The 72,089-nt window shown below is 38.1% G+C and overlaps 2 protein-coding genes across 8 annotated transcripts in view; both read right to left on the bottom strand.

The window, feature by feature from the left end:
- Nucleotides 1-32,699: 32,699 nt before the first annotated feature.
- Nucleotides 32,700-38,713, bottom strand: LOC144997044 (TMV resistance protein N-like). 5 transcript variants are annotated; one of them, XR_013659697.1, is made up of 8 exons: nt 38,149-38,713; nt 37,503-37,758; nt 36,642-37,418; nt 36,244-36,552; nt 34,433-36,142; nt 33,854-33,990; nt 33,319-33,656; nt 32,700-32,861 (listed from the first exon to the last, which is right to left on the bottom strand). XR_013659697.1 is itself a non-coding variant. In XM_078956862.1 (5 exons), exons 1-4 carry the CDS (start codon nt 38,625-38,627, stop codon nt 34,442-34,444), a joined length of 3,606 nt encoding a protein of 1,201 aa, XP_078812988.1. In that variant the 5' UTR covers nt 38,628-38,713; the 3' UTR covers nt 34,011-34,355; nt 34,433-34,441. The 5 variants fall into 5 exon arrangements, 1 of the variants encoding a protein (XP_078812988.1); XR_013659694.1 differs by having other exon boundaries at nt 36,642-37,758; XR_013659695.1 differs by having other exon boundaries at nt 33,332-33,656; nt 36,642-37,758.
- Nucleotides 38,714-68,575: 29,862 nt separating this feature from the next.
- LOC144996910 (TMV resistance protein N-like) overlaps nt 68,576-72,089 on the bottom strand; it is a 4,981-nt gene continuing 1,467 nt past the window's right edge. For 2 of the 3 annotated variants that reach the window (XM_078956696.1, XM_078956695.1), the window contains 3 exons: nt 71,334-72,089; nt 70,939-71,244; nt 68,576-70,791 (listed from right to left, as the gene is read on the bottom strand). The exon at nt 71,334-72,089 is cut by the window's right edge. In XM_078956696.1, coding sequence (XP_078812822.1) covers nt 68,995-70,791; nt 70,939-71,244; nt 71,334-72,089 — 2,859 coding nt within the window. In that variant the 3' untranslated portion in view covers nt 68,576-68,994. The remainder of the gene's footprint in view (nt 70,792-70,938; nt 71,245-71,333) is intronic. The other variant, XR_013659664.1, reaches the window with a different exon arrangement.

Raw genomic sequence — 72,089 nt, 5'->3', positions numbered from 1 at the left:
AAGGTGGAGGTTCAGCCGATCGGGCACTCCCGGTTATGGTGGGCAAATTACCAATCATTCCTACCAATTGGGGGTTCAAGCAAACCGAATCCGAGAGGTAAACGTGGAAGTACAAATCCACATGGCCGATATCAACCGCCTAGAGATGTTGCAGAACGACATCCACATCCGCACCGAGGCATTCCAAGCACAAGCAAATGCAGCCTTCGTAGAATTGAGGGAACAACAAGCCGCCCTTGATAGGCGTCTTATGGAGTCGAAGCAATCAGATGCAGAATCGAGCTCCAAGCGCAACACCCGTCGCAAGTAGTACTTGTGAAAATCCTCAAATTTTGTTATAACTTAGGACCTCGGCTAAAAGTCTTTAAATTTCTCGAACTTTGTAATCGGAGACCCTTATAAGGGTCAAATTTTCATGATCGTTGTATCAACTCTTATATTAATATAAGTGACACTATTATAACTACGTTGAGTATTTCGTTCAAACCTTGAAAAGTCATCGAGAAACCAAATACTTGTTTCATACTTTTAGTCTTACAAATAACTTTCATTTTTATGCTATCATCTGTTGTTGAACCATGTCGATTTGGTTCATGAGACACATTCATTTGTCACTTATTCTTATCTATATCATCATCTTTTAAACGTATAGTTAAAGATGCCGCCACACAGGAATACAAGGCGTAACCCTATCAATGAAACACCGATACCACCACCTTCACCTTCACCTCCTCAATTTGATGCTGTCATGTTCCAAGCAGCAGTCACCACAGCGGTAGCAGCTGCCATGTCACAAATAAATAACTTGAGTACCAATGACTCGAGAACTGGCACACACCTTTCCAACCATGGCGAGAGTCATGGGCAACCCCGAGAATGCACTTATAAGGACTTTACTAATGCCAAACCCTGTATGTTTTATGGAACTGGTGGTGTGATGGCTCTAAGACAGTGGATTGAAAGGACATAAGCAGTCTTTGAAATCTGCTCCTGCCCCGAGCACAGCAAGGTCAAATTTGCAACCTTCACACTCATTGATAGAGCTTTGACTTGGTGGAACGACCATGTTAAAGTACTTACTCTAATTGTGGCAAACTCCATTAGCTGGGAGAACCTCAAGGCCATGATGATGAGAGAATACTGCCCAAGGGGAGAGATTCAAAGGCTCGAACATGAACTCTGGACTCTCGGAATGGTTGGTACCGACATCGCAACATATACCAACAGATTCTGCGAGCTGGCAATCCTTTGCCCTGATATGATTGCTCCTGAGAGCAAGAAAATAAAGAGGTACATATGGGGACTGACGACCCAATTACGGTCAAGCGTGTTAGCCTCCAAACCTGACACCTTTGAAAGTGATAAGGAAGTGGCACAATCTCTGATTGACTACGGAGGCCATCAGAACTCAACTGTTTCTGCACCAAAACCACAGAGAGGAAACAACAACAACAATAACAACAACAACAGGAAGAGAGTATTGAATAAAGGGAAGGGTGGGTCTTCCCAAGAACCCGTAAAGAAACAACTGGTTTTGGTAAATGCTGCCACGGTACCTACTACAACTCCTACAATCACCTACCCAACAAAGCCTTATGAAGGTAACCGTCCAAAGTGCACCAAATGCACTTACCACCACCATGGACCTTGTCAGGAAATGCAGTGCGCCAACTGCAACAGAAAGGGACACACAGCCCGTTTCTGCAAGGATCCCACAAGGCCGATCACTCAAGTTCCCAGTGCAGGTATAGGCCAGACTTGCTACGGTTGTGGTGAGGTGGGCCACTACAGGAGGAACTGCCCTAAGGCAGCAGGCACCGACGGTGTGGGACGAGTTTTGACTACAGGCCACGATGAAGCTATAGCAGACCCAACTGTAGTTGCTGGTACGTTCCTCCTCGATAATTCATATGTATGCATATTATTCGATAGTGGAGCGGAGAGAAGCTTCGTGAGTCAAAACTTTATTCACTGACTTAAACCTAAACCTAGCAAACTAGAAAAATCATTCACTGTAGAGATGGCCAACGGAAAAACCGAAAACACTAACTACATATACAAGGACTGTACGTTAACTTTAGACGGTCATTCTTTCCCAATCAATCTCATGCCGGTTCCTATTAAAAGTTTTGACGTCATAGTCGACATGGATTGGTTAAGTCTTCTCGCGCCGACATTATGTGTTTTGAAAAAGCAGTTCGCCTTAATCTTCCTAACAACGAAACATTAGTGATTTACGGCGACAAATCAAGTACGAACCTTCGTATCATTTCGTGCATCCAGGCTCGAAAGTGTTTAGGGAAGGATTGTCGAGCATTCCTGGCGCACATCATCGATACAAGCCAGGAACTAAATGACATCAAGAACATTCCAGAAGTACGCGATTTTCCTGATATCTTTCCAGAAGAACTACCAGGATTACCACCACAACGCCAAGTCGAATTCAGAATCGACTTAGTTCCAGGGGCTACCCCAGTAGCGAAATCGCCTTATCGTCTAGCACCAGCAGAGATGCAAGAACTTTCCAGTCAACTTAATGAACTCCTGCAAAAAGGACTCATAAGACCAAGTTTCTCACCTTGGGGAGCACCGGTCTTGTTCTTAAAGAAGAAGGACGGATCGTTCCGTATGTGCATCGACTACATAGAGCTGAACAAACTTACTGTCAAGAACCGTTATCCCCTACCCCGCATTGACGATTTGTTTGATCAACTTCAAGGAGAAAACTACTTCTCGAAGATAGATCTACGATCCGGATATCACCAATTACGGGTACTTGAGGGGGATATTCCCAAGACAGCTTTCCGAACTCGTTATGGGCACTACGAATTTGTCATAATGCCATTTGGATTAACCAACACACCAACAGTATTTATGGACCTAATGAATAGGGTATGACGTCCCTACTTAGATCAGTTCGTCATCGTCTTTATCGATGATATACTTATCTACTCCCGAAGTAAGGAAGAGCATAGTCAACACCTACGAAAAGTCCTAGAAACACTGTGATCGGAGAAACTCTATGCGAAGTTCTCTAAATGTGAATTTTGGATTCGAAGAGTCGAATTTTTGGGCCACGTGGTTAGCGAGAAAGGGATACACGTGGACCCCTCCAAAATCAAGGCCATCGAGAACTGGTCGGCACCAAAGACACCTACATAAATTCGTCAATTTCTAGGTCTCGCTGGCTACTATCGCAGATTTATAAAAAACTTCTCTAGCATTGCGAAACCTCATACTACATTAACCCAGAAAGGTGTGGCCTTCGACTGGGAAGCAAAACAAGAGAAGGCGTTCCAAACACTGAAACAGGCATTATGCACCGCACCGATACTATCCCTTCCTGAAGGGATAGAAGACTTCGTAGTGTATTGCGATGCGTCAAATCAAGGACTTGGTTGTGTTCTTATGCAGAGAGAGAAAGTTATTGCTTATGCCTCCCGACAGCTTAAGACCCACGAAGTGAACTATACGACACACGATCTCGAGTTAGGAGCAGTAGTATTTGCTCTGAAGATCTGGATGTTGGATTAGTGTCTAAGTCCATAACTATTTTGGTATGTACTTGACCCGATGGTGCATGGTCCTTTTGGGTTGCCTTCACCAAAGCAACTTGATTGGAGAAATATAAAGAGAGAGAGGTTATTATGATTTATTAATATGTTATAAGAATAATATATTAAAGGAGAAATCATATTTGCTTAATTAATATTGGTCAATAATTAATTAGGAATTAATTTTGTGATCAAGTGTAATTAATTAAACTAGAGGGGCTGAATTGTAATTATGTGATAGTTACAAAATATGGTAATGGTTATCCTAAATACGGGTTGAACTAATTCAAGGAGATAAGGATCCTTGAAATCGTCCAAAGGATAAAGGATAAGGGTTTTCAAGGCTTATCTTATGGTTGCTTTGTGGATAAGCAACTAGATAAGGATAATGACTGAAACCCTATCTCTACACCTATATAAAGACCCTAAGGCCTTAGAATTCGTGTACTTGTTCCCAAGGAGTCTTAAGGACGAATTCCAACCTCTCTCCTCTCTCTTTATACCTTCTCCATTTGCTCTTGGTGTTTGTAAGCTATTAGAGGAGTGACACTTGTGACTCTAAGCATTCCAAAGTCAATTCAAGGTGGAATTGGGATTGTTATTGCTACATAACAATCAAGGTAATATCTTAAACCTAATTATATGTTAATAATGATTTCCATATGCTAGAATTAGGGTTTATAGTCTTGGATTCAAAGCATGTACAATAGAGAAACCTAGATCCAAGCATTAGGGTTTGTATGAGCACATAGGATGTCTTATGACCAAAACCCATCAGTGGTATCAGAGCCATTGGTTTGGTTTCAATTGTATGAACTTGATATATTAGGGTTTATTGCCAATAAACCCTAGGAGGCTAGGGTTTTTTGAGATTAGGGTTTGCAAACCCTAATTTGCAGGAGTTTGAATAAGATCTTCAAATCCTTTCCTTAAACCCTTAAATTTCGAAATCTAGGGTTTGTTATAATCCCTTGATTTTCGAAATTTGCATCCTCCCCAAGATAAGATTCTAATTTTTAGGGATTTGGATTATCCCATATCTTGTAATTATCCTCTAATTGTTATATATGGTAATTCAAGATCTTGCATTATCCATCCATATTTTCGAAATCTATATAAATATTTAAGGGATTAGGATAACTTAAATGTATAAATGGTAATCATCCCAATTATTTAGATAATCCCTTTTGATTTAATAATTAAATTAATAGTCTAATTTAAGATAATTATTAAATCAAGAGTTTTAATATTTAAAATTATAAATTTAAATGTCATAAATTCGAAATTTTAAGATAGATTAAAACTAAATTGTTTTGAAATGTTTCAAAACTTGCCCTCAAGTTTTGGAATTTAAAAGTTGATTAGGAATATTAAATTCTAAAACCCTAGTTTTGAAAAGTTCAAATACACCCTTATGGTTTTATTAATTAATTAAGGAGTATAATTAAAAAAGATTTAATAAATCCATAAAATTTTAGGTTAACCATTTAATTGAATTAAAAGTGTAATTGTTAAAGTTAACCACATAGTATTTTAAAAGTATAAAATGCACCCTATACTATATATATAACATTAAAAGTCTAACATTATATATATATATATATATATATATATATATATATATATATATATATATATATGTATGAGTAAAAGTCAGTCTTACCGTTAGTAGGCCTCATTCACGAAGCTGGTCTATAAGGGGTGTTTAAAGAAATTGCCTATAAAATGGCGATTGAATGGGTATCCACTCTTACCCAGCGCACTCTTGACTAGTGGAGGGTCGTTAGCCGAACGGGTAGGATAGGATGAAACCTTCCATTATAAGTATAATGAAATACAAAGTAACTAAATGTTTTTCTAATTCCCAATCTTAGTTACTTAGGCAAAAGTGAATTGATGCAATTCCATGAAATTACACTTTGTGCCCTTGCGAAGACGTTAGTAGAGCGTGTGTGGTTTACCGGCACACTAAATGGTTCTAAGCAAAGGTTGCAAAGGGTGACTCAATGTTTGTCATAGTTCGGTGGAGCGTATGTGGTTTACCGGCACATCGAATGGGTGATTGTAACATGTGAGGGCACCATGTAAGTTTGCATGGTTATTCACACCCGCTTTGTGATCCTCGGCATCCCAGTCACAAACAAGAGGGGCATATCGAGATTTAAACATGCCATTGAAAGTTCAATGAATCTCAAAGGATCTAGGAGTTTTCATAGATTTAAAACTTAAATTTCTTTTTCGTTTTTCATGGTGGAAATTAGTGAATCGTCATTCACTTACCTTCAAATATTCTTCAATTAGGGTTACGGCATCCCTCTCCCGAGTTGTAGAATATTGTGTTGGGTCCTAGCCTTAGTATTTCATTTGGGTGATTTACTAAGGACTCAATCTATCAACTAACTTGAATTTGTTTTTCTCCCGTTTTGTAAATGTCAAAGTTCGACAACTATGGTCTTCCCAAATCCCGTGGAACAAGCATTCCACATGAAGATGATATTCCACGATTCGATCGAGGAACAAGAAATCATGGTTCACTTCCTCCTCCTCCTCCAATTATTCTCCCTAACCCACAAGATTGTAAAATTTAAAGGTTCAATATCACTCAAGCCCTTTTGGCAAGTAAACATAAAGAAGGAAAGTCGGTGTGTGCACACGTGTTAGGGATGAAGTCACACATTGATAGGTTAAGAATGATGGGATCCGTTGTCGGTGAAGAGATGGCTGTTGATTGGGTTCTTCAGTCACTTCCCAACTCATATAGTGAGTTCATAAGAGAGTACCATATGATGAACCACGACGTGACCCTTATGGATCTCACCTACATGCTTATTGCTGCTGAATCAACAATGGTTTGGCGCAATAGAAAAAGCAAAGTTGATTGGTGAGTCTGCCTTCAAGACCTATATGGATATAGACAATGGCAATGAAAGACATGCAATGATCGAAAAGTTTGATCATAAGAGAAAGGCGATGTCTGAAGTAGTTCCATGTGTTGTTCCAAAAGAGTCAATTTGCTTTTATTGCCAAGAGAAGGGGCATTGGAGACGAAGTTGCCCTAATTACCTAAGAGATCTAAGAGATGGGAGAGTCAGAATGTATGGCTCTACTTTAGGTAAGAATCCACTATCTAACTCTGTTAAGTTCCTATTCATTGATTCTTAATACATGATGTGATAAGATTGCATTTGAATGTTTTGAAGGATCGGTGAAAAGAAAGGAAGCTTGATAAGAGAGCAAGATGAATCTAATCACAAGAGATGGATCTCGATCGCATGGACTTGAAGATTAGATTTTGAGCTCAGATAGTTATGATAGAGTTGTTAGAAATTTTCCTTTTACATAGTTTTCAATAGATTTTGCATTGTAAGGACAAATGTTTTTCCGCTGCTTCTATAAATAAGATAAATTTTGTTTGACTTATTTATTTACTTCCTTGCAATGAAATCGTTATGAAAATTGATGTTTGCATATTTCTACAACGAATGGATATGATTCTTAGTTATGTTATTTATGGAAATGTCGAGAATTTACCAAATAGGGAGAGTTTCTCATCGCCCAAAGTTTCAATTGGACTGAAATTTGGAATCACACAACTTGGTTGCATGGTGAATGAGAAATTTCATATTTGGAAATTAGACAAATTCGTTGACAAAGTGTCAAGTGAAGGACTAGGAGATCGAGTACACAAAGTTGTGTGTTGATCAAGTTCACCATAAGAGTAACAAAGATATTTGTCATGATTTACTAATGGCTTAGTAAATATGATTACACTTACAAGATTAAGTGTAATTCTGAATTGATTAAAGGGTTTAGATCAATAGTAGAACGAACAAGAAGAATCAAGTAGGCAGAAAGATAAAAGTTTCTCCATTCTAAGAAGAAGGGAGAGTAGCTTTTATGCTTTATAATGGGTCTTAATGATTAAGAACCATGTCTCAATTGATCCTCTAAGTAAGTCTTAGTACAATTGTATGTTTAAGAAGAGGAATCAAGGATTGAAGAAATGGTTAAATCAAGAAGTCTATCATACTTCGTTCCAATAACAAGTCTTAAAGTTAAGATTGTGGCAATGAGTGTAAAGTATTAAAGGTTTATAACATTCATAAAATGTGGAAATTTGTGATGTCTTGAATAAGACAAAGACCAACTTGGACCAATTTATGAAGTGTTTTGATAAAAGCTACACTAACTCTTGAATATTTGGTTGTCAATAAATGTTTATTGACAAGAGAATCTTATATGTCAAGGAGTCAGTGGGAGTCTTAATGGTCTTGAAAAGTTTCAAGAACAAATCAAATAAACCTTATCGATCATCACTAGCACACGAGTTGATTTTTACAACCTATTGTGTTGACGATATTTTGATTTTGTGCTATTCCAATTGAGTTAATTATGCATGTGAGTCCTATGAGTACTCATTTTGAACGCATAAAAGGCAAAGAACCTTGATCAATGAAAGGTAAATTGATAGGAAAGGGGTGAGATGCTTAACTACTTGGAAGACGTGGTGGACAGTTGTGCTACCATAAGGCAAGAAATCAAGATTAAAAAAAAGGCTCGGTCCATATGAGTTTGAATTTGTCGTAAACTTTGGTTTTAACAAATTCACATGGATAGGAACAAATACACCATTTAAATCTAAGTGTCATAAGATTTCCTCCTTCATGAAAATGATTGTGAGGAAATGCTTTCACTAAGAAAGATTTTAAGAAGATAATGATTGTAAAATTGCATTCTCGAATTCAATCATGGTTACGGTATCCCTTTCCATAATTTGAATTGTAAGGTTTGGCAATTAGTCTTAATTGTTGATACACACATATGAACTATCTAAAGGCAAAGGTGTATAAGTTCAAGAAGCCTTGATAAAAGATTATCAAAGCACTAAGTATTAGAAACATGGACTTAAGAAATTCAATAGGTATTGTCTCTCTGAAAGTTAAGATGTTTATGAATACATTTCGAAGCTAGTGGGAGCATAAGTGTTATGTTTTATAGTAATCATCATGATAGTGGGAGCATAAAAGTTATGATTGTATGATTATTATAGAAAGTATTGCAAGTTGGCAATATTAATTATAGAAAAACAAGAGTTATACCTTGCAAAGTCGTAAGGGTTGTAAAGTTGTTTTGCTATAATTAAGGGAGAGAATATTATGCTTCATTTCAAATCTAAAGGATTAGGTTGAGAAATGTTGATAAATTTAGTCAAAGGTACATAGTGTGTTCTTAAAATTTCGATTATGATTACGGCATTCCTCTTCACAATTAATTTTGAGAACATAGCAAATAAAACATTATGTGTCGTGTCCCATACGCTTCGGGTATAGGATCGATTGCAAATGCTTTAATGTTTGACCATTCTAAAATTTTCCAATGTCTAGCGCATTTAGAGGGAAAAAGGGACTAGAATTGGTTTTGACTAAAATAATTAAACAACTATCAAAGGACAATCCAAAGTTCGACGAGGATTGGTCGCTTGTGAGTAGTTAGAAGTATAGTATTGGAAAATATGGAAATGTTTCCATATTGTATGGACCATATCGACATCATTACAAATAGAAAAGATTCTATTAAGAATGAGTTGTCATGAGGAAAATATGGAAGCGTGTTCATATTAGGAAGTAAATATTGAAAATCTATGTCTAGATTAGAAACTTTTATGCAAAAGGATGTTCAAAGGAATGTACTTTGAGTGAGAGACATCATATCTAAGGAATTTTCTTGTAACAATCTACGTTAGAGGACTTTGTAATATCATTGGCAATAGTCTTTGAGACTTTGGTGCAGTGACATTACAAAAGGATCGTTGCATAAAGTGTTAGAATCTAGTATATTCTATAAGTAACAAGAATTTGATATTCTTACACTTAAGAAAATGGATTTGGAGTAGTAAAATGAGAATGATTGGAAATGTGTTCAATTTGTCTATTTCACAAAAGTAAGAACCATAGGTAAACATTGTGTGCATGCTAGGAGCATGGGACAAGTGTAATAATTCAAGTAAGAAGTTGATTACCCAAAACGACAAATAATGAGTAATCGATATGGTGATAAATAAATGGAGTTTTATTTATGCTCAAAGGGTTGAGGCCATATGGGATTAGTATTCTTCTTGTGTTTCACTTTGCATGTTTTGACTTCCAGAATAATTGAGTTTATTAAGAATAATCAAATTATTCAAACGGGCCACAGTCGTTCATATGTTGGAAGTAGATATGAATGAAGACTGTCGTGAATTGGTGTGTGGATTGTCTAAAAGAGTATTAGACATAAGCAAATGTTTGCTGCAACATTCATGAGTGCTTATGAATATGAATTTGAGCATTGGATTAAACCCACGCTCACCTGGATCACTCCATGAATTGTATCACGAGTGATTGGTGAGACGATAACATCTTATATTCTTGAAACCAAGATGTGTGAGTTGTATCTTGCTAATCGGTTGCACATTGATAATATGAAAACGCACTAGTAACTTGGTGTTATAAAACATATTGTTTTGTGTGATTTGGTTAGTGAGTGCAAGCAAGCATTGTATCAAAGTTTATCCGTTCCTTTTATCCAAAGAAGGATAAAAGCGATATCTTGGGGCTCCTCGATGGTTTAGTGATGATAAACGTAAATGCTCGGCCGGGCTAGGGCTAATTTGATTCGTTCAATTAGTCAGTCGTCATAAATCGGAAATCGAGATATAGTACAAAGAGAATGGTTTGAAATCATATCTCATATGATATCTAGAATGGAGGAATATATGATCCCTTATTTAAGGACACACGTATCTGATAGGATCAGAGTTGACAGCGGCTTTGGAAAGCTACGATTACAGATCAGGATCTGAAGTCATACGCATAATAGTTATTAGACTTATCCAAGTGGGAGACTGTTGGATTAGTGTCTACGTCCATAACTATTTTGGTATGTACTTGACCCGATGGTGCATAGTCCTTTTGGGTTGCCTTCACCAAAGCAACTTGATTGGAGAAATATAAAGAGAGAGAGGTTATTATGATTTATTAATATGTTATAAGAATAATATATTAAAGGAGAAATCATATTTGCTTAATTAATATTGGTCAATAATTAATTAGGAATTAATTTTGTGATCAAGTGTAATTAAATAAACTAGAGGGGATGAATTGTAATTCTGTGATAGTTACAAAATATGGTAATGGTTATCCTAAATATGGGTTGAACGAATTCAAGGAGATAAGGATCTTGAAATCATCCAAAGGATAAAGGATAAGGGTTTTCAAGGCTTATCTTATGGTTGCTTTGTGGATAAGCAACTAGATAAGGATAATGACTGAAACCCTATCTCTACACCTATATAAAGTCCCTAAGGCCTTAGAATTCGTGTACTTGTTCCCAAGGAGTCCTAAGGACGAATTCTAACCTCTTTCCTCTCTCTTTATACCTTCTCCATTTGCTCTTGGTGTTTGTAAGCCATTAGAGGAGTGATACTTGTGACTCTAAGCATTCCAAAGTCAATTCAAGGTGGAATTGGGATTGTTATTGCTACATAACAATCAAGGTAATATCTGAAACCTAATTATATGTTAATATTGATTTCCATATGCTAGAATTAGGGTTTATAGTCTTGGATTCAAAGCATGTACAATAGAGAAACCTAGATCCAAGCATTAGGGTTTGTATGAGCACATAGGATGTCTTATGACCAAAACCCATCACTGGAGACACTATTTATACGGAACAAAGAGCACTATTTTCACCGATCACAAGAGCCTTCGGCACATTTTTGATCAGAAGGAATTCAACATGCGGCAACGACGATGGGTTGAGTTACTCAATGACTACGAATGTGAAATTCGTTATCATCCTGGCAAGGCCAACGTGGTAGCTGACGCCCTCAGTCGAAAGGAATACACTGGTCGGAGGGTCAGATCTCTGACTATGACTATCCATTCCCACTTATCCACACAAATTAAGGAGGCACAAATGGAAGCTTTGCAACCTGAAAATGTGACGGGTGAATCCCTACGGGGAATGGAAAAGAATCTAGAAGTCAAGGGTGGCGGAGCATATTATATTATGAACTGAATCTGGACGCCAAAACATGGCGGGTTCAAAGACATAGTAATAACCGAAGCACACAACACGAGGTATTCCGTACACCCGGGTTTAGATAAGATGTATCTAGATCTTAAAAACATGTAGTGGTGGCCTAACATGAAAGCAGAAATTGCTACCTTCGTAAGTAAATGCCTTACTTGTGCTAAGGTTAAGATCGAGTATCAGAAACCTTCAGGATTACTACAACAACCGGTGATACCAGAATGGAAATGGGAACGGATTACTATGGACTTCATAAGCAAGTTGCCCAAGACAACGGGTGGACTCGATACCATATGGGTCATCGTCGACAGGTTGACCAAATCCGCGCATTTCCTACCCATCAAGGAGACTGACAAAATGGAAAATCTTACAAGAACTTACTTAAGGGAAGTAGTGCGACTGCATGGTGTTCCGATATCCATTATCTCCGACCGAGATAGTAGATTCACTTCAAGATTCTGGCAGTCACTACAAGGTTCCCTGGGGACTAAGTTAGACATGAGTACAACCTACCACCCACAAACAGATGGCAGAGTGAGAGAACGATACAGACTTTAGAAGATATGCTGAGAGCCTGTGTGATTGACTTTGGAAAGGCATGGGATATCCATTTACCCCTTGTCGAATTTTCATACAACAATAGTTATCATACAAGCATAAATGTTGCTCCGTTCGAAGCCCTCTATGGTCGAAAGTGCAGATCCCCTCTGTGCTGGACTGAAGTTGGTGATACCTAGTTAGCTAAAGGAAGAGTTCCTGAAAGCACTCTCACCGGTCCCGAAATCATACGAGAAACAACAGAGAAGATCGTTCAGATTCGTGAACGATTGAAAGCCTCTAGAGACCGACAGAAAAGCTACGCTGACCAAAGGAGGAAACCTTTGGAATTCCAGGTAGGAGACCACGTTTTATTAAAGGTCTCACCATGGAAGGGTTTAATACGCTTTGGAAAACAGGGGAAACTAAATCCAAGATACATAGGGCCTTTCGAGATTCTTGCCAGAATAGGCCCTGTGGCTTACAAGCTTAACCTACCGCATGAACTTAGTAACATACATCCAACCTTCCACGTCTCAAACTTGAAAAAGTGTATGTCCGATGAGACTCTTGTGATTCCACTCGACGAAATCGAGATCAACGAGAGCCTCAACTTTGTGGAAGAACCAGTAGAAATCATGGACTGAGAGGTCAAACAAACAAAACAAAGTCGCATACCCATCGTGAAGGTTCGCTGGAACGCCAAGCGGGGACCTGAATTCACATGGGAACGCGAAGATCAGATGAAACAAAAATACCCTCATCTCTTTCATGTTCACTAGTGTCTTTACTACTTCGAATTTCGGGACGAAATTCCCTCTAACGGGGGGATGATGTGACAACCCGATATTTCAACTCTTCGTAATGGCCTGCTAGGTCAAGTATTGTAACCATTTTTGAGTTAATCAAAATAAACGTTGGTAATAAAATGTCCAAAAAGTTTCTATTTAACTACCTACTATATTTTATATAATTAAGTCGGGATCGTACGTAAAAGAGAATGCCCAAACCCGACTTCATATATTGAAGTTAAGATTTTTCCAAATTCGGCTTAGCAACAGTCAACTGAAAACTCGAATCAGAGATCGAGCGACTTTTGGCCGGAATGACCTAAACGAGAATCGAAGGTCTCGACAATGGTTGTTCAGCGGTAAAAAGTCTGGCAAAAACCGACGTCAGATAAAGAAGTTATGAATTTTTAAAGAAATTCCTTAATCACATCATTTTAATAAATATATAATAAAAATGAATTCGGAATTTGCCGACGGAATCTAAACGAAAGTTGTAGATCGTAGTCTCACCTTCGCGGGGATATAAAGAACGTCGAAAACGGAGTTCGTATGAAGGAGATATGAATTTTTGAAGTTTAATAAATAATTTATATATAATTTTTATTAAAAACTTCGGTATTATCCGAAGTCTGAGTCACACACGTACGCCCCGCGTACACGAGTACGCCCAGCGTACTCGAGGCCACGACCTCGAATCGTCCACATCGCCCCTATGCGAGCCTACCCCCGTCTTATCCGAAGTGCGAGGCAGTCGAGGACTCGGTCATGCGTGACGTACGTGTACGTCCCGCGTACGAGCGTACGCCCCGCGTACGGAGGCGGTTCCAGCCTCCTATAAATAGGATGCAAGGGTTCCCGGAAAATTTGCTCATTCTCTCTCACTTTTCTTGCGTTTTACCTCGTTTTCCGTGCCCGCACCACCCCGAAGCCCTGGTCATTTTGTGCAAGTCCCGAAGGTCGATTTTACTCCCGAGATTCTCGAGAATCCCGAGGAAAATCCGTTTCCCGAGACGAAACTCTGCCCGGTTTTCCATCTCGCTACCTTCAAACTTTCAAGTGAGTTCATACCCCTTAATTAACCCTTTTAATATTCTAAACGCTTTTATATGCTTTCTAAGGGGGGAAATACAAGTAAAACACACGACTAATATCGGGTGTTATATATTAAGATTATTATACACTTTTATTAAGTGGAATCATGTGTGATTTACAAACTTTATAGGGAACTCCCGTATACAAAATATATTACAATAGATGCTATCTTTAAAAACTATAAATGGTTGTAATGCATGTATAAACTAAACATTTTCTTAGATTTAAAGTATGTTGTGTCTATCTTAGACGCTACGAAAATCTATGATTTCAAAACAAATGATTCTTTTCTAGATATTCTAAAAACACACTAGGCACACTTTTAGAAAACTATAATACGTATAGTTTTATGAGGACATTGCTAACTTTTACATACTAGAAACACGATTTTCGAGAAATCACTTTCATGTACGATAACAAACGAACATTTCAACACGTAAATCTGTTTTTATACTACGGTTCTGTGAGACATTTACTTCATGTACGTTCGAGTACACATTTCAAGTCCTGTATTATATACTAGAATCCCTTGGAGGGGGAGCATGGTGTTTGTGTATAGATCTATACGGGCTTGACAACCCGCACCCTGACTGTTAGCTACAGTCCACCATTTGGGGTGACAAACGTCATAACATTCCAACGCCTGAAGAACGTTGTGTATAGGCAATCCGAGTCAATAGTATGGTTATAAAGCTCACAGGAGGTATTAAAAGTACATTGATTTAAGATATTTTCAAAAATATTGGTTACTTTTACACTTACAAACATTTTGGAAACAAACTTTGGTCTGGAAGGAAGACTACTTTTATACTAGTAGAAAATACAGGATTTTCTAAACACAAACAAACAAGGACAAGATATTTCATTTCATACAAACATTGTCATTAAATACTTATGAAACTCACCAGCTTAAATGATGATCTACTCTTTCAAAATTACTTGTATGTACCAGGGATTCAGTAACTACAGGTATCATTATGCTTTTGATGAAGAGATGCTGCGGCGCCAGTTTAAATCTCATATTTTGACATAATATTTGTAATTGATTTTGAACATGTAACTATTGACAAATGTAAACTTTCAATTATATATATATGATGGTTGTATTGCTTTCTTTACTATGTATTCACTTGTTACGCTACCACATGAAGTCATCCGCCCCCGAACGTTTCCACCGTTCAGGTTTGGGGGTGTGACAGACCGCCCTCACCGAGCCTTCAGTCTGTCTGGTCCACTCTTAGAACCTTCAGCATGTCTGGTCTACCCTACCGGGCCTTCAGTGTGCCTGGACCGTTCTCCGGGCCTTCGGCCTGATTGGTATGCCCCATTGGGCCTTCAATCTATCCAGACCGCCCTGGGTATGTTTGTCACACCCCAAAACCAAGAACGGCGGAAACGTTCTAGGGCGAAGGACGTCATATACAGTATCACAACAATGAAAAGTAATAAACAAGCAACAACATCATCCATTGCATTAATAATATAATTGTAATACAAGTGTGTTCTGTCAAATTATAATAGACACTACAGTATAAATCAAAATGAAAGACGACTCTTGAACGAGCACCATCTTCTCTAAACCTTGCATCGGTACCTGTCTACGGTTGACCTGAGGATACAAGTAATTTTGAAAGCGAGTATCAGCTTTGAAGCTGGTGAGATCATAAGTATTTTAGTGTCTTAATTTGTATGTAAGAATTGTAAGTATTGAAAATGTAAGTAAAACAACTGTAAACGTTTGAGAAACCCTAGAAATCCTTATGATTCCTACTATTATAACAGGGAGTCTTCTACCAAGACTTAACTGAACTATATGTAGCCTTCTACCAAGGCATCTAGTGTCTGTGTGTGTGTCTCTTGTGAGAGTGTGTATTTTCCCAAGTCTGACTATCATTAACCAAAAATATAGTTTCTACATTACCATGCGTCGTGTGAATGTTCACGAAGTGAATGTAATGGGAAAATGAAATAGTACTATGGTGTAGTGTCGAACTACGACCGTACTAATTACCTTAAGTCTAGGGTAATCTCGTAAGTACTGCAGTATTTGTAATAAGTGACTGCCTCTGTACTCCTATTGCCTTATTTGAGGGATAAGGCCTAATGTGATGGCTAGAACCCAGGCTAAACGCTCCCTTGGCAAAGGGATTTTGAGACCTATACACGTCCATGCATGTATGCATGCCGTGAACATCCACATTACTATGATCATGTATACCCGATATTCCATCACAATGCGTTGCAATTCATCGGTATAGTTAGATCCTGAACTTTTTCTATGCTATAGCACCTAATGATGTCTGTCTTATCAAAGTATATGTAACCGCTCTCATGTAAACGAATATATGTAAACGTACTCATGTAAGTGTAATCATGTAAAACATATCTATGTAATAGTATAGTAATGTACTGTAATGTTCTGCGTGTGCTAGCTGTAACGTGTGTTCTCTCTCTATCTAGCATGTATAGACTCATGAATGAACTGACTCATTGTATGGTATCGTCTTCTAATAATAGTTCTAGTATCTTCCTAAACTACCCCTATGGTAGTTTACTGGTAATATAACTGGTACGTATGAACATGGGTGTATACCCTTTCTACCCAAGGGTATTGAATGAAATGGAAGAACCTTTATGACTATATATGTACACATGATATATAACTAATATTTAAACGACCTTCGGACGGGTACCCGATATCCCACCAGACCACATCTCAAGCGCGAAAAGGAAATAGGGTGGATAGTCTTCCTAAGTCTTTTAAACATTTATTATATAACTATACATATATAGGCATGCAATTGATTATATAAAAGCATAAAATAAGTTTGGTAAAACCTTTGAACATATTATCTAAGAAACGATCAACTTGATGTCAATCTATAAAACGGTTTGAAAGCGTGGGTTTGATAAAACAGTTTAAGTATAAAAGAACATTTGTTTGAAACACAATTATAAATGAGTTTGAAATGAAACGTACAGAGTAAAGTGTACAACTTAACAAGGAGTTTTAATCATATAAAATGTTTATGAAAATCATTTGAAGGTAACTGTTTGGTAAAATGGCTAATGAGTAGCCAATCATTTGAATGCTGCTTACTAATCACATGTGATTGATATAGTAACTAGCATAATTATACTTGTATCCCCCCGCCCCCCATAAAACATTAGAAAAACATTTAAAACATTAACTAAGGGGTATGAACTCACTTGTTGTGGGTGATACGGATGAACTGAAGAGGTAGGACCGCTAGGTGTCAAGTGAAGTCTTGAACACACTCTATGATCCTAGTTAACATATAATTTCACATATATGTAACAAATTAGTCTATAAACAACTAATAAACAAGTCAAGACACCCTAGGACATGCTAAACACCTTTATGAAGTGTTATTAGCCTCTAGGATTGCATCTAAGTGTTTGTAGGGGAAGCTATTGTGTGTAGGGCTCAAGGAAAACTCCACCATGAAACTCACGGCCCTAATAACACTACCAAATGAGTTTACGATCATAAACTCATGGGTTTATGGCCGTAAGATCATACTTAGGTTACCATGTTTTGTTTGATGCTCTACAAGACTCTAGGAAGCATTTCTACTTAATGGCTTGGTCTATGGAAGAGTTTAGGGCATAATATAACTCCTTTTAGGAGTTTACAGCCCTGGGACCATATCCCTTGGATATTACAGCCGTAATCTCCCTTGGGAGGATGTTTATGGTGTTTTCAAGTCTCATACACATGTAGGATAGGTTCTACACTTTTACCTAAAGCAAATGAAGGCCTTAGGCACACTTTGGTGCCCTAGTTTGATGTTCACGGCCCAAGCACAATCTTAGGGCCGTAAACTCTCAAAAGAGGGGTTTTTGGATGTGTTAGAGTCCCTAATTTATGTAGGAGTAAACCTAGGTAATTGTCCAAAGTTTTAGGAGTGTTAAAAACACTCTTTGGTCCATGATTTTGGAGTTCACGGTCCAAGAACTTCTTGGGCCATGAACACCCTAATCTTGCTATTCTTGTTTGTTTTCTAGTCTTAGACACACTTATATACAAGCCTAAGTTCGTTACCTAACATGGGGAAAAGACTAGGTAGCATTTAAGCCACATATAGGAGTTTACTCTCCAAGAACGTTCTTGAGTGGTAAACTCCCGAATCTCACAGATTTGCTATGTAATATAAGTTATTAAGCACATTATAAGCGTTATAAGACAACTAGAGAAGTGTACTCACGATTTGGGATAAAAACCCGAAGATCCGTGAGAGAGAAAATGACTTTTCTCTAGTTGGAAATGTAACTAATGACATAATTTGGTTAAGAATTCTATTTATAGTCCTGGGATTTTTGGCTGAAAATATTATTATTCTGGAAATGAACTTTAATATTATGAGGTTTTGAAATACTCGAGTTTCGCAAACCCATGTGCATCCACTCTCCTGATATCTCCTTAAATGTAAAACCCTGAAATACTCAAACTTACTCGGAAAAGTCTGAAATTTCACTGTAACTGTTCTAACTTCTATTGGCTTGATATGGTTTTTCAGAATGGAAATTTCGGGTTGTCACATCATCCCCCTGTTAAAGGGAATTTCATCCCAAAATTAGAATTTAGATAAGGAAGTAGGTATGAATGATCGAGTTGTGAGGAGGAAACTTCCTAATCGATTGGTTCTGGCGCTCCTAAGTGAAATCGGGTTCTCAGTTGGTATCCCAACAAACCTTCACTAACTGGCAATGGCGTTGCTTTGTCCGCTTGACCTCTCGGTCAAGGGTCGCTACGGTTCTAATACGAAGGCGAGGATCTTGACGAGTGGACTTACAAGAGTCCTAACGGAAAGGTATGGTTTCACGATCAAGACGCGAAGAGTAGGATGTACGTTACTGAGTTCGCGAAGTAGATCTAGTCTGTGAGTTACCGGACCGGTTCTGATAGGAATCTCGAAGGTTCTATCTATCTTGGATTTAGCTTTCCACGCTTTACGAAGCGTATTAATCCGTTCCCAGAGTGATACTTCCTAAAGAACTTGGTCTCTCACTTGGAATTTCCAAGGTTTCTTTTTCTTGCTCAACCTCCCAGTCAAGGGCCACCCCTTGCTGGGTTAAAGTCGTAAGGGTTTCTATAATTTGAGAGGATTTCTGAATGGCCTATGATAGTAGGTCGGTAAGACCTAGAATTTGGCGAATGACTGTCGGCGTCTCTGGTTTCGACAAATTCTCAACGGTTTTGACAAATTGTAAGAGTACTCAAATTTCCCACATCACTAACAGTGTGTCATAGAAATTTGACTCTTCAATTTCAAAACTCGTGCTTAGAGAACTTTGCGAAAAGTACCTCTGAAGGTAATGTTTCCATGGGTTTCTTCTTACCACGAGGGTAGATAAGTAAGTAATTACATGGAGAAATGACGAACTGATCCAAGTAAGAAAGACGTACCCTACTCATTTAGCTCATGAATACTATGGGCATATTGGTCCTATCCGAGGGGTATCACTATGGATTCGAAGTGTCCGCATCGAGTTCGGAAGGTAGTCTTCCGAATATCCTTCCCTAACGCTCGAATTGTTGATATTTGGATATCAGATCCATTTCTGAAAGTAATTCTTTCCTTGCATTTGCTCAACCAAATCATTTATGCGAGGCAGAGATAACGATTTCTACTGAAAAATCTTGACGGAGTCCTCGATAGCCGAGGTACATACAATGCAATCCGTCAATCTATGGAAGAATATGACGGGGGTTCTCCAAGGTGAGAAGCCTAGTCTTCTAATTCTATTTCTGTGTAGTTTGCTAAGTTGTCCGGGTTGTTCCGTATCTCCGTAGGTGTTTAGACTGTAGGGAAATCTGTTTACAGAAGTCTTACTGGGTTCTAAGTTTGCTCACATGACGTTGCGATTACTCATACTCTTGGGCAGTCTCCATCCTGAAGTTCATATTTAGGATTCATACATGGTTTCACAATCCCAATCTCGTGTATACGAGTCGTATATAATTAATATTGAAAAGGTAGTCGAATAACTGATTCTTCTTTAAGCTCATATCCCATCGGGAAAAAGAAGTTAAAGTTGAATCATCAATTCTAAACCTGTAGAACCTTTATTATATATTACCCTTATGTATACATTCCCCAGTGATAGATCAACCGCATGAATCTTTGGATTGAACTCGACGTACTGTACAAGTGGTACTTCGGGGATTTCTTTGGAAAAAGAAAAGAACTATGAGGTACTCCATGCATGAGTACTTCGGTGTTCTGATATGACAGCTTCGCTAAAACGACGTTTACTGACAAAGAGATGTACGTATGAAGCTATTTTTGTGAGGATCAAATTGAATCGAGTCGTATGATAATGTCGGAATCATACAGAAACTTAAAGACATTATATTTGAACATAAGGCGCTTACAGACAAAACACAACCGTGCAACCATGACAGAGTTACAATACTTTAGACTTACTACAAGACTATTGCTGTGAATAAGGTATACTACAAAAGACAAGTATACGCAACACTAGTTTTGGATAGTTTATAAGTATGTTACAACAAAACGCCTAAATTACATTAACGTGGGTTCCGGAGTAGGTTCTCTCGCAACTGTGATCCTGAGAATCTTCCCATCTGCGCCTGAGTTCTTTGTTATAGGGAAATCCTTCTGGAAGTGCCCTATCTCACCGCATTGGTGGTATGACTGGCTAGTACTAGCATTGTTGGCGGGAGTGCGGTGTTTAGCCAGTGTTATGTGGACACAAGTGCCTTCCTCATTACTCCACCTTGGAAACTGCTTTTTAAAGCATTCTGCAGGAGTTTCCACTTGTGGCTGTGGCATGGCAAGTCTTTGGGCTCTCTTGCGCTCCTTTCGGGCTTTACGATATCGTCTCTTCCTTTCTGTCTTACGGCTTCGCAAGTCCATGACTGTTGCCATTTGTTGGTTTCCTGGTTTGGCATTTCCATCGGAACTCTCGACTCCTTTGTCAGTCTTGCTTGTGTTGCCTGAGTTGATGTGCGTAAGGAAGGTTGTCATAGCAGCTGCTACTGCAGCTTGTAATGTAGCAGCATTGATATGGAGGATAGGGGTTTCATTGTTCGATTGATTGTTTCCGGATGACAACATGATTCTGTAACACGAAAGATAAGGGTTTTTGTGAGCGATTCTGGTTGATCCTAGATGTACTTCGATTGTCTAAGTAAAGAGCAAGACTATGTTCTCAAAAGTTTGACCTACATCCCTATGATGCAGTCCTAGTACTGAATGGAAGTAAGTTCGTAGAATGGTCTCAAGACGTTTGTCGTTCAAGTTGAGGTATCGTTGGTTGGTGAATAAAATGATCCAACCATTAAAAGAGACTTGGAAATGTCTCCAAAGTTAAATTACTATAGTCCAGTGACTTGACTAAAGTATGTTTCAGATAGAATCAAATGAAAGTATGATATGAGTACTTGAATAAAAAATGACACAGAAGTTAGCCGACTGTCAATATCTTTGATATTCATGACGTAAAAGTTTGGTAAAATGACCTTGTAAAGGTCTTACATCATATCCAGAGAAGATAGTTCTTGACATCATAAAGACCTAACCAAAAGTACTTACGGTACACGATAATTTCATAGAAAATGCCACTTCGGGCATAGACAGAAAACAATTCCTTTTAACAAGGAAAAATAAAGTAAAACATTTATTACTGGCGATGGTAATCCCTCTGGTGAACTCTTAGCTCAGCCAGTTGACGTTCCATATTAAGCAGGTATCTTTCGTATACCCTCTGATGTACTCGGAGCTCAATGACTTCGGCCCGGGTTTCAGCTAGTGCTTGTAGCAGGGTTTCATGGTTTCGCTCAGATCTCTCGCGAGCATGTTCAAGGTTGTTGGTGCGAAGGATATGCATCCCTCCATTGGTGTCAAATTCTGCGATCCGACGTAGAGCTGTCCTGCCCTGAATTTCATTTCGGGCAACTCTACGGATCAGGATTGGTAGAACTCTATCTACTGTGCTCCCTTCATTTACGTCGTAGAAGCTTCGTCTCCATTAAACGGAATAGGTTGATCTTGATCTTCGCTCCACATTTCCAAACATTCGACCCATGGAGGCGTCAGGCCATGAAAATCCAGACGAGGGTTAGGAATTGGAATTAGAGCTGCATGGGGTAGGTTCTCAACCTCGGGTTCGGAGTTAGCACCGTCTGAAAGGTCTTCATCATGGTGATCATTCAAAGGAATCGGATGATCATTCTCTGGTTCTTCTCCAAACCATCCAGCGATGACTTCGTTCGGAAGGTACTGGTTGTCGTGGGGATGGAGTCCAACCATGTTATCTACACGAGAATTGGGGTAAGAAAATAATTATTAGACGAAACTATCTAGATAATTATTTACAAAATCTTCATTAGTTACATCGCTATTTGTGAAGTTCATACCAGTTATATGTAATCGAAACAGGATAGACCTTCGAATAAGTGATATTAACTCCAAATTCACACAGAATAAGGGTAAAGTAAAAATTTTCACAGATTCTAAGTCTATAACATCCTAATTACATATATCCATAGCGTATCCACTTAGTAATGAAGAATCCCGTTTTAGTTCTCAAGTATAAAGTACTTATAGTAACACCAAATACTCCTATAGTATTTTAAGTTTAATGTTATGTTCTACTATTCTCATTGTGGTAGGGTTGGTAAGATTTTAGACTTGTTGCAACCACACAACTACACTTAGGCAGATGCTAGTCAACCCTCGGATAATATAGGTGATCACGCTATATCTTCCCAGTTTTGATTATATGTCTCTAAGTCCACCTGTGTTGCCCAACAATCGTAATTCTTTTGTACAGTCCTAGTGACACTGATTTTAGTATGAATGCAGGCACGTATACTTAATTAAATATTTTATTATTTAAAGTATAAACTCTTGGTCAGAGTATTTTTAATCCCTTATGTATTTATAGTTAGTATATCTTTTATGGGTTGATATACTTAATTCACTATAAACAATGCTCTGATACCAATCTATCACACCCAAAAATCAAGAACGGCGGAAACATTTTGGGGCGGAGGACGTCATGTACAGTATCACAACAATGAAAAGTAGTAAACAAGCAACAACATCATCCATTGCATTAATAATATAATTGTAATACAAGTGTGTTCTGTCAAATTATAATAGACACTACAGTATAAATCAAAATGAAAGATGAGTCTTGAACGAGCACCATCTTCTCTAAACCTTGCATTGGTACCTATCTATGGTTGACCTGAGGATACAAGTAATTTTGAAAGCGAGTATCAGCTTTGAAGCTGGTGAGATCATAAGTATTTTAGTGTCTTAATTTGTATGTAAGAATTGTAAGTATTGAAAATGTAAGTAAAACAACTGTAAACGTTTGAGAAACCCTAGAAATCCCTATGATTCCTACTATTATAACATGGAGTCTTCTACCAAGACTTAACTGATCTATATGTAGCCTTCTACCAAGGCATCTAGTGTCTGTGTGTGTGTCTCTTGTGAGAGTGTGTATTTTCCCAAGTCTAGCTATCATTAACCAAAAATATAGTTTCTACATTACCGTGCATCGTGTGAATGTTTACGAAGTGAATGTAATGGGAAAATGAAATATTACTATGGCGGAAATGACGAACAGGGTTTTGAATCCTGCAAATAACGATCATGCCCTCATAATAATAATAATAATAATAATAATAATAATAATAATAATAATAATAATAATAATAATAAGTTGTAAAAAATTGAGGAAAAACTTTAAAAAAAATTATATCAAATTTGGAAGAAAAAATTATAGTCGGGCAAAAAATATAATGAAGAAAAAATGGGAAAAAATAAAAAAATATATTTGTATTGAATTTATAAATGAAAGTTGAAATCTAAGTTAAATATGACTTATTAAGGTAATTAACTCTTCGGTTTGTTCACATCTGGGTATTTTTTTTTTGTACACATCTAGGTAACGAACTTTTTGAAAGTATTCACATATGATTATTATGACATGTCGTAGCAGGTTACATCCGATCATAATGATCATATCTGAACACTTTCAACAAATTCGTTACCTAGATGCGCAAAAAAAAAAATAGTTATCTAAATATGAATAAAACGAAAAGTAGGAGTAAATTACAAGAATGGTCCCTATGTTTTGGGGGAATTTGTGGGTTTGGTCCCTAACTTATTATTTTTAACTTAGATGGTCCCTACTGCTTATTTTTGTTGCGCGCTTCGTCGCTATGTTACCTAAAAAAACTATTGTGCCCTTATTAATTTATTTTTTAACTAATTTTCTTATTTATGTATTTATTTTTTATATATTTAAAAAAATTAATAGACCCCACATATTTGTATCTCCTCACCCTAAACCTGAAACCATATTTGAGTAATATAATATGGGTCCCACCGATCACCATCTTATGTCTCATTCTCCCCAACTTCTATTTTCTTTACATCTTTAGTGACATCGACGTCTTCATCATCCCTTTTTTTTCGGTCCTTCAACTCCAACGAAGCAACACCACAACCCACTGTCTCTTCATCGATTTTTCCACCACCACAACCCAGCACATCACAACTTCTATTTCCTTTCCATCTTTTGTGGTGTTGGTTCGTCGGAGTTGAAGGATTAAAAAGAGAAGGGATGGTGAAAACGTCGATGTCACTAAAGATGGAAAGGAAATAGAAGGTTGGGATGATTGGAGACGAGATGGTGAACGGTGGGACCCATATAAATTTCTCAAATATGGTTTCAGGTTTATGGTGAGAAGATACAAATATGTAGGGTTGATTAACATTTTTAAATATATGTCGTTCAAAAAAACTTTTTTAAATATATAAAAAATAAAAACATAAATAATAAAATTAATTAAAAAATAAATTAATAATGGCACAATAGTCTTTTTAGGTAAGACATGAACCAAACGCACAACAAAAATAAACAGTAGGGATCATACGAGTTAAAAAAAAGTTAGGGACCAAACACACAAATTCCCCCAAACCACGGGGACCATTCGTGTAATTTACCCTTACTTTTCATTTTGTTTATATTTGGGTAACTTTTTTTGTACACATCTAGGTAACGAACTTGTTGAAAGTGCTCATATATGACCATTATGACCGGATGTAACCTGCTACATCCGGTTATAACAGTCATATGTGAATATTTCCGAAAAATTTATTACCTAGATGTGTACAAAAAAATAGTTACCAAGATGTGAGTAAAACGAAAGTTAATTACCTTAATAATTCATATTCCCAAAAACAAACGTTGTAGTGGGGAAGAGTCTAGGAGGGGTGGCTATGAAAAAAAAGTTAAAAGGGGTGAAAGAATTAAAAATGAATTTATTTATGTTTTATACAGCGGTCCATTCGATTTGTCTAAAATATATAGGTTGATGAAAGCAAAGTGAAAAGAAAAATTGAATAAAATACTAATAAAACACTCTTTATGACATGTTTAAAATTGTATGGGTTTATAATAACAAAAATAACAATTTACGAATATTTGGATTTTATATTATTTAATGAGGATAATGATTGAAAAGTTTAATGTATTTGTTGATTTGTATACATTTCGTTTGTATACATTTCGTCACTGAGATTTTTTTCATCCATATTTACCGCCTTCAACTTGTTAAACTATACACATTCGGTCCTTATGACTGGTTACCAGGTTAGCCAGGAAAAATGACTTAATAGGGTAATATATTTCTCATTTTGTACACATTTAGTCCTTAATATTTTTGTACACATTTAGTCCTTAATATTTTTTTATTTCAAAAGAAGTCATTTTTGTTTTTGTACTCATTTAGTACGTATGAATGATTTATTTATATTTTTGTCACGACATCTTACGTGGGACAATCATTGATGGGGTGTTTGGGGCTGTTGATGCTTATGTCCATCACGATCTTGATTGTTTAGTTGCGTAGGTCTTTTGGTTTGGCTTAGGTCATGTGTTTTAAACATCGTAACTTCTTCATACGATATCAGATTTTAACGATCTTTATACTTACGTGTTTGTTTTTTTGAGTCTACTACAACTTTCGTTAAGATTATTCCCTTTAAAATGTAATATATTTTTACTTATGATTTTATAAGAAAAACATTCATACATGCATTCATAAAAAACGTATGGATATAAACATCGTAAGTAAAAATATATTACTTTTTAACAGGAGTAATCTAAACGAAGGTTGTAGTAGACTAAAATACGAACGCATGGATATAAAAATCATTAAAATCCGAGATCATATGAAGAAGTTATGACGTTCAGAACACATGACCTAAGCAACCAACTAGTCGAGATCGTGATGAACATAAACATCAAAAGCCTCAAACATCTCATTAATGATTGTCTCACGTATGATGTCGTAAGAAAAACCTAAAGAAATCATTCATAAGTACTGAATGAGTACAAAAATAAAAATAACTTATTTTATAACGAAAAAATATTAAGGACTAAATGTGTATAAAAACATAAAGGACTAAATGTGTATAAAGTAATAAATATATTACCCTATCAAGTCATTTTTACTGGTTAACCAGTAGTAGCCAGTCATAAGAACTAAATGTGTACACTTTAACAAGTTGAAAGAGAAAATATGGACTCAAAAAAAATTCAGTGACTAAATGTTTACAAATCAAAAAAATATTACCATATTTGATGATCAAGACTCGGGTAAAAAAAAAAAAAAAAAAAAGACGAAACAACAGTTTATCTGAATTTAATATTGAAACAGTGAAGCCTTACATTCACATTTCCTTATCATAAAATATGAGTTTGACTCATTAGTTAATAAGACAATGGGTTATATAAAGTTAGCCCATATGTTAAAAAATGTATTCATTGGTTTGGATTAGAAGTGTCTGTTTTCCCATTGAAAGCGGAACTAGTTTTGGAAAAAATCAGTTCTCTTTTTTATTTTATTTTTTTTAAAACTAGTTGAAATTGGTTAATTCTTGAAGTAGATCATACTAAATTTTGTCAAATGTTTTTTTATTTGATTAGAAACAAATATTGATGATGGGAATGCTATGCATTCACTCACGTACAACTTTATAGAAAGGGGTAAGACGGGAAATTAGCATAGTAAAGAGAATTTTATTTATATTATTAATTTTTTATGTCAGATACTATAAGAGGGTAGTGGGCAAGGAGTGAGACGTAACTATCTTTTGTGTGAAAATTGGAATTCATTTCTATTAGGAGATTGGCTATCTCGAATCAACTAAATTATCTTTATTCTTGTAATTATTTGAGTATTATAGAGTGTTTCAATCAATATTAGAATCATTTGATGGTTTTTATGTTATTGGATCTGTTTTTAAAATCTAGTTCATAACAATTTGGTATGAGAGCATTCACGATTATAGTTGGGATTATGGATGGAGAAAAAGGAGCAAGGATGCTGGAGGAGCTCTACTCAAGAGGGTTGAATCACTAAAAACATAAATAAGGCAGTTGTATGATCGAATGGAGAGTCAAGGGCATTAGATCCAACATCAAGACTCTATAGCCTCTCTCAGTTGAAGATGGACCAGAAGTTCAAAGAGGTTTTGAGGGCCATAGCCAATAGTCATGTAACATCCCGAAATATCAAGAGTAGAGTTGAAGGGCTAAAAGAGTAAATTGGGAAAGAGTGACTCGGCGAGTCCATGTGCGGACTCGGCGAGTAGAGTCGCGACTTGGTTGCGTGTTAAGTGGCCGACTCGGCGAGTCAGTGTAATGGACTCGACAAGTAGGCGCTGAGTGGAGAAAACCCTAATTCTCGGGGTTGAGCCTTATATGAAGATCACTATGTTTTCCTCCCAGCCTCTTTATCACCTCTTGAGCCCCAGAAAACCCTAAATCACGGAGAAGCACCATTGTTGAGTGGATTGGAGCTTGGAGAAGTAATGGTTGAAGAAATTTTGGGAAGATTGAAGGCTTAGAGCAAGGGGCTTTGCTTGGATTCGAATTTCATTGCATTTGGGGCATCACTTAGAGGTAATATCTCGTTATTGACCTGTTGTTATGTTGTTTCTTCATTTTGGGGTTTGTGAGAAATTGTCTATGGATGAAATGGGAAGTCTAGAGGTTAGATCTGAGGTTACTACCTCAGATCTGGAAGGGAGAAGAATCAAAGAGCATGAAAGTCCCTGTGTTGGAGTGTTTAGTGAAGCTTACATGTCCCAAACCCTAGCCCCAATGTGCAAACGGCTTAGATCTCTTTGGATTCACGTAAAGTTTGCCACTTTACGTGATGGATGAGTGGTAGGAGACTAGATCTATGTTTTGGATCAATTGCATGGCCTGAGACGCTTCTGTATGGATTCAGACCGGTGGTACTCGACGAGTCACATGGGGCGACTCGACGAGTTGCTTGAAGATGGCCTGGAACTCGACGAGTTGGAAGAACAACTCGGCGAGTAGGTTGAAGATAGCCTTGGACTCGACGAGTCCATTTGGACTTGGCGAGTCTTGTCGAAGAGTCCTAAATATTCTCTGGTTGAGTCGAGAATCGATGAGTCGAGGGATGACTCGGTGAGTCGTGTGCGAGTGGACTCAGAGTTGTTGGACTCGGCGAGTTAGGTCGCAGATTGAGTGAAGTTCTGATTATGGGAACTCGACGAGTCACAGGGTTGACTCGGCGAGTAGGGTCAGTCAGGGGTTGACTTAGACTGAGGACTTTGATTTCGACCAAGGGTTGGCCGTTGACTTTTAGGGTTTGGTCAGCGATGTGGCCTTTGGGCCAAGAGAAAGGTAAAATAGTCTTTTACCCATAAGAGGGTGTTATGAGAGGATTTATTCTAGTCTCGAGAGTTATATTCATGAGAGTATTTGCCTTACGTGTTAGGCGGTGGCGAGTTCGAGATTCAAGTGTGGGGATATCTGCTTTCTGCTTGCCAGGTGAGTCTTCTCACTATACTTTACCTTGAGTAGGTAACCAGAGTTATGTGATCAGAGTATTTGTATGCTATATGTACGTGATGTGTTGTACTGCATTATTTCTATGTGATTTATGTTGTGCATGTTTATAGAGTTGGAACCGGAAGGTTCCCAGAGTTAGAACCTGAGGGTTCACAGAGTTTGGGTGCACGGACCCATAGAGTTATAGCCTCGAGTGGCTAATATGTGTTATGTGTGGTATTTTAGGGAACTCACTAAGCTTCGTGCTTACAGTGTTTTGTGTGATGTTTTTCAGGTTTCTTTCAGTAACACGGGACGGCACCGGCTTGATTGTACACACCAGAGAAAGAGTCATATTTTGGAGGATCCTGGTTTTCTATGCAAGTGAAAATGGAGTCATGTTTTGTAAATCGACTATGAATGAGATTTTAAACAAGTGTTTCTAAGAATAAAATGATTATTTTAAATGAAAATTTTGTCTTGAAATTTACGGTGTTACAAGTCACCCAGAAGAGCAAAATGGAAAGAAATTAGTGGGAGAAGAGCACAGCCGCGACCCTCATTTTTTGTTTGTGGAGACGACAAAAGGGATAAACCCTATCGGTATGGGATCCAGTTGAGGTTCAAGAAATGGAAGAGGAGGTGGTTCCGGCGGCAGAGGCGATGGCTATACTACCGGAGGTGAATGCTAAGCAGGGGCCAACCAGAGATTTCAAAAATGTGAGATGCTCTTGGTTGATGGAACTAACACAGAGGAGTGGATTTTTAACATGGAAAGATCATTCTATTCGTATGAATATGAAGAAACGATGGAAGCTGCGGTGAGGTCTCTAGAGAACAACACTTTACTTTTTATGAATGGGAGCATCGGAGGCGGACCATTCAAGATTGGGAGGAGTTGAAGGGCCTTATTTGTCGTCGATTTCGGTCTTCAAAGGTCGCGGAAACATGGCAGTTTAGTGCAGTTTCCCAAGTGGATACACTGTCAGAGTATCAGTGTAGCGTACGTCCGGGGGTAACGACTCCATTAGATGATGGAAGGGAATAAGTGCTTTTAGGTTTTCGTAAAAATGGACTTGGAATGGACAATTGCGCCGAAATCAGAACCTTGGACTCATATAAACCAGATCAGAAAATAGATTCTGAAAAAGGTAACAATTCCAACCCAATCCCTATCATTACTAAATCAGTTAAGGGTGTAGAAAACTCAAGTCCACTGGATATTAAAGCAACGATACCCAAATTAATCACAATCGGCGATTGTTCCACCGTTTCTCATGCAAGCACCACCTTCTCCGATCCTTAATTCAAACTCAAGCATGGAGTTTTCGCTCCAATCACACACAAATAGTCATCAACTGGACCGATGTTCAATTTCACCATTTCACCCAAGATCAATCATATGGGGATAGATATTGTACATGATGGTGACATTAAGACTCTTCAACAAGAAGTGGGCATCATGAGATAAATGATCCTTCAGAAACTTATAAAGACGAGACATATCCTGGTGTCAACGGCAAGCAGAGGGAGTTGCTTGAGATAGAGTTGTCAACGCTTCCTTCTCTTATTAAGGTTGTGGCGGAGAATAGCGTTACCGATCACTTATGTGTAACAGAGCTCATTCTACATGATCAACAATTTTTTCAGAAACTAATGGATTTGTTCAGTGTATGAAGATTTGGAGAACTATGATGACCTTCACATAATATACAAAATTGTCAGACGTATCATCCCCGTTAATCCACAGATCCTTGAGTAAATATTTTATGATGAACTAATAATGGACATTGTTGGATGTCTTGAATATGACCATGATGTACCACACATCTGCCATCACAACTTACTTAAAGAACATGTATTTAAGGAGGCAATACCAATTAAGAATTCCCTGGCTTCATCAAAGATACATCAAAAGCATACAGATTCAGTTACCTCGAGGATGTTGTTTTGCCTAGAGTATTGGATGAGGTGACAACTGCAAGCTTGACTACCATAATCCACTTAAACAATAGAATGGTTGCAACTATGTTGAAAGATGATACCAAATTTATGAATGAGTTTTTTACGAGGAATCTTGTATCTGAAGGCATATTTGAAGTGATTGGTGATGGGATTGTTCACGGAGGAATCTGATGCACAAGAGTAGCCATGAATGATTGATTCAATAATAGATGAAAATGTTGCTTTGATTTCTAACCCTTTGGCTCCTTTAATGGAAGCAGTTAAGAATGAATTTGTAGAGACCATACTTGCTGATAATATAGAGTTGCCGCCAGCTCTAATTGAGAAGCTTAAGGAGATTAAACTGAAGACATTGAAAGTGCACGTGTATGAGAGTGATTGCTTACAGGTGGGGGACCTCAAGTATGTAGGTAATCTGACCAAACAAAGTGTGGTTGGATTTGGAGAAGTGTTTGGACATGAGCATAGTTATGTTACCCTATATGGTGTGGCTGATTTTCTTAACCAACATATCAACAAAGGTGAGAGCAGGAAAGGTAGAATGGGTGTGAGGGTTCTCGAGAATGTGTTTTGGAGTTTGAACATCTTCACATATTGGGGTGCTGCATACTGAGGTGACGGAGGTGCCACTTGTTGAGAGCAAACCATCCAAGCTTGGAAAAGCTAGAGAGGCAGTAACCAAGGTTGTTGTACATGTTACTGCTGAAGTTATTATGAGTTCAAGTGAAAACCCAATTAAGAAAGGGAAAAGCCACACTAAGAGAAACATGTATTGCCAATTGTCCCTTCTGCTATTTTTGGAGATTTTGTGGGGTGGAGAGGGAAGACCACCATTCACCTGGACCACATGGGAGGATTTGGATATTGTACATAAGACTTTCCCTTTATCCACCTTGAAGACAAGGTGGTTCTTTCAGGGTGGGATATTGTTATACATTCACTCACGTACAACTTTATAGAAAGGGGTAAGATGGAAAATCAGCATAATAAAGAGAATTTTATTAGTTCAAGGCCTTTAAGGGCATTTTAGGCATTTTATATTATTAGTTCGTTATGTTAGATAGTATAAGAGGGTAGTGGGCAAGGAGTGAGGTATCTATCTTTTGTGTGAAAATTGGAATTCATTCCTATTAGGAGATTGGCTATCTCGAATCAGTTAAACTATCTTCGTCATTATAATCATTTGGGTATTATAGAGTGTTTCAATCAATATTAGAATCATTTGATGGTTTTTATGTTATTGGATCTGTTTTTAAAATCCAATTCCTAACAAGGAGGTTAATGGGATTTTATAATATTAATAAGTAACACCAAATTTTTAATATATAATAATAACGTACATTACTATTTCTGGCTTTTAGGTCCTAGCTAGGATAAATGCAAAAAGTAGCAATATACATTCATTTTTTGTTCGATTTTTGGATTCAAATATCTTTGGACTAGATGTTAAAAATAGCAAGAAACTTTGATATGTAACTTATCATTGTTGAAATGTGGGATGCTCGTGTTATTAGTACAAATCAAATTCATAGAATTCATCAACATGATGGAAGCAACATTTGTTTTACATCCACATATCAAGTCACTATTGGTGCACCATGTAATGCATTATCAATTGTATAGACAATGAAGGATAATGTTTTTAAATATCTCTGTTTTTTTTAAATTTGATCAACTTGTCTTTTGTTATCTTTTTAGTAAATTATGTCTTAGAATTTAATGAGCATAGTTAATGAAATTAAATAATAAAAACCCAAAAACCAGAAAAACCAAAACCAAAACCAAAAAAGGATAAAAAAAATATGGGAAAAAAACATTATTGGTTTCTTCCAAAAAACCAAAAGCCAAAAATTTTGGTTTCTCCCAGGTTTATAAGTGCCTATGTTCTAACTGACGCGTGGATAGAGCCTTCTCATTAAACAGATTGTCAGAGAGTCTTCTCATTAACCGAGTGTCACAGGGCCTGCCAAATAATCAGGTAAATAAGGTAATAACTTAGCCAAATAATAAGGTAAATAAGTCTAATAAAATTTGGGCTATATAGAAGAAATAGCATTGTAATTTCATTAATTTATTTATTAATAGCATCTACGTATATTGGTTTGTATATTATAGCATTGTACATCAAAAAATGTTCCTTATTATTGCGTTGTATATTGAAAATACCCAATGATAGCAATTTCATCTAAAATACAAAGCACTTTTCGCTGCTACAATAAGAAAAAGAAAAAAAAAAAAAACAATATATAGCGGGTAAAAATTCTCAAACTGCAACGCCTCAATAGGAAAAACTTCAATGTTATAATAGAAAGAAATGAAGGTAGGATGCTATAACACACATGTATATGTGTGTACACAACTATTTCTTGCATTTAGCTCATAAAATTGTATAGTTAATTTTAAATTTGAAGTACTAGTACCTTGGTAATATACCTAATGTTGTGTATAGTTTGGGAAAGATCTTTGTTTGGTTTTTATCTAATAGAATAACCTTTGATCATTCTACTATTAGGCTGCATTCATTACACGAGACATGACAAGATATGCTTTCTCCGGCTATTTCTAGTGTTAAGGACAAAGAGCGCATTCACGTGCTTTGCACTGACAAGAGGACGAGAGTGAGTCAATGCCCGGTCTTGTTCCATCAACTTTGTTGGGACAAAAAATTACATCATTTGTCTCATTTACATTGGTCTCACTCCTGTTCCAAATCCAATGCATGTCAAACGTAGTACATGGCTATTTCACCTGTCTTGTCCTGCATAACAAATGGGGACTTGAGATTACTTATTTTACCACTAAACCAGAATTTTTTACTAGTTATTGCCCACTGATTTTTCATAGTACAACATTGTAACAGGGGGAAATGAAAGTATGATGCTATAAGAAAGATATAATTTTGAAGTAGGGAAACACATCATAAATCTAAGAGTTCAAGTAGAAAAAAAAAAAAACCTCTTTATGTTGTGCTGCATGTTGGGAACTTCTAAAAGATGGAGAAACTCCAGCTCTCTAATGAATAGAACAACCTCATCTTTGGTTTGCTCAGTGTGCACCTCCACAACTTTCTCCCCGATCGAGTGTGGTGCCTTCTATGATATATTAAAAACAACACTATTTGGTTTAGGAAGAAAGAAGAAAGCATGATGTTGAAAGGACCTATAGATACTAAGGACAAGAATCAATTACATTAAACAATGTAAAGGTTAGGATAGATAGAAACACAAATATAATTTTAAATGCCAGAAAAGAAGAAAAAAAGAAATAAAGTCTTTACATTTTGAGTCATTTGCATGAGATCCATATGTGTTTTTAGGAGTTTAACATCTCATTCTTGAACTCTAAGACTGTATGATAAAGGCTCCAAATCTAATTGAAACGATAATAACTAGAACACATGGTGTTTTTGTATGCATAGGACTTGTATTTTCTTTTAACTTTAGTTATAAATATTTGACTGAAAATCAATTATTGTCATATCAGTGTAAAATTTCAAACAAAAGTAAGATGTGCATTAGAAAAAGGAAAAAATACCCGTTAAAATTATATATGTGAATTTTCTTCTTTCCGGGTCTTCGGAGCTTCCCAAATCATCCCTGGGTATATTGAGTGTTGTATCTCAGATCTAAAATCACATGACTGAAGCACTCTCCGCCCAAAAATATGAAGTCGTTTCAATAAGAAGATGCTCTGCGGGAGATAACTTATGCATGTACATGTTATATCTAAAATTTGTAAGCATTCTAAACATCCAAGTTCCTCGGGCAATTTCTCAAGTTTAATACAATAGTAGAGACTGAGATATTTTAGACATTTCATCATACAGATGCTCTCCGGGATATCTCGTAAATGCTTGCAAAAACTGAGGTTCAGATGCTTTAAATATTTTAATCGGCCAAGATCCTCAGGTAACTTCTCAAGTAATAAACAATCGTGAAGTTGGAGAGATTCAAGATTTTTCAACATGCAAATGCTATCAGGAAGATCTTTAATCTTTGCAGATGACAAAGTTAGCTTCTTTAAATTTTCTAAACGGCCAATTTCTTCAGGTAATGTTTCAAGCAGCAAACAAAAACTAAGATTGAGAAGTTCAAGATGTTTCAGCATACAAATGCTATCAGGGAGTTCTTTAATCTTTGCAGATGATAAAATTAGCTTCTTTAAACATTCTAATCGGCCAAGATCCTTTGGTAACTTCTCAAGATTCCAACAGGATTTAACTTTGAGAGATTTAAGACGTTTCAACACACAAATGGTATCGGGAAGATTTTTAATCTCTGTATATGACAAATCTAACTCCTCTAGATATTCTAGCTGGTCAACGTCCTTAGGGGCCTCTAGAATACTGCCTTCGAGTTTAATCTTCTTTAAATGTTGTAACCCACAAATGCTTCTTGAAAAGGTCTCATGGTTCATGCAAGCACATAGACCTACAGAAATAAGCTTCTCAAGGTTTCTAGTCAATAAGGGTTTATCTTCTTTATAAAAGCATGTAAACTGAAACTTTGGCAAATTATTGTTCGGGTGAATAGGGCATCCATCTAGGGACTCCACAATCAGATGTAACTCAGCTATAGAACCAACCTCAAGTGATTCATCCTCACTACAAGAAGAATCATACTTGTTACGAGAAGCAACACTCTCTATCCAGAATTTAAAAGATTTAAACCTCAAACAACGATTTAGGTTTAAGTAGACAAGCTTTGTTAAACATCCATTGGCTATGTGAAGTTCTTCCATATCATTACAATTTTCAAGATCTAACGTCTCGAGATTTGGAGTCAGCCTGAGGTCAAGGTTCTTCAACTTTGAATAACTTATGTCGAGGTATGTGAGCTTTGGGCATTTATCGGCCATGTGAACTTTTTCCAGATCATAACAAAGTTTAAGATCAAAATACTTGAGATTTGGAGTCAGCCCAATGTCAAGGGTCCTCAACTTCGAGTTTGCGAGTTTGATGGAACTCATATTTGGAGATCTACAAGGCATTTGAAGTTCTACCAAATCCGAACATCCTTCAAGATCTATCAGCTCGAGATTGGGAGCCGACCCAAGGTCAAGGGTCCTCAACGCTGACCAACTGAGGTCGACGGTTTTGAGCTTTAAACATCTAGCAGGCATCTGCACTTCTACCAAATCACCACATCCTTTAAGATTCAACGTCTCGATATTTGGAGTAAGTCCAAGATCAAGGGTCCTCAACATTGAATTGTTGAGGTCAAGGAATCTGAGCTTGCTAAGAACCTAGGGTAAGTTAAAAAAGATGAATGTTAGTGTAATTACAAAGCAGCAGATGTATATCATTCAAAAGGGTATCGCAAAATAATCACTCAACCATATTCTACCTTTCTTTCTCCCCCTTCCCAAAGTTGTACAATTCTGCTGTGAGCCATATCAAGTGTAACAAGATTATTTGCTTGAAATGTTTTGGTTAAAGACGTAAAAGGATAATGGTTCCAACGCAGATATTGCAAAGCATTTGACCATTTATTAAATTTCTGATTCGGGTTAGAACAATCACTTTTACTTGGATCAATAAATCCAATAGACACATCAAGAAATCTAAGTTCCTTCATCTTTCTAAGTCCTTTCATCAAAATTTCCGGACTGAGTTCCGATGTGTATAATTGTATATATCTTGTAGCTTCAGTACCCTGTAATCCAAAAAGAAAACACCTTGAAACTTGTGTCACAGTTAATAAAAATGTGGAAGCTCTAACTTAGGATTAAACTTGATCCTTACCAATTTATTAGACAAGATATCTACAATTTCTTTGTTAATCCACAATCGACTATGTTTGTTAGGCTTATCCGGGTGTGAACGACGAACAATATTCTTGCCAAGTTCTTCAATATGGTCATGCATGCCCAGACGCTCGGCATAAAAAATATTGTTATGAATAGTTATGAGAGATTTTTGCTCAAGAACTCTTAAACCATTTCTAGCATGAAATCCACAGCTTTCAAGCGCATTGAGTGCACGGGCTTTCGGCCATCCTTTAAGGAAGCATGCAACATTTAGAAATATTTCCTTGTAATCCTCCTCTAGACTGATATAGCTTATTTCCAACTTTTGCAGAGTTTCCATTAACGGAATTGTTTTAAGTCTTTCTAGGGCATCTATCCATTCAAGCTCATTTTTACCACAAAGAAACGAAGCCAGAACTTTGATCGTTAACGGAAGCCCAGCAGCATAATGCACAACTTGTTGTGATAGCTCTTCATACCCTGGATTTGGATTCATTCTCCCAAATGCATACTTACTAAAGAGGCAAATTGCTTCCTCATCCAATAACAACACGACGTTATGAATCGACTTCACTCCATGTGCCACGAGCACTTGCTCATCTCTTGTTGTAATGATAATTCTGCTTCCTGGCTTAAACCAATTTGTCTCACCGGCTAAGGCCTCAAGCTGCTCTAAATGATCCACATCATCTAGAACAAGAAGAACCTTTTTACCAGGCATCCTCCTCTTCATCTTGTTTTTTCCGTCATAAACACTACTAACAGAGATGCCCTGATCATCATTGAAGACATCAGAAAGAATTTGATTTTGCAACGACTTCAATCCAGACAAAGAAGCTTTTGAAACTTCCCTTACATTCTCAACGAAGCTTGCACCTTCGAATTGAAAGGATATTTGATCAAAAACAGCTCTGGCCAAAGTTGTCTTCCCACCACCTCCCATTCCCTTGATCCCAATCATGCGGACATCATCAAAAGCAGATCCTAAAGACGATAAAACATCTTTGATTCGGGTCTCCATGCCTACTAATTTTTCATCAATGCTGAAATTGATGGCTCGTAACTCTAGTGAAAGCTCTTCAACAATTTTTTGGATAAATTTAGCTTCACGACTGTATTTTAAAAAAAAAAAATTAATTAGCTTATTCAAAACCCCATAAGAATTAATTTCACATCTATAGAAAACAAATGTACATGATGTAACATGAGATGCCATGTCCGATCCTTTTCGGCTTTTCCATCCGGTGCTCCAGGGTAAACTCAGATTAGAAAGAAATAAGTTTAAAAAATATTCCGTATATATCATATGATGAAATAATTTGAAATGTTTTTTTTTCCTTAGGATTGAATTACGACAAAACTGAATGCTCAAGCTCCTCTTTTGATAAATACGAAAATACTGAAAGTGGAAACCGATTTAGAATGGAAATGATTGGGAACTTTTAGTCGAGTTGAGCCGGATTTCACAGAAATGAAAAAAAAAAAATAGGATGATGAATTACCCATACGCAGCGCTCTTTAACTCCCATCCAGCCAAATTTGCAGCTTCTCTCAGAGCGTCCCTCCATTTCCCAACAGCCTTGTCGTTTTCATGGTTGGCCAAGGCTTTTTCAACTGACCCGCTTTGATTGCGGACTTCCGTCGGTTCGACATCATAGAAAATAGGGTAGGCAGTGTGCTCGTCGTTCTTGTGACATTCCATTATCTTCACAAGCTCGTTTAAACACCAGGATGAAGATGCGTAGTTTTTGGAGAAAATGATGAGATAGAGTTTTGAGTCTTCGATGGATCCGATGAGCTCATCACAGATCACGTTTCCCTTCTTAATTCTCTCGTCGTCTTTGTAAGTGTGAATCCCTTTCTGTTGTAGAGCATGATAAAGATGATCAACGAAATTTGTGCGAGTGTCTTCGCCTCTGAAACTCAAAAACACATCATATTTAAAGCTCTTGTGAATAGATGAAGTGGAAGAAGACGCCATTGCTGTATGCTTGAAGGATCCTAAATTTCAAATCTATATTCGGGATATTTTATACGAAATAATTGCGAAGATTCTCAGATGACTAAATTATCCTCAACAACAATGGTTTATATTGTCACAGCTAATGTGAAAATGATCCCCAAAAGTCACCGCCAAACCACACAAACGTTATCTTTAAGTTGGAATATTTCGTTTTTTCTTCCATTTAATATTTTTATATTACACAATAATTATTATTTTTATTTCATTTAAGGATTAAAACAATAATTGTACCATCTAATATAATAATATTTAAGTTGTATATGGAATGGTTTGGTTTGAACCATAACTATTACAATCTCTTAATGTATTTTAACAAGTAGTAGTTAATATTGGTTTTCGTTAGCGGTTTTAATCGATTAATGGTTATGGTTTATGGTTAATATTGGTTAACTATAATGTTTTGTCCAAGATGACAAAATAAATAAAAACATGTTTCTATAAAAATTTAAGATTATTTATAAAAAGTACGTACAAGTATATATATATATATATATATATATATATATATATATATATATATATATATATATATAGAGAGAGAGAGAGAGAGAGAGAGAGAGTGAGAGAGAGAGAGATTACTTATCATCTCTAATTCTAAATAACTACATTTTAAATTTTAAATTCTTAATATAATTACATACCATATATTTAAAATTATATTATGTTAAAAGTATTTATTAATATTATTGACTCGGTTCGGTTTATAATGGTTCAGTTTTAGATGAAAACGATAATCGAACCATATGTATTTGGTTAATCAAAATTAGAAACCACATCATATTTTTTAGTAATGGTTCGGTTAAAATGGTTCAATTATATTAGTTAATTTGATTATGGTTTGCTTTTCAGTTAATATCCTGACCCCTAATAATATTAATGTTTTTCCGTGTTTCTCGTGATATGGCATGGGTACTTGCTTGAATAATTTATTAGTACAAGATATCCCTTTGTTGATTATGTAGTTGATATGGATTGCTAGAGGAACCGACATGGTTAATAATGGGCTTACCGGCTTTCCTGAGCTTGCCTTAGTGTTGGCGTATGGTTATTGTGTATGGGCTAACCCCTCATACATCATTAAGCCCTCAACACAATTAAAAAAGGTTGGTACTCAACACACTTACAATGATATTGAGACTAGGTTGGCAGATAGTGTAGTACTGTTATAAGACTACGGGGTGGCCCGTAGCATTCACCTAGACGATGAGCAATTACAAGGATGTTGAGAAGCTATTCTTAGGCTCGTAGTTTCCTCTAAGTGGAACTAGATCATGGTAGGATGGTTCGTGAGACTATGGGAAGGCCACAACATTCATAGGATTGAGGAAGGTTGTGGGCTATTTGGATACCTGTGGTGCATGTAACATTCATTTAGAGAAAAGCAGGTCATGTTACATCGGTGTAATGGTTAGTTATGTTATCCCTGGTTTGAACTAGAGGGTTGTTGAAGCCTTATATACAAGTAGGTTAGAGTAGCCTTTCCGGGCAAATTCTTGGATAAAGTCTCGTGGTACAGTTATTTGAATGATGTCGGTTTCAGAAATCGATCGGGAACCTGGCGCTTCAGATAATTGGTAGATCAGCTCGGAGCTCAAAAGATCTTGGATGGATTGAAAATGTGAATGTTTGGTCGGCAGGATAATTTACGGTCATAAGGATTTCATTCTAATTACATTGTGAAGTCGAGCCATATTGGCTGTGATTCAGAATGGTTTTGTTTGTCGAAAAGTCAGATAAGGTATTGGATTCCTGGATTTGAGCTGAGTAGTGATGGTTGTCCTTTATTAGTTAAGGTTAGTAGGAGTAAGGATTTGATCGTCATCATTATGTGAGTTCTACTAAGGATGGGTTTGATTATTGGAAGGTCATCGTATGTTAGGGTTAACTTTTATCAAGGATCTGGAATATTTGGTCGGATCGTCTGATTTCTTGGAAAGTAGCAAGGAGGGATTTCGATGATGAAATCTAATTTAAGTGGGGGAGAGGTGTAACACCCTGTTTCAATTCATATTATAATTTGGGTCCATGACCTGAAGATCAAGTATCATCAGGCTTCGGGATTTGGGGAAAGACAATTTTAAACCCATTTGTGATCGAACTATATTTATAGCACAATAAATTATACTAAATATATTGAATTGATGTGTAATTGCCCGAGAATGGAACTAATTTGATGGAATGTTGAACATTACATGTAGGTAATCATATATGACTAAAAGTGGGCAGAAGCCACAAGAAAAAAGCACAAAAGGAAGCTAACAAACATGAGAGACGAATTGCCAAATTAATGAAGAAAAAAGGTTGTTGGGAAAAATTGACCACTCTTCACTATTTTGGTCATATCTCAAGGTTTGGAGATCTGATTGACGTGATTCAAGAAGTTTTGGAAACTAGAGAGAAATTCCCACAACATTCATGTTTTGTGTTTTTGATGATTATGCAGTTTTCATCACCAAAACATGCCCGGAAGATGAAGGACGCGGATCAAGCATCTATGACATCCCGTAGGACGCCAATGTCAAACAGGTCCACGACTGGGAAGATTAAGGAGCAGAGAGTCGTCGAAGTCCTACCAGGCATTTAAGACGTCCCCTATGATGTCAATGAGTTTTAGAGGTATCTCGTGTTGGAATGGCATGTTACGTAAGGAGCTCGGATTTGTGAAGGATGTCATATGCAACGTCTAAGACGTCCCCTAGGATGCCGACCGTTTTAGGCCATTTTTTAGTGTATTTCAAGGATGATAGAGAGCATGCAAAGACGTACGAAGAACGCCTAGGCGTTATACACAACGTCTAAGACGTCTCCTAGGACGTCCAACGTCCCACATCGCCAAATCGTTGTTTTTTCTTCCACAAAATATAAATAGGGACCTATGCATCCATTTTTAGGGTTTCCATTGGCAAAAATCAGAGCTCTTACCTGCGATTTTGAGGATTCTAAACCCTTAGAATCAATTCAAAATGCAATTCCATTCCATTTCAATCCGGATTCAAGGCAAGATTCAATTCAATTTGTAACATCCATAAAATTCACACCAAATTTAAACTTTTTTTTTCCCATCATAAATAAAAACCACATAGCATTGTTTACAAAATGTTTTCAAATCATTTTCCATCAGAGTGTCCCAAAAATCATAACATAAGGATGAGGAGCGATACGGTTACGCCTTCGCCTTTCCATGATCTCCTGAAGTACCTGAAAAAGTAAACTGAAACTGTAAGCCCGAGGGCTTAGTGAGCTACCCCCAAAATACCAATATCACACTGACAATACCATAACAGTAATAATCAATCAATCAACATGCATATTGGGCCATCGGCCTGACTGGACCGCCCTACCGGGCCTACAGTCTCTTTGGATAAATCCTGAGCCTTCGGCATAACTGGTCCGCCACGTGGGTCTACAGTCTCCCCAGGCTGCTCATAGGGTATGTTGGCCTTCAGCACAATGCAGGACCGCCTCAAACCAACCAACAAGCAAATAACCATGTGTGCATAGCTATCATATACTGGCATATACAAACATTAAACATATCTATCTCACTGATCACCATCATAGAATTCTCCTGTAACTAGAGTACTGACCTAGTAGGTCACTAACACACCAATCCCTACGGATCATAAAAGCATAACATACTGTCTATCTCGATTCCGAACTAACAAATCATAACCACATGCAACATACCATAATAGTAACAACTAAAAGGCCAACCTTGGTGCCGTAGACCCTATCGATATAGTGAGGATAACTCACCTCGCAGATGTCGACTCGGAAGGTAAACTCCAACTCTCGGATCACTCGACACAGGCCCCACCACTTATAACCAGAGTTCAATATACGCATAAGTCTTTAACCCTATAAGGTACTCCATAACCCAATAGTCAACCCCTGATCAAGGTTAAAGTCCTCAGTCAAGGTCAACAGTCCATGTTGACCTCAACTTGTCGAGTACACCCAACTACTCAACGAGTCCTTTGAAGCACAATCCAACTCGCTGAGTTATCGAGGTGACTCGTCGAGTTCCTTCGAATCCCGATTAGACCTTAAGGCCACCCGCCGTGTGCATGTGACATCCCCATTTTCACGGCCAGAAAAGACCGAATTTTGCTTATGCTTTATGAAAATCAGAGTACCTATTTTAATAAAAATGTTGTGGAATTTATTCCTAGAAAAACACGATGAATACGTTATCAAAGCATTTTCGAAGAAACGTATTTTATTCATTTTAAAACATTTGGGATGTCATCGTCAATACATAAACAGAAGCATAAACAGAACTTACATTCATTTACACTAGTGATCTATATCTCTTTAATCTCTCAGTGTAATGTCACTTCATATCGACACCTGTGATATAAATAAAGTGAGTGGGTCAGGTTGGGAAACCTGATGAGTACATAGGGTTTTCAACCCACAATAATATAATTATTATGTTTAAACAATCAAACAATCAACCCAATTACCCATCCCCATTATCATCTTTAGTAGTAAGGGTCGACCCTAAGAATCAGCTATTCCTTGTTCATTCATTCCTAAGGATCATCCTAAGGAATCGACACGAAGTCCATCTTTGCCATGGTTTACACAACAAGAGTAAGTTTGCATAGTCGCTAGGGCTTAGGCACTAAGTCTACATAGGCTCCAGGATTTAGGCATCAAGTCTGCATGATCACCAAGGTTTAGGTATCAAGTCTGCATGATCACCAAGGTTTAGGCATCAAGTCTGCATGATCACCAAGGTTTAGGCACCAAGTCTGCATGGACGTCAGGGTTTAGAGTACACCGGGTGAACACATCATTCATAACACCTACAGGTTGCGATCCTGCTAGTGTTCCACTGGACTGTCTAGAATAGTTTGTGGTTGTCATCCATACTCTGCTGAATGACGGGGCCATCATTTGGGAAAGGCTTCTCACATCGTCCACCTCTTACCCTCACCTCGTGGTCTATAGCACCTCTCAACTCATCATCCAACTCATATTCCATCTATTACATCTACCCATGTTTTACCCCCAACATTATTGTAGATATAGAATACATATACAATTTAAATCATTTAAAACATGCATAAAATCGTTCATCTAGCATAGACAGCAAGTACTTAGATAATATGCACACATAGCACGTAATTTATAAAATACTTCATATCTATATGTAAGATGAAAGTAACTATACACTCACCTGGGAAGGTGGTGACTCGGCGCTTGGACAGCACTTCGTTATTCTTAACACAATTTTCCTCGACAAAACCTAGTACCAATATGACTAGGGTTTAGTCTGACATTAACCACAACTAATTAATAGTCTAGCTATTATTATTATTATATACGCGTTAAATAACACTCAATATAACTTATAATAATAGCCCAAATAATTAATTTAAGGTCCTAATAACATTACTATATTGAAACATAATCTATACTAAAGATAGCTTAGGTGTAGATCACTTACAACGAGTTTTCTTGAAAATCGGGCTTTGCTGGAGCAGCGTTCCCGAGCTAAAAGACTCTTTTCTAGGGACTTTGGGAGCCTCGGGGCTTCCTTCGGGTGCTAGGGGGTTTACCTAGACTTTAGGGGGCCTAAGGGAGGTTAGAGAGAGAAACTAGAGAGAGAAAGTGAGGTTTGAAGGTGTGAGGAAGTGAGGGAACCCGGCACCTCTATTTATAGGGGTTCTGGCTGATGGACTCGCCGAGTAGGAGGACCTACTCGCCGAGTTGGGTCATGTGGCAGCCTTCTGGTGGTGCCACGTGTCCAATTATGGTGGTGCCACGTCACCCCTATCGCGTATCAGCCTTCAAACTTAGAAAAATCATAACTCTCGCATACGAACTCCGTTTTTGATGTTCTTTAGATCCACGCATAGGTAAAAACAAGATCTACAACTTTCATTTAGAATTCGTCGGCTAATTCTCAACCGATCTCAAATTTAACAGTAGGAGGAGTTTAGACTGCTAAATGACCGCGAAGAATTCGTAACTCCTTTATACGGAATCCATTTTTGTCTATCTTTTTACCTTTTAGTTCCTATTAATGATATCTTCAACTCTCATTTAGGTCGTGTAATCCAATAACCGCTCGAACTAAAAATCGAGTTTCGGGTCATACACTGCTAAGCCAAATCTTAGAAAATTCATAACTTCCTCATATGAAGTCAGATTTGGGCGTTCTTTTTATTGACGCTCTTGGTTTAACGTATTCTACAACTTTCGTTTTTATTGCTAAGGTTAAATCTCGCTCTATCGTAAATTCACTATTTACGCTTCCCGATGTCGTATCGGTTCCGTCGCGAAACTTCGACGGGTCATAACTTCTTCGTTATAACTCAGATTTCAACGCTCTTTATATGTACGGAAACCTTGTGACATATTCTACGACTTGGTTAAGATTATTTATTCTAAATAATCTTTTGTCGAAAAGTCATTTTCGACCCCTTATCATCTCTAAATTGACTAGCCCGGATCTACGGGCGTTACAATTATCTCCCCCTTAGGATGATTAAGTCCCGGAATCATCAGCGAAACTGGGCTCGTATAATGACTCCATATGTTATATGTTTTTCACACCCCCAAACCAAGGATGGCGGAAACGTCTGGGGGTGGAGGACTTCATGTACAGTATCACAACAGCGTATATAATAGTGCTCAAAGTAAATACAACCAACATATATATAATTGAAAAAGTTACACCAAAGTATATGTTTACATGATTCAAAATCAATTACATTATGATGACAAATATAAATTGTTGACGGTTTAACGTCCCATCCTCAAAGCGATGAAGTTTTCCTGTTTCACTGATTTCCTGAGAATACAAGTAGTTTTGAAAAGTGTCAACAATTAAGTTGGTGAGTTCATAAGAGTTTTGTTTGAAGTCGAAACCGTTTTTCATTGTAAAATCGATATAGTTTGATTTGCAGAAAATCCAATATTTTCTTAGTTAAGTGTGAATAGAAATATTCCTTTATGATGCATTAATGAACCCTAGAATGACCCGTAGAGTTCCTCTATAATCGTCCAGCATATATAAGTTATATAAGGTTTAAATTAGATAAAACGTTGAATATAGTGGGTCTGCCCTAGGTCCACAACCAAACAAGGAACAGAAGATGAGGCAGGCATCACTAATTCTAGGCCAATCGAGACAAAATTCTTATAAGACTCAAACATGTACGCTCAGCGATTATAGTTGAAGTCTAACAGTTCTAGATGCAATATAGTTTTAATATCATAATAACTATCTTAAGTGAACCTGGTACTTTGTATCGGTACCCCCTTTTTGTATAAAGACCCGACACTTTGTATTTGTACCCCTTTTTATATAAAAACCGGCACTTTGTATTTGTACCCCTTTTTGCATATAAACCCGACACTTTGTATTTGTACCCCTTTTTGTATGAAAACCGGCACTTTGTATTTGTACCCCTTTTTGTATATAAACCCGACACTTTGTATTTGTACCCCCTTTTATACGAGTATGTTATGTAAATGATCATAAACTATGCCTATTATAGTTTATTAAAATGTTTGAAATGCATATGTACCCTAACTATACCTATTATAGTTTAGTATATTTCTTTGTGGTGTTTAAGAATCCCACTCTATGTAAGTCAAACGTATAGTACGATATAACTATGATTAACTTGCTTTGTTTTGTACTATTGATTATGATGGAGGATTCTTATAAATTCAGCAAGTAATTTCCTATTATATAAATATATCATGACAAGAAATACATGTAATATATGAAGTTATCAAAGATTTAACACTTTGCTCAACATGTTACAAAGTGTTTTGATAGTTAGAAGCTGTTAATTAATTCTTAGTCTTTCAGCACTGTTTTAGAAAAATCATAGAAAAATCATACAAAGTCGAAAACTAGATCCGTAAATTCTGAGAGTTCCTAAAATGAGTCTAGTTTACTCACAATTTTTATCATGATTTTTGGAAGCTTTTAACTTGTCTTAAAATGCTCATATTCACAGACTGGTCCGGGTTTGTGTTTGAAAAGACAGGCTGTTTTGTAAAAATCACCATAAATTGTAGAAACATCGTATGGAGATGTGCAAGTAGTCATTTTAAAGCTAAAAACTTGAACTATTTGCACCGTGTACAGTTTTGAAAACAAAAATGTTTAAGATGCCCAAAACAGTCCGTGAATGGAGTTGAACTTTTCTGATGAAGGCTGTTAGAAAATTTTAGTTATGTTGTTGGTGTTTTAACTTGTATTCCCCCCCTGAAAACTTGAGAAAACATGAAAATGTAGGGGTATGAACTCACCTTGAGTGATTTCAGTAGATAAGTATTGAAGAAGAGAAGTGTTCAACCCAAGAACACTTGAAGAATCACTTGAAGATTCGAAGCCCTAACGCAAATATGATGGAGTTTGTGTAAGATATCCGTGATTTGAGTAGAATGAAGTGAAATAATCATAAGGAGGATGAATTATACTTACTAAGAGTGGAAGAACACTTGAAAATCAGCCTTAAATCTCGAAATTGGAGTGGAAAAAGTTTGAGAGAAAAGTGGTGTTTGATACTTAGTGAAATGAGAGCAAATGAGAGAAATGAGGAGAGAGGATGTTTGTTCCAGCTCTAAAAACGTGGGAATGAGTGTAAATTGAGTGTAAGGGACATTGAAGTGACCTAGGTAAGGTGGGGAGGTATGGCTGGTCATAGAGTGGGTGTGGGGTGGTTGCTTGTGACATTGGATAAGGCAAAGTCAACACTCCACCTTTAATAATTCACCAATTTGATTTTTATTATTTAGATAATGATTTTTATCAAAATATATTTAAATTATGAATATTTAGAGTTTATTATGTTAAAATATAATTTCTGGAGAAAATCCCGCTTTAAAATCACGAAAAACGGGCTTAAAATGTTAAAAATATCAAAAAGGGGCTAAAAGTGACAAATTTCTGAAATCTGACCGAGGTTCGGCCTTCTGATGCTGAAACTGAGAGGAGAGAGGGGAGAAGAGAGAGGGCAGGAACTGAGAGGGGAGAAGAGAGAGGGCAGGAACCGAGAGGGGAGGATAGAGACCAAGAGAAGAGAAGAGAAGAGAAGAGAGGAGAGAAGCGAGAACAGAGACCGAGAGGCGGGTAGAGAGAGAGAGTGCGAGAAGCGAACAGAGAGTAAGAAGCGGCCGAGAGAAGGCGACAGAGACCGAGACTCAGTCTCAGCTATAGGGTTCGGTTCGGTCCTGGGGCCTTTTCGGTTCCTAGTCTCGGTCTTAAGGAGCTTCGGCTCCTTAAGAAGGGTTTCGGTTCCTAAGGTCCCGTTTTCTCGTTTTTACCCCGTTTTAAGCCGTTTTTGACCCGGTTAAGGGTCGGAATGACCCGAATGATTCCAAAAAGTTATGGGAAACTTTTGAGAGAGATTTGGGAGAGATTTCTCACACTTGGAGAGATTTGGGAGAGATTTGACATTCTTGGAGAGATTTCTCATACACAGAGATATTTGCGAGAGTTTTCACATACTTGGAGAGATTTGGGAGAGATTTGACATTCTTGGAGAGATTTCACATACAGAGAGATATTTGAGAGAAATTTCACATACTTGGAGAGATTTGAGAGAGATTTGACATTCTTGGAGAGATTTCTCATACAGAGAGATATTTGAGAGAGATTTCACATACTTGGAGAGATTTGGGAGAGATTTGACATTCTTGGAGAGATTTCACATACAGAGAGATATTTGAGAGAGATTTCACATACTTGGAGAGATTTGGGAGAGATTTGACATTCTTGGAGAGATTTCTCATATAGAGAGATATTTGAGAGAGATTTCACATACCTAGAGGGATTTGGGAGAGATTTGACATTCTTGGAGAGATTTCTAATACAGAGAGATATTTGAGAGAGATTTCACATACTTGGAGAGATTTGACATAGAGAGAGATAGAGTGAAAACGATTGAGAGATGTTTCATTTGTGACAATTGTGAGTGTTTGTCCCCGCAATGCATGGTTCTTGAGCCCCGTTAAGCCATGATTAAGGATCCTACACACTCTCGATGAGTATGCAACATGGTTTTATCGGTTTGGCTTGCCACTTACCGCAGTTTTTAGGTTAAGGAGATCTAGTTGTATGTACTTTTCGATTTATGATTTCTTATCAGAATAGCGAGTTGTTTAGTAAATACTGAACGTAAGTCCTAGTACACAAGGGTTAGTTGAGCTGACCGGTTTGACTTGTTGACTTTATTTGACTTTGAATTGACCAGAATTTAACGGTTGTCACAATCTTCATCCTAGGTAATAATTATAACTTCTATATTCCTTCGGAGCTATCTCTTAGACTTATTGACTGCAAGCAGTACTCGATCTTACACCTGCTCTTTATCTCAGGTTAGACTCCAAATTATGACCTTCAAGTCACAATCTCGATCCTTACTGGATACAAGCTTAAGATAAGTTCTTTTATTACTACAATGGAACGATGTGTCATATTCTAATGACCTATCATCGTATGTTGCAATGCTTGGACTCAGGTCTTTTAGAGTCATTCCAGAACAGGCTATACCTTCCTTCATGTTCTAATCACATCTTAAATGGTAGTATTTCTAGCTACAAGAAATTGTCGTGATCCCTTTACCTTTTACTTCGATCCTAAGGCTTATGTCAGATGTTACATTGAACTTGGTTCTCTGAACCACGTAACATACTCATCGTATTCGGACGCAATTTGATATGACCACTAGGGTCAAAATAACAACAATATTCTTAGTCATTACCAAAACGATGTTAACCAAATGCTTGAATAAAACGGACTCAATTATGGGCTTCTTGGTAACCTTGTGACTTTCCCTGATCCAAGCGTGAGTCCTGTGCTTCCGGTAGTATATGCATCTACTACCTTTCACACCTACTCATACTCGTCCCAAGTATTGTCTCGCAGTCCCCAAGTCATCATACAGGAAAATTACATAGCAGTTTAACACATCAGATAACAAAACAAAAGCTTTATTATTTCTTGAAACTATTACATAGGTTTTCAAGTTCACCCTAGACTATGCCTCTAATTGGCTACATCATATGGTTCTATCTCTTTGGCTACCTCATAGCTTGATCTTTGGGTATGAATTCCTCATCCTTGGTTCCTCGCATTGTTTTCTGCTTCGTCGAGGATCATGTGGAATGCCCTTGGCCTTGGTGGCATGTTTGACCTTGCTTCCTTATTTTTCTTTGGGCAATCCCTAGAAATATGGCTTTCTTTGTTACATCCATAGCACACCTTCTTGTTGGACGCACACTTGCTAGTGTAATGCCCTGTCTTTCCACATTTGTAGGAAGTCACCTCCTCGCTACACTTCCCGAAGTGCTTCTTTTTACACTTTTCGCACCACTTGGCTTCACCTCCTCCTTCTTCATAAATCTTTGAGAATTTCCTTTCTTTGTTGGATTTTGAAGATCCTTCATGCTTCCTTTTCTCGCCAACTTCAGCTCTCTCCAGACCCTTCTCTCATATCTGGGCTCCACATTCTTAGCAGCCCAGATGGCGGCTTTCAGAGTGGTAGTTTGCTTGACCATTAAACCGAAGCCCGCTAGTACTCCAAGGGAAAATTTATTAACCTTGGAGAGTTCAGTTAGGACAAGGTGAGGAACAAGCTTCATTTTCTGAGTAAAGCTTGCAGTGTATTCAGTAACGCTCATTCTTCCCGTCTTCAGATTTTGGAACTCGTTGTTGATCTCCAGAAGATCCTGCTCAGAGCACTATTGCATCTTCAACTGCACCAGAAAATCCTCCCACAGCATCTTGCTTGCTTCACCTTTGGGCATCGAATTAGCTAGTAGCTTCCACCACCTTAGTACTCCAGATTTCAATAGAGGAACCGCAAGATCAGTCTTCTGCCTGTTGCTACACTCGCAACTCTCAAACATTGTCTCCATCTCAGAGATCCAGTTCATGACTTCCACCAGCGTCGGGCTTCCAGATAGACTCGGTGGTTTGGACACCATGAAATCCTTGTATTTGCATCCATGTCCGTCATTTCCTCCATCTTGGTGGTTTTGCCTAACTATCGGTGGGTTGGATTGACCAACAGTCCCACTGTAGATTCCCTCCTCAGTCTGCCCTTCGTTCAACTCGGGCTGTTCGATCTGTATGGTCGCAGATCATGGAAAACCAAGACGCTCCCTGCAGCTGATCAAACAAATCATCTATCCTTGGAAGTGGGTAACGGTTCTTCACCGTTACCTTATTCAGCTCCCGGTAATCTATACACATACGGTGCGACCTATCCTTTTTCTTTACAAACAAAATCGGTGCACCCCAGGGCGAACTGCTCGACCTGATAAAACCCTTGTCTATCAGCTCTTGTAGTTGCGTAGATAACTCCTGCATCTCCGAGGGAGCTAACTGATATGGTGCCTTGGCTATCGGAGCCGCACCAGGGATTAGGTCAATCCCGAAATCAACCTGCCTCTCAGGAGGTATCCCCTGAAAATCCTCAGGAAATACATTCGGGTAGTCCCGTACCACCGGAACATCATCAACTGTCGCCTTACCCTTCTCCCGGGCATCTAGAACATAGGCAACATAACCGACACAACCCTACTGAAAATAACGCCTCGCTCTCGCTGCTGAACACAGAACCGGTCCGCGCTGTGGCCTCTCGCCCTGAATCACCAACTCTCCCCCACTGGGAGTGCGAACTCTCACTAACTGCAGCTCACAATCTATCACCGCCCCATTGGGGCTTAGCCAATCCATGTCTACCATAACCTTGTTCCCTCGTAGGGGAATAGAGACCAAGTCTACTAAAAACCGCTCATCGAATAACTGTAAAAGAACATCCTCTGTGTACACTTGCGACCCTAACGGTCCTATCAGATGCTATCTCAACCTCAAGTGGATAATCTAGCTCTCCAGGAGCTCTACTGAACCTCTTGCTAAGCGCAAGAGAGACGAATGATCGGGTAGCCCCCGAATCAAACAATACTGTAGCTGAAATGCCATTCACTGAGAACGACCCTATACAAAACATATAACCATAAGAAACACTTAATAATAAATGCGGAGATAAGGGGAAAATACATACCCGTCACCACGTCAGGAGTTGTTCGTACCTCCTCTGTTGTCAGCTGAAAAGCCCTACTCTTTGCCACCGGCGTCTCAGCTCGGCCCTGACGGCCATCTGTAATCCTCAAAGTAGCAGGAGCAGGTGCTGACACCTTTCCTGCAGCAGCTAAACTCGGACACTGGGACTTTTTATGTCCCCTCTGATTGCAATGGAAGCAAATCAGATATGATGCCGCAACGGCGGCAGTAGTGGCTGTACAATCTCTGCTCATATGCCCAGTCCGATCGCACTTGTAGCAGCCAGCACTCCCTGCCTTGCACGCCCCATCATGCAATCTCCCACACTTGCCACACCGAGCGTGGCTCTGCTGACTTCTAGCTCTGTGATCTGAACCCTTGGGCTTTTTTCCCGCACTTCATGTACCTGGAGCCACCTCCGACTTCCTCTTTCTCTCCATCTGAAGGTTAATCTCTCTCTCTCTCTCTCTCTCTCTCTCTCTCTCTCTCGCCCTAGCGATCATGTCATCCAGTGTTTTACAGTTGGACCGGCTCACAAATTGGCGAATATCACTCCGCGGCATCTCATGATAACGAGCCTTCTTCATTTCCTCATCAGTCGCGTACTGAGGAACAAGAAGAGCCCTCTCCTTGAACTTAGCGGTAATCTCCACCACTGTCTCTGTAGTCTGGGTAAGATCCTGAAACTCGCGTGCTAACTGCTGAACCTCAATAACCGGTGCAAACTCGGCTCTAAATCTGGTAGTAAAGTCTGCCCAGGTCATGGCATCCAAGGCTCCGTCATCCCAGATGGCATGAACAATCTCCTCCCACCAATTCCGTTCCCTGTCCTTCAGAAGACAGGACGCCAATCTGACCTTGTCCCCCTCGGGACATCTGCTAGTGCGGAAGGCGTTGGCCAAGTCTGCCAACCATTTGTGGGGTCTCGTGCCCTAAGATAATCTGGAGCCCCGTATGCCCGAAACTCCCTAAAAGTAAGCGTGCACGACCCCATCATGGCCGCCACCTCAGCACGGAAGGTGCTCAACGTCTCGTCCATCATCTCTAAGATACCCTCCTTGATCGAACCGAAGATCACAGGATTCTGCTCAAGTATGGTGCGAGTAATCTCTGAAGAGAGAAACTCCCTAGTCTGTTCATCCAACTGCCCGGCCTCCGGGCCTGATCCTGATCCCCCTCCGACACCTGAACTGCCGACTGTTGGTTTAGGGCGTAATATCACCATTCTGAAACACAACATAATAAACATCAAGAACACTGATATATCTCGAGGAACCACTACTACCACAAGTTTCCTGGTCTCATCTCATCTTTCCTTGATTCGAGTACGGATCCTCTGCTTCCAGTAGTACGGGACCATACTACCTTCCACATCTATCCGTCCTTTCCTCAAGTACTGCCTTGACTCCACCAACTCACTATTAATGCTAATGATCTCTGTTACTCCCATCCTAGGGTTGCCCTAGGGAATTCTCTGACTATACCCGATCCAGTCCTTAGCTGCTTAAAGCCTCCTTGTGATGCCAATTAGCCATCACCTGAATACCATCACATGCGGCGAGGCTCGGATAATCCTTCAAGTAAAAGACTCATCCCTACAACGGTTAGACTCAGACAAGAGCTGCGCAATAGGGCTAAGTCTAGCACTTTGGGATTATTCAATCCTGTTCACATGTGACATGACGCATTCACCTAATGGCTAACTCCCATCACTTAGAGTCCCACAAAGCACAAAGCAAGCAGCATTCAGACATAGGAGACTACTCAAGCAATTCTATCCTCATAATGGGAAAATTTACTAGCATACAATGCTAAGATCATGTTATCAGGCATAACCTAAACAGGCTATCCTACTACTGACTACTCCATGTTAGCATGCAATTCTTATAAGGCTGAAATACATAAAGAAGACATATAAGGCATCCTCCTAGATCTTTAGTCCTATACTAACATGTTGTTCTACTGATACTGAAACTGAAACTCAACATTAACTGATACATACTGTTGTATGGGTAATTTGGGAGTACTTACTTGAGCTCGGCTGATCGCATGCACCACACCCTTTTCTCTTTTCAAAGTTCTTATCTTTCTAAAATTCTTTTTACTTTTCTAAAACTCTTTTCTTTCGAAAAACATTTTACCATTTCCTTAGTTTGAGTTCAGACACACTCGGAAGTGTGCCCGAATCCCTCAAACCAAGGCTTTGATACCAACTTGAAACATCCCAAAATACGACCCATAAATTTTTGTTTAATAATTACTAAAAACATCATGTTAATAATTTTTGTTTAATACGACCCATAAATTTTTGTTTAATAATTACTAAAAACATCATGTTAATATCATAAAATAAAACTCATACCTCAATATCTCAAAACCATAGCAAAGTATCACAAGGAAACTGCATCAAGACTATATCAAATCACATCTATGAAAAGCTAAAACAACTCCCAAGACAAACTGAAGCTGTGGTGTGTGAGATGCCATCAACCCGAACTCTTCCCTTTACTTGCGGAAGTACCTGAAACCAAAACTAAAACTGTAAGCACAAAGCTTAGTGAGATCCGCCAAGCTACCACATACCATACAATAACATATAAACACATATTGGGCCTTGCCCACTGCATCGGACCGAAGTCCGGAAACTACATCGGACCGAAGTCCGGAAACTAACCAGAGCCTTGCCCTCTGCATCGGACCAAAGTTCGGAAACTGCGTCAGACCGAAGTCCAGAACTGACTGGGACCTTGTCCCCTGCATCAGACCGAAGTCCGGAACTAACTGCATCGGACCGAAGTCCGGAACTGACTGAGAATAACATGGCATGGCATAAACATATCAACTAGCATGAACACATAAACTGCATACTGCATCGGGCCGTAGCCCGGAACACATAACACATAAATCCTGTCTAAGCCACGAAGGCATCAAACATACTAAAAACTGTATCAGACCGAAGTCCAGAAACTACTACTAGCTAAACGGGCCGGCATTGTGGCCTTAGACTCATTCCTACTGGAAGGAAACTCACCTCGTATACTGGCTGCTAAATGAACTGCTCTGGAAACTGTCTGCTACTGCTCCGGTATCTCCCTGGCTATAATTTCCATAAACACATTCAATCAATTACTAATAACTGTACTGAGGGTAAAATAACTATTTTACCCCTGGTCAAAGTCAACCTCCAATTGACCGGACTCGCCGAGTCTGAGGAACTACTCGCCGAGTTCTGTCGTGCAAACTCCAACTACATTCGAATCCGCTCTACGGTTCCTAACTCATAGATCTGAAACCTTGGAACCATCTGAACACGTAAAGTTGCTAACCTTACGTGTAACTACGAAGGAATGAAGCCATCCTACTCAAACACAACTCTACTCGGGAAAACTCATCCGACTCATCGAGTTGCTCATACAACTCGTCGAGTTCTAAGGCAAACTTCATCGGACTCGCCGCGTTGGTCTTCCAACTCATCGAGTCGACGGCTAACTTCATATAACTCGCTGAGCCGCCCTGGGGACTTGCCGAGTTCATTCAGTCCTTTTTCCATACAGGTACGATTTGAGCCATGCAACTGTTATAAATCATGGATCTAAACTTCTAGGGCATGTTTTTCACGTAAAGTTGCTAACTTTACGTGCATGCATGGCTTTAAAGGCTTCATATGACCAAAATAAGCTCTTAATGAGGTTCAAGGATCAATAGGGACTTTAATCACAACCACAACCAAAACTTTATACTTCTAGCATGCCATGAGTGTCCAGATTTGAGGTATAACCTGGCCACAAGGCCTAATCATAAGGGATTTGGGGTTTTTGGGCTTAGAAACCACAAATTAGGGACAACATAGATCTATATGATCAATAAGAAAGGTATATAATTTAATACCATAAAAGATGACCAATAGAGTGTGTATTCTGGATCTACTTCCTCTTCCTTGAACTCTCCAACTTTCTCCTTCTCCTTCTTACTCCAAGATGCCTTCACAAGCAATAAACACACACACACACACTCACTAAGAAAACAGCTAGGGTTTGTTAGTTGATGCTCTGGAGGTGAAAGAGACGAGTTTGGGCGCATAAGAGGGTTTAAATAGGTGCAAAACCCTAAAATTATGGTTTTCTCCAAACAGGAAAACTCGCCGAGTCCAGCGTGTGGACTCGCCGAGTAATCGGCTAAATACGCGTGCTCATCCCGTCTCTACTCGATGAGTCGGGCAACGGACTAGTCGAGTTCCTCACAAAGGAATAAACTTATTTAAATACATACCGGGAATGGGGCGCTACATGTTCTTTGTCTCTTCCTTCAAATTCTCTGAACTATAGCTTCCTTGCCAGTTTCGGTTCTTATTGATAGGGAATTTCTTTCTAGCAAACTTCTTTGGGTTTGTAACCATCATCGCATACTCTTCACTGGTTAAATCACATTTTGACATGTCAGATTCCTCCTCTTTTCCTGCCACACTTTTGCTCTTAGAATCAAGAGCCAATGAACTTACACCTAAAACTACCTTCGCTTCTTTTATCACCGTGCTTTCATGAGATTTTTAAATTCCCATCAGTTTCGCCAGCGAATATGATTTAAATTGTTCATGAGCTTTAACAGTTCAGACAACCGTCATCCATTCAGGTCTGAGGCCATTCATACACATGACTTTCTGTTCGATCCCCTTCCTTTCAATTTCATGCTTCACCATCTTGCTAAGTAGATGATTGTAACGGTCGAACGTCTGAAGTAGTGTCTCTTCAGTTTTTACGTAAAAGCTCTAAACTCAAAGAGTAGTAAGGTTTGGTTCGAGTGCTCTAGATGTTCGTCTGTTGAGTACAGTTCTTTTAGCATGTCCCATATTTCTTTAGCGGTAGTGCACGAACATACCAGACGAAAAGTGTCGGCCTGTAAGGCAAATCTAATCATCATCAAAGCTTTGATGTTGCACAACAACTTGTCTTTCTCGTCTTGAGGGATATTTTCCATGTCCACCAAGAGTTGATTATACTCTTTTTGAGTCTTTATTGTTCTATTCGATCCAAAGTGAGCAAATGGACCCAGTGTGATTGCTTCCTAGATGAGATAACCATTGTCTTCATATCCAACTACGTAATCTTCAAAGTGATGCGCCCACACTTCATAGTCTTGAGTGTAAAGAATGGGAATCCTTGTAGTGGATCCTATGCTGTTGGAGATGTTAATGGGATTAGTTTGAGAGTCATCGTGAGACATGATGAGCCTTCCTTGGTACTGCTAGAATTAGACCTGTAAACTTGAGATTAGGGTTTTATCAAAAACAGAAGTTACCATCGACAGGAAGAGGACGACTTCTATATATTCGATAAAAGCAGAAACCCTAAATAGTTCTTAGGATCTATTGATTCTAAACAGAAAAGCAAGAACAATAATGTAAAGAACTCAAGAATGGCTCAAAAGATGTCGAAATATTAAACTTTAACACCTCAGAAGAGCTCGATTAAGAATTTCGACTGTAGAGGTGTTTAGGGTTACAATACAGCTATTAATGAGAACGATCGTTAATAATGCAATACATGCATGCACTATAAATAGCTAAACCCTAATAAAAAATCACAGGTGGACAGGCTCATTCCGGATATACAAAATAAATCAAACATTAATCCCAATGATGCAACAATGATACTCAACAGTTTGGAATAAAGGCTTAAGTTATTAAGTGCCTAATGGAGTGGGATGAGATTTCGGGGAGTACGTTGGGCGTACCCATCTGGTCCGCGACACGTACTGGCCCCAAATGCAGTATGTTAGGTGTACCAGTTGAGTACCTGGGGTGTGCATAGATTATTGACGTGAAGTTTGGCTAGGGTTGACCATTGGCTTTTGTGGTCCTTTTAGGACATTAGGCCTTCTCGGGATAGGCCCATGATAAGTTCGGGCACAATTTGGATATTTAGGCCTTATTGGACCTTGTGCTACCATTTAAGGGATTTGTGATTATGTTGCTAGTAGATTGGTCTTTGTTTTGTGGAAAGAAAGGAAAAGGGTAAAATGGAATTTTACCCTGAAGGTTGGTTATTGGGTTGAAATTTTTGATTAGGTCGAGAATCAATTATTGATGAAATATTATTTGACAATGTCAGTGCAAGGATTCTCGTAGCAGCAGCTTGAGTATTTGGTTATCGTGGATTGAGGTGACTTTATTCACTATGTCTAGCGGGTCTAAGGCACTAATGTTGGCCCATGATTGTTATGCTTAGGATGCAAGACGTCTATGTGAATCTTGCATTGGTTTATGGACTATACATCACCAGGCAAGGCTCGATTTTAGGCGAGGCCTGATGAGTACATTATATGCTAGTTATCAGTATGTGTTTTATGCTTACCAGGAAAGGCCCGATGCCGGGTGGCTCTTGATGGCTGTATGGTATGCTATTGTCTTTGTGATTATCGCATGTGTTCATACGATTATATTTTTGTGATTATGTGTGTATTGGGCAGGGTTCGATGTCAGGTGGGGCCTAATGAATGACATATCTGTAATCTAAGTGGGGCTTGATGTCGGGCAGGGCTCGATACCTTCCTGCCCAATTGATTCTCCACTTCTTGCTTAAACTTTTTAAACTTTTCAAAGGTTTCTGACTTATGCTTGATTAAGTAGACATAGCCATATCTGTTGTACTCACCACTAAAAGTCACATGGAAGCGGTTAGCATCCCTTGTGGAAGATCTGAAGGGTCCACACACATCGGTGTGTTTGAGATCCAACAGACCTTCACCCTTTCACAAGTACCAGTGAAGGGTGACTTAGTCATCTTTCCAAGCAAACAAGATTCGCAAGTGTCATCCGACTTCAAGTCAAATGACTCCAAGACTCCATCCTTTTGGAGTTGGGCTACATGCTTCTTGTTGACATGTCCAAGATGACAATTCCATAAGCATTCCTTGTACAAAACATTAGATGAATCAATATTCAACACATTATTTCCTAGGTTATCTACAACCATCACAGTTTCATATATACCATTACAAGGCAATGCTTTAAAATAAAATACACCAACAAAGAAAGCATGAATAGAACCAATTTCATTATCAAATGAAAAACTAAAACCTTGTTTATACAAACCATGAAAAGAAATAATATTTCTTGCCATATCTGATGAGGAACAAAAATTATTCAACTCTAAATTTAACCCACTATTAAGCAATAAAGAATAAACTCCAATCTTGGTGACAGGTGACACTTTCCTATTTTCCATGATTAAGTTTATCTTCTTGTGATCCACATCCCTACTTCCTTTTAGTCCCTGCAAATCAGAACAAATGTGAAACCTACATCCTGTATCAAGGACCCAAGAATTAGCATGTGATGACTCGTGCAGCGACCTACAACTTGACAGAATTTACAGGTTTTATGGTCCAATTTGCAGCGACCCATCGACTGACTCGTGCAGTTTGCGCGATTCGTCGAGTCGGGGATGGACTCGACGAGTCCAGTCGAGTTACATATAGCGGACATTTTTTAATTATATTCTGTGTTTTCTGGGTTTTGTGTACTTGTTTTGCAGAAATCATGTTCAGAAGGGGACAAAGTTCAAGTGGCAACCAAGGGGAGTTTCCATGGCTAAACTTCCCACAAATTGAGTCCACTTCAACAATGAGAAAATGGAAGAAGATGCTATCTGATATCAAGAAGAAGGAGGTTTATGTGCCAAACAGGATAGATTGGGAGTGGCTGCAAAGTGTTTGATATGAGGAGGAATTAGCTCCTTACCTTTTGAAGGAGTTTCAACATGAAGGTGAAGCAATGATCTGTGACGGGTGGAGCCGAGTCTTCCGTATACAAGAACCGGTTTATTTGGAGCTTTGTTTGGAGTTTTTCTCCACGGTATCTTTTACCGGGGGAGTGGATGTTTATCACCCGGCCAGCTTTAGTTTTTGTCTTGGGGGCGAGTATCGTCAATGCTCGGTGGTGGATCTTGCCTGTCGACTAGGGATCTACGATCAGTCCTTGGTTTCAACAAACATCTTTCGGGCCTTTTTGGCACAAACTCATATGGTGTTCCCCGAGGGAGTTACAAGTATGGGCTGGTGGAATACTATTGGAAACAAAGTGTATATCCTGAAGTCTGCACAGGAAGGGAGCATCCGATCCCTAACACACCGCCTCATACACCGCCTAATTTCATCCACCATCAATCAAAGAAAAGATGATGACAAGGTTTCCAACCTTGACGTTTTCTATTTATGGAGCATAATTACACCCGGCGTCTTTTGCAACATTCCTTGGTGTCTAGCTTCATATCTTTCGGAGGGTGCGGTCAAATATCGCAAAACCTCCCGTATTAATGGTGGGATGTTTGTCACCCGATTGGCCAACTCATTCGGGTTGATGAATCGCGGTGCATGGAACTTCATGACATTGATCCCTATACCTCCATTCAATCCCATTCTTTTCCGAAGAGCACGGATTATTGAAGAATATGGAGGTGGCCATTATGCCATCCCGAATGATGACCCCGTTGTTGGTCCCGAAGCACTGGGAAGGAGGGTAAGATCAAGAAGAGAACGGGATGTGGAGGACGAGCTACCGGTGATTCCGATTAAGAATGAAGACGTACCAATGGATTGGTACAATGTGGAGATGAGGCGGATGCAGGATCAAATGGCGCGGGGGTTGAATTTTAGCAACCAATCTCATATCTGACCTTTTGACCACTTCAATATCCCACATATTGATGGTGGAAATTACCCATTTATTCCATCTTGGGATGAGGTGATTGGTGCGAGACGAAGTGGAGCCAGAGGAAGTGGAGCCGCGAATGATGAGGATGAGGAAGAAGATTGATTTTTGTGCTTTAATCAAACAATTTTTATTTATTTTTTGTTTTGTTTTTATTCTTATTTGGTGTGTATGACTTGTTTAAGATTTTATTTTGTTTAATGATTGTATGCATGAGTTATTTTTCAGGATTGGATTAGGATTGCTTGCTTAGGAAGCGTTTAGAGTTATAGCGAACGGGTGTTATAACGAGTGAAAGCGAGTCAAGGAAGCGGAACGTTAACGTCAAAGTATCGAGTCCGGTCCTTAGGGGTATGAGTAATTGAGTCTAACCGTGCGGAAGAGTTAGAGAAGTTTTTAGAGGCTGAGATAGTTGCAAAATACCAATTTTTTCCGTTCAGTGGCCTACTCGTCGAGTGCACTTAACTGACTGGACGAGTCGCCTTGTATTTCCACATATTATGAGAAGGCGCGCTGGTACTCGACGAGTCGACCATATGACTCGACGAGTCCTTCATTTTTTATACCGACGGACTGCGGATTTGATGTTGCTACTTGTACCACTTGCTCACTTATTCTTCCATATCCATTCTTGAAGATCTTACACTGATTTCCGCGTATTTGGAGCGACCCACACAACACGAGACACCCAAGGCATGGATGAGATGTCACCATGTCTAAAGTTAATTGAAGTTGGAGCTTAAATGAAAGTGATCAACCTATCCACTGCTATCCTAGAGGAGTTTGTTCCAATTCCCTCTTTAGTATTTTATTGTTCTTTATTATGCATAATATGCAATGAGGGCATTGCATCAAATAAGTGTGGGGTAGGGGGTTGGTCATAATAGTCAATTTTATAGTCAATTTTAAAATTTTTGCATACCAAAAGTATTATTTAGGACTTAATTAGAAAATTTTGGTAAAAAAATTAGGATTCCATGTTAGAATTGTGTTGATAATTGCATGAAGACTCAAATGTTTAGTTGAGCCTATATACGTTCTAGTGCATTTGTGGCTTCCTTATTTCAGTGAAATCATGAGACAAAAACACGACCTTGCTCAGCCTGAGGGATGCAATATGTTTAGCAGCCTAAACCTGAAATGTATCCAGGAAATTTTTTATCGTTAGCCAATAAAGGTTGAGATTGAGCGCCCCTGCTTAAGCATGTAGGGTTTTGAGTGAAAAAAGTGAGGTATACATGTAAAAAAAAGAGAGAGAATTACAAGAAATGTTGTAAGAATTTTGGAGCAATTGAAGAGAAGATCTAAAGATCAAAATTCCAAGAAATCCAAAAAAGTTGAAGATACCAAAAATAAATCAATTCAAGTTGGTGAATTCAAAGATATAAAAGATCAAGTTATCAAGGAAGTGAAGAATTCAAAGAGCTCCATAGTGGTATCGAAAAGTTGTAATTCTAGAATATGTATGCTTGGGTTGCTCAATTAAAAATACCTTGAGGGTAAAGAGGTTTTCTAAGGATGGATTCGGAGGGATGCATAAAATGAGCATAGTTCGGGGTGAGTGGGAGAATGTTTATGAGGATTGTGAGTATTTGGAGTATGGGAGGTTCTTTAGGAAAAGTTTTAGACACAAATGCATGCGTTGCGGTCTTGGCATAATGGCTGGGTTAGATTGGAGTTATCATACATAATTCTAATGTGTTAAAATTCAGTTTTGCTTGGGGGCAAGCAAAAGACAAGTGTGGGGTATTTTGATATGTGCATATTTAGTGTGTATTAAGTATAGTTTTTATTCATATATTAACTAAATTATCGCGTATTATGGACAAAAGGTACTTAAAAGTGTTAAATTATGTTTTTCAGTCCAAAGATGAAGCTCGGAAGCAAAAGGAAGCAGGAGAAGTGGTTAGGAGCTCGAGAGTGGAATGAAGAAGAAAAACACTAAAAAAAGCTTCTACTCGTGGAGTCAGATAGCCTACTCGACAAGTCCGGTCGAGGAATCAAAAGGATAATGACTCGGAATTCCAGATAGTTATTGCAATACGGGGAATGTGAGAGGGACTCGACGAGTCACCACTTGACTCGACGAGTCAGATCGCTTATTTAAAGATAACTCCACAGATCGATTAGAGAGAGTTCTGGGACGATTCAGAAGTGTTTTGCTGCGATTAAGAAGCCAGAAGAACCGTAGAAGTCGACAAAGAAAGCTAGAATTCAATTCCGGAAGTAATTAAGGCACAATTTCATCATTCTACTTATTCTTTTGTTTTGTCAATATGATTAAGCAACTTGAACTTGTTTGTTTGCTGTTATTTACTTTAATTATGAACTAAAACCTTTAGACTTCTGTTTGGGGATACAAAGTTGACAATATGGTTTGATTGATTGGTAGGATTAATTCCAAGTTGGTGAATTTTTGTTATTTTAGCTTGCTAAAGAACCTTGTGTATGAATAATAATTAATTTTCTGTTAATAGGAAGATAATTGATTAGCATGAACATCTATTGATTATCAACCTCATATGATATGTGACCACTATACTATATGTCTAGGATTAATGAATATGAAACTAGAATTAATAAGAGAATTGAGTAAATTCATGTGCAAGCTTGTAAGATGACCATCAAACAAGAGGTTAATTAAACATAATAAATTAATTAGCTATTGCAAGTCTAACTTAACCCGAATAATTAATCTAGTAAATATAATTAAATTAAGCAATTGGCCACTGTTTGAGTTAGTTTATTTGCTAAGGATTAGGGTAGTGAACATGAACCTAATCACTTGAATCGGTAACCAACGAAAGAATTAATCCATTGCACTATTACCTTAAAATCAACCATAGAGTTAACCGAGTTGAACTAAACAGAAGTTCCTTTCCAATTATTGAATCTAGTTAAATTGTTATTTTCTAGTCTTAAATTAGTTATAGTTAGTAAGTTTCTGGTCTTGTAAAACTAGAGAAAAACCCTATTTCTTAATCAACTTAGATAGAATTAGTTTTTAATTTAATTCGCCGTTCCCTGTGTTCGATACCCTGCTTATTTAGCTATACCACAATTGATAGGTTCACTGCCTTTTGTGTGTTATTTAATAATTAAAGTAGGTTTAAAACTAAGTGAGTTTTACACACATCAGTTTACATAGATACGCTTACATGAATACGTTTACATAGATACGCTTACATGAACATGTTTACATTAATACGTTTAATAGATACTATTATATAGAATCTGTTACAAACGTTTCGGGACTTACCATTCCACCCCAAGGCTGTTAGCTACAGTAGGGAAAATGATCATCGACGGGTGTCTACGGTTGTACCTTTTCGGCGAGTTTCCACGGCGTGAATATCCTAGTGCAAAAGGATACATCTTTAGTTATTATATTATTTTCCTTCCTTTACTTTGTGATACATTCACATGAACGACGAGGTAGGGTATATTTGATATAGATAAACTATTTTCCTTATTACCTTTATATTGTGACTCATACACATAAACGACGAGGTAGACTATAACTTTTATAGTAATAGTTAACAGGGAAAAACCGTCACATTTACAGTGATGCTTACTTACAAAATAGTTGGGTCTTAGTAGAAGACTACTTTCAACACAGTCGGGTCTTAGTAGAAGACTACTTTCAAAATAGTCGAGTCTTGGTAGAAGACTACTTTTATACTAGTAGGAAATATGAAATTTTCTAGGGTTTTCAAACATTTACAAGTCTTTACTTTACAATTTTACAAATCAAAGACACATTAATACTTATGAATTCACCAGCTTTTGTTGCTGATATTCGCTTTCAAAATAACTTGTATTCTCAGGTCACAAATAGACAGGTACGACGACCAGATTTTGTGAAGACGAAGCAGTCAAGACTCGTCTTTTATTTTGAGTATTCATTATGTTGTTTTATACTATGAAAGAACACACTTGTAATTAAGTTTATACTATCAATGCAATGAATGATGTTGTTGCTTGCTTACTACTTTACATTGTTGTGATACACTACATGACATCCTCCGCCTCATAACGTTTCCGCTGTTCTCGGTTTTGGGGTGTGACAATATGGCTCGTGATTGTCAAAAAGAGCCTACAGAGGAAAGTAATGCAGTTACAACACAAGACAAAGAAGCTTAGGATGCTGAAGCATTCTTTGCTAAAGAAGAAACTGTCTTGGCTCTTACTGATATTTCTAAAAGTAGTTGTAATAAACTTAATGAATGGATCATAGACTCTGGGTGCCCGAATCATATGACAGGAGATAAGGAAAAACTACAAACTACAGCAAAGTATGGCGGCAGTAGAGTTGTGGTGATTGCAGATAATTCAAAACTCCCTATAACTAACACTTGCAATGTATGTCTTCCACCAGACAACAACAAGAAAGAGTTAAAACTCAATAGTGTGTACCATGTACCAGCTTTGAAAAAAAATCTTCTATCTATGTCCCAAATAACTTCAGTAGGTCACTATGTTGTATTTGGGCCTAATGGAATGAATATCTATGAAAAGTTTGAAACAACATCTACACCAGTCCTTCAAGGGCGAAGAAGTGAGTCTATATATGTTCTTTTAGTAGAGTTGGTGTATATTGATAAGACTAAAAGAAATGAGAATGTTGACTTGTGGAACACACGAATGAGCCATGTAAGTTATGATAAGTTAGACTTAATGATGAAGAAAAAGATGGTGAATGGGTTGCCTCAACTTAAAGTGAGGAAGGAGCTAGTTTGTGTCGAGTGTCAATTTGGAAAAGCTCATAGATTACCTTATGAGAGATCAATTTTTAAAGCAAAGGAACCTTTAGAACTTGTGCATTCATATGTGTTTGGTCCAATTAAACAACCTTCAGTCAAAGGGATGAAGTACATGATAACCTTCATTGATGACTTCTCACGATACTTATGGGTGTACTTTATGAAAGAGAAGTCAGAAGCCTTCTTAAAGTTCAAAGAATTCAAAAGTGAAGCAGAGAGTATGATCACAAAAAGCATTTGTTGCTTACGATCTGATAACGGTGGGGAGTACTTAGCCTTGGAGTTTACTGAGTATCTCAAGGCACATAATATAAGAAGACAAAATGGGTGTCAATAAGGAAGAATCGACACTTGACTGACATAGCAGTAAGTATGGTTTATGATAAGAATGTTCATGGATGCTTTTGGGCAGAATCAATGAAGACCGCAACTTATGTAATCAACCGGATACCACAACAGGGTCTTCAATATTTGTCTTCGTTTGAAAAACTGTTCAATACAAAACCTAATGTCAACCACCTTCGTGTATTTGGTTTGTGTGTGCTAATGCTACGTGTTTATCCCTAATCACCTTTGCCATAAACTGGAATAGAAAGCAGTGAGGTGTATCTTTGTAGGATATGATCAGGAGGGAAAGGGTTGGAGGTGTTGTAACCCAGTCACAGGGAAGTGCTATGTATCAAGGGACGTTGTGTTCGATGAAACGTCTTCCTGGAGATCATCCAGTCGTGAAGTGTTACCTGACTTCGAAACACTTAAAGAAGAACTTCAATCATCCAGAGTTAACCTTAACCTTAATGAACATGAAGTTGTTATTGAAGATGAAAATGTTGAAGTCCAAGTTCAACAACCATGGCAATCTGGTTTATTTCATCAAGTTGACTCCAATGGTGATGATATTGAAGCATCAGGAGTAAGACGCTCCAATAGGTTAAAGAAACCTAACCCAAGATATGCAAATGTAGCCATAGTAAGTGAAGTACAAGAACCCAACTCGTATGACCAAGCATGTGATGTACTAGAGTGGATTGCAACAATGAAAGAAGAGATCTCATCCCTAATGAAGAATCTGACCTCAGAATTGGTTCTAGAGCTAAAAGATGTAAAGCCCATCTCGTGTAAATGGGTTTACAAGGTGAAAAGAAATGCAGATGGATTAATGGAAAGGTTTAAAGTTCGTCTTGTAGCCCATGGTTTCTCACAACAGTTTGGTTTGGATTATAAAGACACATTTAGCCCTATAGCCAAGTTAACAACAATCTGTGTTCTCCTTGCCCTAGCCACTAGCAAAGGATGGAGCTTGTGGCAAATGGATGTCAGTAACGTGTTTCTTTACGGAGACCTAGATCACGTAATTCATATGGTACAACCAATCGGTTTTGAAAGTAAGTTGCACCCAGGTCATGTATGCAAACTAAAGGAAGTCCTCTATGGACTGAAACAGTCCCCAAGGGCATGGTTTGGGAAAATCGCAGAATTTCTTCATTACAATGGATTCTCTATAACAACTGTAGATGCAAGTTTATTTGTAAAGATGAGTAGTGACAAAGTTGAATCGTCTTAGTGTATGTAGACGACCTAATCATTACAGGTGACCTTGTAGATGTGATTAAGCAGTTAAAAGAAAACCTTTCTGTACGATTTCATATGAAGGATCTTGGGAGGCTGAAACACTTTCTTGGACTGGAAGTGAATTATGATGATCAAGATATTGTCTTACATCAACACAGATACACAAGTGACCTACTAAAATGGTTTGGTATGATCGAGTGTAAACCGGCTGTGACACCTATGGACTCCAATGTGAAGCTCTATGCAAATGCTGGTAGAAAGCTTGAAGATGCAACCATGTACTTGAAAATTGTGGGTAGTCTTATTTACTTGGCATTGAAAAGGTCGGATATTGCATTTGTGGTTGGAGTGCTCAGTCGATACATCCAAAGTGCAAGAAAAACTCACCTAGATGTTGTTCGGAGAGTTCTAAGGTATTTAAACGCAACTATTAATTATGGAGTCATGTTTAAGAGGGGACCAGAATGCAACTTAGTTGGCTACTGTGACTCAAACCATGTTGGAGATGTAAGTACTCGAAGGTGAACAACCGGCTATGTCTTTATGCTTAGATTGAGTATTGTGTCTTGGTGTAGCAAACGTCAACCCACTATAACTTTGTCTACAACAGAAGCTGAATATCGAGCTGCAGCAATGGCAGATCAAGAATGCATGTGGCTTGTACAATTGTTGAAGGGTCTGAATCAAGATGTGGGCTCCAAGATTTCACTGATCTGTGACAACTTGTCTTCCATTCAACTAGACAATAACCCTTACATTCCATGCTCGAACAAAACACATTGAGGTTCACTACCACTTTATCCGGGAGAAGGTATTTGATGGTGACATTCACTTGATATATGTGAACACCAAAGACCAGGTAGCTGATCTGTTCGCAAAGAGCTTATCCAGTGAGAAGCTTGCTGATTTCTGTGACATTATGGGCATGGTGGAAGTAGGTGTTGAGAGGGAATGATGAAATTGCAACACCTTCTTTACGTGTGTGCATTTACCTGAGATGCACATCTCTATCTTACTATTTATAGCTTTGTGTTAGTTTACTTTATTTAATCATTTTCCATGTTTTACTAGTTATTGACTTGGTCTAAGTTAGTGGTCCAAGGTCTATGCAGTGGCATCTAGATTTTCAGTTTCCTGTTTTCAATTAAACAATCACGTGAAGTCAAAATCATTGTGTTCTCTCTCTGCAAGTTCTAGCCTTTGTCACCTTCTTGTTGTGTACAAGTTGCAGGAAACCCATTTCAGGTTAACATGTGAAGAATGGTGGAAAGAAGAAGAGGAGAATCGTCGTTTTTGGAGGATTCGTCTGTCATGATGAAAGAGAAGAAGAGAGATGACGGCCATGAATTATTAGGCTGTTACCATATTAGGTTTAAGTAATCACCATGGTTTGATGAGATATGCATTAATCAATAGTATATAATAGTTACAGAGTACAACAAACTATCTAAATTACAGGATATACAAAAACAGATCCTATAAACTAGGATAAGCTAAGATTAACTCTATTATTTGGTTTAGAAATGTTACAGGATATACAAAAACAGATCCTGTAAACTAGGATAAGCTAAGATTAACTCTATTATTTCGTATAGAAATGAAAAAAAAAAAAAAAGCATGATGGTTTTTGGAACTCGAGAATCAAAATATTGAGGACAAGACTTGATTACATTGAATGATGTAATCAAACCAAGTAACTTTCCAACAGTTTGGGCAGATCGCCTGTGACAATTGCTTGCCTGCAGGTTAAGGTTCATCTGTTAGGATTGATAGCAAAACAAAATTTCGAATGCAGAAAACAGAAAATAAAGGAATACCATTTTTACATCTTCAGTCATTCGCACGAGATCGACATGTGTCTTGTTAGGAGGTTAACATCTCATTCTTGAATTCTGACATGGTACACTTAAGCTCCAAATTTAACAGAAACGACATATATGCTACCCTACGAAATCGAAACCAAGTTTTAAACTACAACATGGGTTCTTCATGTATGCATAACACTTGTATTTTCTTCTAATATAATTATAATTTTGGCAGAAAATTAATTATTGTCATATCAATTTCACAATTCTTACCAAAGTAAGATAACCAATACAAAACAAAGAAAGTAGCTGTTATAATCTTCTTATCGTTTTTTTATTGGCTTTTTTCCGAGCCTTCTGACCCTCTCAAAATCATCCCTGGAGCACCACACTTAGAGGAAACTACTATATTGGGGACTGATGTTGCCTGAGTTATTCACAGATCCACATAGTTGAAATTCCCTGAGTCTAAGCTTCGTATCTCGGATCTAAAACCAGATGACTGAAGCAGCCCTCTTGACCCAATAATACGTAGCCCTTTCAAGAAGAAGATGTTCTCCGGAAGATTTCTTATGCTCGTACCTCTTAAATCTAACTTTTCTAAACATTCTAAACGCTCAAATTCCTCAGGCAATTTCTCAAGTTGAATACAAGAGTACAGACAGAGATATTTTAGACACTTCATCTTACAGATGCTGTCTGGGATATCTGGTAAAAACCTGCAATGGTTGAGTTCGAGATTCTCCAGACATTCCAAATGGCCAAGATCAGCAGGTAACTTCTCAAGCAATGAACAACCAGGGAGTTTGAGAGATTCGAGATATTTCAACATGCAAATGCTATCAGGAAGATCTTTAATCTTTGCACCTATCAAAGTTATCTCCTTTAAACATTCTAATCGGCCAAGATCATCAGGTAACTTCTCAAGCAATGGACAATAACCAAGATTGAGAGATTCAAGATGTTTCAGCTTACAAATGGTATCAGGAAGATCTTTAATATTTGTATCATACAGATGTAGCCTTTCTAGACATTCTAGCTGGTCAAGCTCCTTGGGAACCTCTGGAAGACTGCCTTGGAGTGTAAGCTCTCTTAGATGTTGTAACCCACAAATGCTTCTAGAAAATATCTCAAGGTTTGTGCAAGGACACAGACCTAAGGAAATCAGGTTTCCAAGGTTTCTTGTAAATAAGGGTTGATCTTCAGCATACAAACATAAAAACTGAAACTTTGGAAATTTATTTTCGGGGTGAACTGGGCATTCATCTAGGGACTCCGCAATCATATACAAATTAGCTAAAGGAACAACCTTAAGTGGTTCATCATGGCTACAAAAAGAATAATCCTTTCTACAAGAACCATCATTCTTTATTTCAAACTTAAAAGATTTAAACCTCAAACAACCACTTAAGTCTAAGTAGACAAGCTTTTTGAGACATTCATCGGCCACATGAAGTTCTAGAAGATTGGAACAGTTTTTAAGATCTATCGTCTTGAGATTTGGAGTAAGCCTGAGGTCAAGGTTCCTAAACTTTGAACCACTAATTTTGAGGGATGTGAGCTTTTGAAATCCATTGGCCATGTGAAGTTCTTCCAAATCAGAACAATTTTTAAGATCTAACATCTTGAGATTTGGAGTAAGCCTGAGGTCAAGGTTCCTAAACTTTGAACCACTAATTTTGAGGGATGTGAGCTTTTGAAATCCATTGGCCATGTGAAGTTCTTCCAAATCAGAACAATTTTTAAGATCTAACATCTCAAGATTAGGAGTCATCCTGAGGTCAAAGTTCCTCAAGCTTGAACAATTAATGTAAAGCGATTTGAGCTTTTGACATTCATCAGCCATGTAAAGTTTCTCCAAATCATGACAATTTCTAAGATCTAAAAACTCAAGATTCGGAGTCAGCCCAATGTCAAGGGTCCTCAACTTTGAATCCCATAGTTGGAGGTATCTCAGATTTGGAGCTCTACCAGGCATTTGAAGTTCTATCAAATCCGAACAATCGTCAAGGTATAACCACTCGAGATTGGGAGCTGACCCAAGGACAAGGGTCCTCAACATCGAACAACTGAGTTCAATGCTTATGAGCTTTACACATTCAGTATGCATGTGAACTTCAACCAACTCATTGCATCCTGTAAGATTCAGTGTCTCGATATTTGGAGTAAGCCCAAGATCAAGGGTCCTTAACATTGAATCCCTTACCTCAAGGAATCTGAGCTTGTGAAGAACCTAAAATAAGCAAAATAAAAAGATGAATATATATATATATATATATATATATATATATATATATATATATATTAGTGTAATAACAAAGCATTGGATGTATATATTTCAAATGAGTGACACAAAAGAGACAATCAACCATAATTCTACCTTTCTTTCTTCTCCTTCCCAAAGTTGTACCATTCTGCTGTGAGTAATCTGAAGTGCAACAAGATTTTCTCCTTGAAATGTTTTGGGTAAATACCTAAAAGGGTAATAGCTCCAACGCATATATCTTAAAGCGTTCAATTTATCAAACTTCCATTTTTGATGAGAACAATCACTTGTATTTGCATCAATAAATGGCGTTGACACACCAAGAAATCTAAGTTCCTTCATCTTTCTAAGACCTTTCATCACAATTTCCGGACTGAGTTTACACCCGTTGAACAATATATATCTTGTTGCTTTAGTACCCTGTAATCCAAAAAGAATGCACCATGAAATTTGTGTCGTAATAAATCAAAATATGTTAGTTTCAACTTAGAAATAAACTTGATTCCTACCAAGTCATTAGTCAATACATCTTCAAGTTCCTTGCCAATCCACAATCGACTATGTTTATAAGGCTTATCAGGATGCGAACGACGAACAATATTCTTGCCCATTTCTTCAATATGATCATGCATTCCCAGAACTCTTAAACCATATCTAGCATTAACAGCTATGAGAGATTTTTGCTCAAGAACTCTTAAACCATTTCTAGCATGAAATCCACAGCTTTCAAGCGTTTTGATTGCTAAGGCTTTTGACTGTCCTTTCAGTATGCATGCAACATTAAGGAATATTTCCTTGTAATCCTCCTCTAGACTGATATAGCTTATTTCCAACTTTTGCAGAGTTTCCATTAACGGAATTGTTTTAAGTCTTTCTAGGGCATCTATCCATTCAAGCTCATTTTTACCACAAAGAAACGAAGCCAGAACTTTGATCGTTAACGGAAGCCCAGCAGCATAATGCACAACTTGTTGTGATAGCTCTTCATACCCTGGATTTGGATTCATTCTCCCAAATGCATACTTACTAAAGAGGCAAATTGCTTCCTCATCCAATAACAACACGACGTTATGAATCGACTTCACTCCATGTGCCACGAGCACTTGCTCATCTCTTGTTGTAATGATAATTCTGCTTCCTGGCTTAAACCAATTTGTCTCACCGGCTAAGGCCTCAAGCTGCTCTAAATGATCCACATCATCTAGAACAAGAAGAACCTTTTTACCAGGCATCCTCCTCTTCATCTTGTTTTTTCCGTCATAAAC

This window comes from Lactuca saligna, chromosome 5, assembly GCF_052625555.1.
Source record: "Lactuca saligna cultivar CGN05327 chromosome 5, ASM5262555v1, whole genome shotgun sequence".
Classification (NCBI taxonomy): Eukaryota; Viridiplantae; Streptophyta; class Magnoliopsida; order Asterales; family Asteraceae; genus Lactuca; species Lactuca saligna.
Note: the sequence above shows the minus strand (reverse complement) of the source record. Positions and strands in the feature narration are given on the sequence as shown.

Excerpts from the sequence above, each read along its gene's own strand:
- LOC144997044 (XM_078956862.1), bottom strand. The coding sequence starts at position 38,627 with ATGGCGTCTTCTTCCACTTCATCTATTCACAAGAGCTTTAAATATGAT. Across the intron at positions 36,553-36,641 it reads ATATCTTGTCTAATAAATTG|GGTACTGAAGCTACAAGATA; the intron begins GTAAGGATCAAG and ends TTTGGATTACAG. Across the intron at positions 36,143-36,243 it reads GGGAAGGGGGAGAAAGAAAG|GTTCTTAGCAAGCTCAGATT; the intron begins GTAGAATATGGT and ends AACTTACCCTAG.